We start from the raw sequence: 72,089 nt of genomic DNA, 5'->3' as shown, positions 1-72,089 counted from the left end.
TAAATAAATTTATTATTGGAGTAGTAGATTATTCTATTTAGTTCTTTTTTTAACAAAGCATTGTAATGTAAGTTTATATCTATAAATATTCTGTAAAGTGTTAATATTATATGAACATCTGCATTTATAAAGCTAAAAAGTGGGTCAATGACAGAAGTGGTATATCTGCAATCACACAAAGATAGAAGTGGTATTTCTGCTAAACCATGACACTTGAATCATCGGGCCGAATTAACACCAACCAATAAGAAAGAAAAAAAAACAGAGAACGGTTTCAAGGTGGAGTATTGTGTTTAATATATGAGTTTGCACGATCAGATTTAGAACAATTACAAATAATGAGAAAGTAGATACAGAATTAAATCTAATCAAATTTAAATTTAAATAGTATATGATTTAGATATTTTTAATTAATCCATTTAATATTTAATAATTATTTAGTCAAAAAAAATATCTACAAACATCATAGTGAAAAAAATAATAACAATAAAAAAAAATAGTTATCCTTATATAATAAAAAAATAGAAAAGTTAAATTTTATCATCAATTAAAATTAATAATTATACGTGTATAATCAATAGGTTAAAGAAAATAGTATTGACCTATATTATAGATAGATATATAGATTATGGAGTGCAAACACTTGGACTACATTTGATGACTCTATTGCCAACAATTTCTTCACATTAGAATAGAAAAGAAATTAATAAAGCAATTAAAAAGAATAACATCACATTATGTATCGGAATAAAAAAAATAAAGATTTTTTTAAAAAATAAATAAAAAAAATTATTAATATTCTCCCAAGATAGGTTTGTTAGAGAGATTTATGGTTAAGATGATTTTTTAAATTTAAAAAGAGATTATTAATATTTAAAAGATTGTTTAATTTTTTGGGTTCAATTATTGGGTTTATTTGTTAACGGGAGATCAAACCTAATCGTTAAATTTAATAGAATATTCTTTTTATTTTTAAGTATATCCTGTTAAACATTAGATATGCACTTTTAATATATAAAGATACTAGTAAAAAGTTACGTGCGAAGCACGTATACTAATTTTATGTTAGGTATTTTTACTTTATTTAAAAGATATAATAACAATTAAAGAAAAAATATTATTACTTATTAGGTGAGATTATTATTATGTAAATCTAAATAATGTAATTTATAATTTTGACAATTAAAAATAAATACAGGATGTAATATATTATAGTGTTTAAGAAAACTTGATAATTTAAGTGTAATATGTTCTTAAGATAATCCCAAAATAAACTAAAAATTCATGTTCAAATACTAAAGAAAACACAACTTAAATGTGTGAAATAAAAAAGAAAATTAAAATTCAATCTCTAAATTATTGATAATTGAAGATAACATCTATCTAAAAGTTGTAGATAAAAAATATCTTTTTCACAAATTATAATGTGAAATGTTTTAGTTAAAATACTTTATATATATATGGAACACTTCTAAATGGGTAATACCTATTTATGGGCACTAAAAAAATTAATAAGGTAACAATCTAATAACCTTTTATGGCAAGTTTCTAATAATTATTTTTTTAAAAAAAAAATTATATTTATTTTTTATAAAATTAGAAATAATAATTATAACCAATACTTCGAAAAAATTATAAATTATTTTTAAAAATTAATTGAAATTACTACTTTATAATTTTATGAAATTGTGAGTTTATTAATAATTTATTATTGTAAAACTAAGAATCATTTACATGTATATTAATGTGTTATTTTTAATAGGAGAATAAGAGCTTTATTGTGGAATCCAATTGTCTTAATATTATTCATGCTCTTAAAAATAAAACGCTACAATACTTCTTAGTTCTTACTTAGGGTATCATTGTTAAAGAAAAATTATTATCATCTAATGATTTTTATTTTGACATTACCATGCATCATTCTCCTAGAATAACTAATGAGGTGTTGTTCATTATTTATATTATTAGGATTGGAAGATGATAATCTTGTCTAGGGGTCAAGTATAATTTTTTGTGCTGAAAATCTTGTGTTGGCAATTGCCATTATTCAATAATGTTTATGACACTTTTTTTCTTTGTTCATTTTTTTTGTTAAAATTTTCTTCATTGGTTTTGTTCTTATAGATTTTGGTAAGCTCAAGTATTTTTTAAAAAATAAAAACAGATAAATGATTAGCATCAAATATCAGAATAATGTTTATGACACTTTTTTTCTCCGTTCATTTTTTTTTTGTTAAAATTTTCTTCATTGGTTTTGTTCTTATAGATTTTGGTAAGCTCAAGTATTTTTTAAAAAATAAAAACAGATAAATAATTAGCATCAAATATCAGTTCAAATATTAATGAGATTTGTTTTATTTTTATTTATTATTTTATTATATATAAATAATATTTTATTATTTTATTAAATATAAATAAAAAGTCACCCATGAATTTCTCACAAACCAAGAATTCAGTTATATAGGCACACTTTATATAGAATAGATATATTTGTAAAATGTGATTATTTAGTAATAAAATTATAGTTTTTGTTGCGGTATCAACCCAAGTTTCATATTGGAAGAATAGACAAGTTGTCTTGGATATAAGCGTTTCACCTTTTCCTTTAGTATGAGGTGCCCGAAAATAAAACCGTGAGGGCTTAGACCCAAAGCAGACAATATCATACTAATATAAGAGTCAATGTGAGGTAGCAGCCCAATAAGTTGGAAAAACGGGGCCCAACAGTTTTAACAAATTTTGTTGTAAAGTGATTGTAATGACCGCTCTAGTTTATGGATTAGTAAAGGCAATTAGCACTAATTTTTATTATTCTATTATTATTTGTGAATTAAATTTTAATGTGGACCCCAATATTTAGAAATAAATATTAGAGTTATAATTTCTCAATTTCGGAGATTTTATTAAACTCTAGGGGTATTATCTAGCTTATATGTGCAATATGTTATTTTTGTAATTTTTGCTTGGCGACAACGGAAAATGCGATGGATGGCTAGATTGATCACATGGGTAAGTTTAGAACCTTATTTCATAGTGGGAAATATTTTGGAGAAAATAAATTATCGGGATTAAGCGGGGTTATGGAATTTGACCATTTTACCCCTAGTTTCAAAATTACCCTAAGTTTGATTTAAAGGGCATTTTAGTCTTTTAAGGGGGGATTAGGTGGCTGATTGTGAGGATGACACCTAGTCATTTTTGGGCAGCAAGGGATTTAATCAAATCCTTTTTCCAATTTAGGAAAGTCAAAAAAGAAAAAGAAAAATTAGAAATCAAGAACCATTTTCTCCTTTCTCTCTCTTGGGGTTCGGCTATCTCAACCAGAAGGAAAAACCCAGAATTTTCTTCACAATTTCTGTATTTCCATCCAAGGATTCAAGGGAAATTATCTAAGGTAACCCTAGCTCCTTTCTCTTTCAAGTTCTTGAAGTTGTAAGTTGGTTTTTGAGGTGATATTGGGTAATAGGGGCTGTTAGGGTTTAAGGTTTGCTTAGTTCGAATTTTAGGGTTTGTTTAGCTTAATTCTAGTTCATGGTAGCTGGTTTAGAGATTGGTTATTGGTTTTGAGCAATTCTAAGCTTTGAGTTCAAGCTTTAAGCTTTAATGGCAAGTTGTTAATTATTGTGTTTTTCTGTGAAATACTGGCTGGGATTTATTGTGTATGCATTGTTTAGGAGCTCTGGAAAGTTTGGTATCATTTGGTGGAAAATTGAGCAAAGAAGGAAGTGTTTTGGGATTGCGGGTGCAAACCGCAAACCGGTTTGCCATGCCCCAAAAACCGGTTTGCGGTTTTGGCAGATTCCCGAACACTTCGTTTTCTCAATTTTTGTCCATTTCGGTACCTCGGTTGGGTGTTTCCCCATTTCCAGAGTTAGAATAACCCCTTTAGGGTATTGCAGAACCTAGGGTTTTGGTTTTAGGTTTCCCGGGGTTAGGGTTTTTAATCATGCGACTTACCCGGTTTCAAAATGTGATTAGGGCATCCATCTAGCACAGAAATTCCGTTCAGGTCGGCTAGCACACTTGAATTCGGAAAGCAGGTAAGAACTGTGTATAATGTATGATGTGGTTATCTGAATGTATGTATGTGTTAATGTGTATACATGCTTATTTATTGTGATTCATACACTACCAACACTTGTACGGTTGTGGTACGGAGTGCATTGGTAAGGTGTGTGATGTTGAAAGTACATCATAGTGTTACCAACACTTGTACGGGAAGGTACAAGGTGTTTGTGGTACAACACTAGATAGTACTCAGGGTGCGGTCATACCTTACCTATACTAATACGAAGGTATAATGAGTGTATGTGGTACATGGTACATGGTCGTGTCCCGATTAGAACGTTCATACTCATCTGTTAAGCTGTAAATAGGTGTATGGGCGCCTATTTACGAGTCGGAAATTATATGATATGTTATATGCATTTCTTGCGGAGTACGGTGACTCACGGTTTGCTTCTATGTGTAGGTAAAGGAAAGGCGAAAGCCGAACAGAGTGAACCCGAGCTCGGGTGAGATTGTACATGTCGAGCGGCGCGACACAGGTGTTCGGTCTCGGGACATCTGGGAGTTATATTTTGAAAGTCGATGTGCGACCTGTAAATCTGTATATTTTGGAATGTATATTTAAAAAGTAAAGTTTGTAAAGTTTTAAAAATCGGGATCCCGGCACTTGTAAATATTTTATTAAATTACAAAGTTTAATGTTTAATGCAAAAGTTTTAATTTGACACGTTTTTCGAGAAATTTCTTTGATTAGCAAAGATTGCACAATTATTGAAAAGCAACGTAGCGTGCCTTAGCATTAGGGCGTTACAATTTTGGTATCGTAGCCGCTGTGCGGTTTGTCTATCGAAGCTTGCTATGACATGTACAATCTTCATCGGAGAAAGCTCGGTTCACGGTTCGATGGCTTTGTACTTGTTTAATATCTTAAATAAATGTGAATGTGAAAGCATGTTAGGAAGTATATTAGATTTAAATTGAATGTATTTTCTTAAAAGAAAAGAAAGTGTGTTGTCTTTAATTATTAAGAGCGGTGTTAATTTTGATCGTCGTCTAACCCGCTTTCGGCTTATGGATTCGCGAGGCTAAGTCCTATTAAATGGACGCCCCGCGAAATACAAGAAGTCGGGGTGGCATGGTTGAGACCGGAGGCGGTCGGAGGAATCCTCAAAATCCTCGTGGTCGCGGCGTGGCCGTGGCGGAGCTCGGGGTGGTCGCCACGTAAATCCACCTCAAGCTCCTCCTGATTGGGAGCAAAGATTTGCGGAGATGCAAGATAGAATCCGCCAGCAAGATGAAGAGATCGAAAGGCTGAGGCAGCAGGGTCCTCCTGCCGTGCCTCCTCAAGTGGTGCGGTCATTGCGGTTCCGTGGTGCGGCGAGAACAACCCGTTGTTGGCAACCGTATGGAACCGATTGTACGAAAGATTTCGAAAACGAGCACCCCCAGGTGTTTACGGGAGGCCCCGATGTGATGAAGGCCGAGCGGTGGCTTTCGGTAATAGAGCGCATCCTCAACTTTATGGGAGTGGTTGGAAATGGCCAAGGGTAACTTTGTGCCACCTTCCGGTTTCGGGAAGACGCTCTCGTGTGGTGGGAGTTGATAACCCTCACTCGAGACGTCACGCTAATGACACAGGAAGAGTTCAAGGAGTTGTTTAACTCCAAGTATTACAATGAAGCGATCCGCGGTGCAAAGCGGAAAGAGTTCAACGATGCGGTTCAAACCGAGGGAATGTCGGTTGCGAATATACGACGAAGTTTGTGGGTTGGCCAAGTTGGCGGCGGGAATTGTGCCAACCGACTTCGGTAAAAAGGAAAAATACTTGGCGGGTTTGAGTGCAAAAATTAGACATGATCCGGTTATTACTACTGCCGAGGCAACCAACTTATGCGGAGATGGTTGAAAAGGCTTTGAGAGCCGAGGGTGCGGTAAAGTTCCTTCGGGAGGCCGGGTGACTCCGAGTGTTGGTGGAACCCCCACTATTCCTACTCCCGTTTATGGTAGGGATGGTGGTGACTCCACCACCGAGCGAGAAAAGAAAAGTTGTTCCGGCTTACGGTGGCTCGGGGCAAAGCAAGCGGTTCCGTGGGAACCAAGGCAGAGGGGGACGCCAGGATTACTCTTATCCTGAGTGTCCAAGATGCAAGAAACACCATCCGGGAGAGTGTAACCGGAAGACATGCTTCTTGTGTGGCATGGTGGGGCATTTCAAGAAAGATTGCCCCCGAGCAAAGAAAGAGGAGCCGAAAGGCGAGGTGAAAGGTTCTGCTCGTGTGTTTGCCATTACCCAAGCCGACGCCGCGGCCGGTCCTTCGTTGTGACGGGTCAGCTTCCCGTCAACAACTTGTTATTTACAGTATTATTTGACTCGGGAGCTACACGTTCATATGTGGCTACAAGAGTGATTGATCTTATGGGTAGGCCTTGTGAAATTTTAGAAAGAGGGTTCGGAACCCTAATGCCTAGCGGGGAATTGGTTATCTCTAATAGGCGCATTAGGTCTATGCCGATTAGGATCGAAAATAGGGAATTGAGTGCCGATCTCATAGAATTGAAACTAGCGAGTTTGATATTATGCGGGAATGGATTTCTTATCCAAGTATTCGGCCAGTATAGATTGTAGGCGTAAAATGGTGACTTTTCAGCCGGAAGGTGAAGATCCATTTGTTTATGTTGGATCGGTTCAGGGGTCTCGGATCCCGGTTATTTCTGTGTTGAGAGCTAGGGATTTACTATGCAATGGTTGTGTAGGATTTCTAGCGGTAGTATTTGACTCCAGCGGACACGAAACATTTGGGCTCGAGGTAGTTCGGGTAGTGAAAGATTTTCTTGATGTGTTTCCCGAGGAGTTGCGGGATTGCCGCCACAACGAGAGATTGATTTTGTTATTGATTTGGCACTGGAGTCGAACTGTTTCTAAAGCTCCATATAGGATGGCTCCGTGAGAACTTAAGGAGCTTAAGTTGCAACTTCGGGGGATGCCGGATATTGGGTTTATTCGACCCGGTGTATCGCCATGCAGGGAGCTCGGTTCTCTTTGTAAAAAAGAAAGATGGTTCCCTCAGAATGTGTATTGATTATCGGGAACTAAACAAGCTGACGATTAAGAACAAGTACCCGTTGCCTAGGATCGATGATCTGTTCGATCAGCTTCAGGGAAAGACTGTGTTCTCAAAGATTGATTTACGGTCGGGTTATCACCAACTCAGAATTCGGGAGGAGGACATACCGAAGACTGCTTTTAGAACCAGATATGGGCACTATGAGTTTCTGGTAATGTCATTCGGATTGACTAATGCTCCTGCGGCCTTTATGGATCTTATGAATAGAGTATTCAAGGATTTCCTCGATAACTGCGTTATAGTGTTTATCGATGACATTCTTGTATACTCTCGGTCGAATGAGGAGCATGAGCATCATCTTCGAATGGTGTTGCAGCGACTTAGGGATCACAAGCTGTATGCCAAGTTCAAAAAGTGTGAATTCTGGTTGTCCGAGGTATCCTTTACGGGTCATATTGTGGGGAAGAATGGAATTATGGTCGATCCAAACAAGGTGGAATCAGTGAAGAATTGGCCGAGGCCTAGGTCTGTGACGGAAATTCGAAGTTTTCTCGGGTTAGCAGGGTATTATCGACGTTTCGTCGAAGGATTTTCTAAACTTTCCATGCCCCTAACCGAATTGACTAAGAAAAATCAGAGATTTGTGTGGTCAGATAAGTGTGAATCAAGCTTTCAAGAGTTGAAGCAGCGTTTGATAACAGCTCCGGTGTTAGCTTTGCCATCAGATCAAGAGAAATTCGTTGTGTATTGTGATGCATCCGGACGGGGTGCGGGATGTGTTACGATGCAAGGCGACGAGTCATAGCCTATGCCTCTCGTCAACCGAAGGATTATGAGCGGCGTTACCCAACTCATGATTTAGAGCTCGGCCGCTTTGTGGTTTTCGCTTTAAAGATATGGCGACATTATCTTTACGGTGAAAAGTGTGAAATTTATACGATCATAAAAGTCTTAAATACTTTTTCACCCAAAAAGATCCGAATATGAGGCGAGAAGGTGGTTGGAGTTAGTTAAGGACTACGATTGTGAAATACTGTATCACCCCGGGAAAGCCAATGTCGTGGCCGATGCTCTAAGCAGAAAAGGTCCCGGTCAAGTGTGTACTACGGTTATGATAGCTCCTCAACTAGCCTCGGAAATGGTTAGTGCAGGAATTGAGTTCGTGGTCGGGAAATTACATAATTTAACACTCCAATCTGATCTGTTGGAGAGAATCAGAAAGGCACAACTAGAAGATCCCGAGCTAGTTAAAGTTCGAGATGAAGTGGTAGCTGGTCGGCCTAAACGTTTTACAGTCTCGAGCAGTGGAATGTTGCTATATAAAGCTCGAGTCTGTGTTCCTAGTGTGGATGAGCTTAAGAAAGAAATACTGGATGAAGCTCACACCACGCCTTATTCGTTGCATCCGGGAACCACCAAGATGTATCAGGATTTGAAACCCTACTTCTGGTGGTATGGAATGAAAAGAGATGTGGTGGACTATGTGTCCAAGTGTTTAACTCCGGCCAGATTAAGGCTGAACACCAGAGGCCGGCAGGGTTATTGCAACCTTTAGTCCTTCCTGAATGGAAGTGGGAGGACATTGCAATGGACTTTGTAACTGGTTTGCCTAGAACTACAGGAATGTATGATTCTGTTTGGGTTATCGTGGACAGATTCACAAAGTCAGCTCACTTCTTACCAGTGAAAGTTACATATTCAGTGGATCAATATGCTGAATTGTATGTGAAGGAGATAGTTCGTCTCCATGGAGCCCCTAAATATATTGTGTCAGACAGGGATCCAAAGTTTACGTCGAAGTTTTGGGTGAGTCTCCAGAAGGCTATGGGTACCAAGTTAAAGTTTAGTACAGCCTTTCACCCTCAAACTGATGGTCAATCAGAAAGAACTATCCAGATTTTAGAAGACCTATTGCGAGCCTGTGTCATGGACTTTGAGGGTTCATGGATTAAGTACTTGCCTCTAATTGAAATCTCCTACAACAACAGCTACCAAAGTACAATAGGGATGGCTCCCTATGAGATGTTATATGGTAGAAAATGTCGTTCTCCTATTCATTGGGACGAGACAGGAGAAAGGAAGTACAGGTCCGAGAATTAGTACGAGAGAACCAATGACGCTATTGATAAGATCAAGGCTCGGATGCTTGCTTCTCAAAGCGAGGCGAGAAAAGTTATGCCGATCCGAAGCGCGGAGATGTCACATTTCGGGCGAGGGGAACATGTTTTCTGCGAGTTTCACCCATGAAGGGTATTCGACGCTTCGGGAAGAAGGGTAAGTTAAGCCCTAGGTTCATTGGGCCATTTCAGATACTTGAGAAGGTCGGGCAGGTAGCGTATCGGCTAGCCTTACCACCAGCATTGTCAGCTGTTCATGACGTATTTCACATTTCTATGTTAAGGAAATACGTGTCAGACCCGACTCATGTCTTGAGTTATGAAGCCCTTGAACTTCAACCAGACTTATCCTATGAAGAGCAACCTGTTCAGATTTTGGATAGAAAAGAAAAAGTTCTTCGGAACAAGACTATTACCGGTTAAGGTGCTGCGGAGGAATAGTAAGGTGGAAGAAGCCACCTGGGAATTGGAGTCAGATATGAGGACTCAACATCCAGAGCTATTCAGGTTAGATTTCGGGGACGAAATCCTATTAACGGGGGGATAATTGTAATGACCGCTCTAGTTTATGGATTAGTAAAGGCAATTAGCACTAATTTTTATTATTCTATTATTATTTGTGAATTAAATTTTAATGTGGACCCCAATATTTAGAAATAAATATTAGAGTTATAATTTCTCAATTTCGGAGATTTTATTAAACTCTAGGGGTATTATCTAGCTTATATGTGCAATATGTTATTTTTGTAATTTTTGCTTGGCGACAACGGAAAATGCGATGGATGGCTAGATTGATCACATGGGTAAGTTTAGAACCTTATTTCATAGTGGGAAATATTTTGGAGAAAATAAATTATCGGGATTAAGCGGGGTTATGGAATTTGACCATTTTACCCCTAGTTTCAAAATTACCCTAAGTTTGATTTAAAGGGCATTTTAGTCTTTTAAGGGGGGATTAGGTGGCTGATTGTGAGGATGACACCTAGTCATTTTTGGGCAGCAAGGGATTTAATCAAATCCTTTTTCCAATTTAGGAAAGTCAAAAAAAAGAGAAAAAATTAGAAATCAAGAACCATTTTCTCCTTTCTCTCTCTTGGGGTTCGGCTATCTCAACCAGAAGGAAAAACCCAGATTTTTCTTCACAATTTCTGTATTTCCATCCAAGAATTCAAGGGAAATTATCTAAGGTAACCCTAGCTCCTTTCTCTTTCAAGTTCTTGAAGTTGTAAGTTGGTTTTTGAGGTGATATTGGGTAATAGGGGTACATTAGGGTTTAAGGTTTGCTTAGTTCGAATTTTAGGGTTTGTTTAGCTTAATTCTAGTTCATGGTAGCTGGTTTAGAGATTGGTTATTGGTTTTGAGCAATTCTAAGCTTTGAGTTCAAGCTTTAAGCTTTAATGGCAAGTTGTTAATTATTGTGTTTTTCTGTGAAATACTGGCTGGGATTTATTGTGTATGCATTGTTTAGGAGCTCTGGAAAGTTTGGTATCATTTGGTGGAAAATTGAGCAAAGAAGGAAGTGTTTTGGGATTACTGGTGCAAACCGGCAAACCGGTTTGCCATGCCCCAAAAACCGGTTTGCCGGTTTTGGCAGGATTCCCGAACACTTCGTTTTCTCAATTTTTGTCCATTTCGGTACCTCGGTTGGGTGTTTCCCCATTTCCAGAGTTAGAATAACCCCTTTAGGGTATTGCAGAACCTAGGGTTTTGGTTTTAGGTTTCCCGGGGTTAGGGTTTTTAATCATGCGACTTACCCGGTTTCAAAATGTGATTAGGGCATCCATCTAGCACAGAAATTCCGTTCAGGTCGGCTAGCACACTTGAATTCGGAAAGCAGGTAAGAACTGTGTATAATGTATGATGTGGTTATCTGAATGTATGTATGTGTTAATGTGTATACATGCTTATTTATTGTGATTCATACACTACCAACACTTGTACGGTTGTGGTACGGAGTGCATTGGTAAGGTGTGTGATGTTGAAAGTACATCATAGTGTTACCAACACTTGTACGGGAAGGTACAAGGTGTTTGTGGTACAACACTAGATAGTACTCAGGGTGCGGTCATACCTTACCTATACTAATACGAAGGTATAATGAGTGTATGTGGTACATGGTACATGGTCGTGTCCCAGTTAGAACGTTCATACTCATCTGTTAAGCTCTGTAAATAGGTGTATGGGCGCCTATTTACAGGTCGGAAATTATATGATATGTTATATGCATTTCTTACTGAGTCTGTTGACTCACGGTCGCTTCTATGTGTAGGTAAAGGAAAGGCGAAAGCTGAACAGGAGTGAACCTGAGCTCGGGTGAGATTGTACATGTCAAGCAGCGCGACCTGGAGTGTTCGGTCTCGGGACATCTGGGAGTTATATTTTGAAAGTCGATGTGCGACCTGTAAATCTGTATATTTTGGAATGTATATTTAAAAAGTAAAGTTTGTAAAGTTTTAAAAATCGGGATCCCGGCACTTGTAAATATTTTATTAAATTACAAAGTTTAATGTTTAATGCAAAAGTTTTAATTTGACACGTTTTTCGAGAAATTTCTTTGATTAGCAAAGATTGCACAATTATTGAAAAGCACTGTAGCGTGCCTTAGCATTAGGGCGTTACAGTGATACTCGGTCGCGTCTAGTAATATTTTTATTTTTAAATTTTTTAATCACAAAAATTAAAGTAATTTTTTTTTAAAAAAAATATTTTTAAAAAATAAAAATTCATTCTATAATCACTTTTATTTTTAAATTTTAAAAACAGAAAATAAAAATATATTTAAATTTTATTTTTTTATTTTTATTTGTTGATTTTATTTAAGTTGAGTTCGGGTTCGGATCCGAGTGGATGAGACCACTACTTCATGACGGTGGTGCTTCGACTTCAAGATCAAATGGGATATCAGTAAACACCATGGGGTGTTCATTTGAGAGTGAGAAAACTTTCTTTCGAGCTATAGTCTTGGTGGTGCGTCTAACAGAAGTCATCGAAGCTGGAGCAACCTGGAGGCGACATCAAGACTGAAGCAGGAGGTGACAGAGATGGTTGAACGTGAGATGGGCTGGGGTACAGGGCAAGACCTGGGCTAAGGCGGGCTAAGCCCGCACCTAGGCCCACCAAACTAGAGGCCCAAAAAAATATTTTTCCTTCAAAAATATACATATTTTTTTAGTATTTTCAAGAACACCACATATTTTTAAAATACAAGGCCCAATAATTTTATTTTTTCTAAGGCCCATCCAATCTCAAGACCGACCTTAATGGGGTAGGGGCCTTGGACAAGGAAGCTCTTCGGGTCTTCACCATTGTTTCTCAAACTAAAACATAAACACTCACACAAGTTTTTGAGAGAGAGAGAGAGAGAGAGAGAGAGAGAGAGAGAGAGAGAGAGAGAGAGAGAGAGAGAGAGAGAGAGAGAGAGAGAGAGAGAGAGAGAGAGAGAGAGAGAGAGTGTGGAGAAGGAAGTGGATAGGTGAGATTCTTTTTGTGGTATTATTCCTTAAACTTCTAACTAAGATTCAGTTAGTTAATTAGTTGTTCATTAATTAACTTAATTGTCAAATATGACAGCAAGTATTTTAGGTCCTTTGGTGTATATAAAGAGGACTACTCCTCTCATTTCATAGAGAGCAAAAATAAGAAGACACAACACAATAGAAAGAAGTTATAGTGAGAAATTGAGAGAGATATCTAACAGAGAGTTGGGATTGAGAAATTGTTGAGCAACATTGTCGATTATGTTGGCTCGGGTTAGTGAGTTAATGAGTGTTGAAGGATTACACCATGGATGACTTACTGTGATTATTTTCTTGTAGCTCTTGAGAATGATATCTCTAATTCTAATTATCAATAAAGATTAGTGGCAGTACTTTCAAATTGGAGTATGACCATTCACATTGAATTTATGATCAAAACCAGTATAATTCTCGTGTGTTATTGTGTCTGGAAGCTATCTAGATTCATTTGTGTCTATCTTTCTGGTTTGATATGTGTTTGCTGATTTCGGTTCTTGATTTATTTGTCTTGATTTAACATTTGTTTGTTTAAGTATGATCTTGAAGCTAGAATTACAGAAATTTATTCCTATGTATCGGAGCTGAATTTCCTACAAATCAGAGCTTGGTTCTTCGATCATTAAGGGAAATTCAAAGATCACTTGCTTTTGCACCAAGAACTCATTAATTCATAAATGAATTCTATAAAAACACAGATTGAAGGAGAATGTCGATGGCTAGATTTGAACTAGAGAAATTTGATGGATCAATTGATTTTGCACTATGGCGAGAGAATTTGAAGGGTATACTTGTGCACCAAAAGGTGGCAAAGTGTAACGCCCAAATTTGAAAGCCACTTGAATTTAAACTATAATCATATTACTAAAGTATAAATATATATATATATATGAATATAGATTTACAAGACGAGATCCCGTATTCAAAATCGATTTTGAAAACGCAGCATATATTTACTTTTTTTGTTTTTACATGTCACATAGTGACTACAAAAGTTAATCCCAAAATGTTTTAAGTTTAAAACCCTCCAGGTTGTACTGCCGCGATATACACAATCATTGCCAAGCTTTAAACTCACTGTTCCTCCGCCTTAGCCTTTTCTTTATCTACACATGGTAGCGCACTGGTGAGTCAACATACTCAGTAAGATATGCATATAATATACCATGAAATATTGACTTGTACTTTGGCCCTCATGAGCCAACATACAGGGCTCACTAAATGGTTAAGAACGTTCTTAACAGAAGTATGACCTTTATACCACATACACTAAAGTATTGCTCCCGTACTAGTGTTGGTAGGGTTGAACCATACTCTCAGTACCACTAGGTGCTGTACCACATGCACCACGTACTCACCTCGTACCGGTGTTGGTAACTGTTGGGTTTTATGCCCTAAATAAAACTCCAATTCAATGTAATCTGTATTATTCAATATCAATAAACAAACAAAAGTATTTTTCATTCATTTGTGTATGTTTTGGTTCACATTATCAATTATTTGTCTATTTGATTTATAAATTCATCCAAACCCTTTTCACATACTTGTTATTGTTTGTTGTGTCGTCAGCACAATGGAAAGTAAACAAGACTATGTGATTAAAGATTCCTAGAATTATCAGAACACTGGGATTTTACTGATATGACAATCTACAACAGAGTCTACTTGCATTTGGAGAAATGCTATGTTCTTTCCATAGCATTGGTTAGAGTAAAGCTTGGGTTGGATGCATGGAGTATGCATCGGAAGGGACCGATATTGAACTTTGACATAAATTTATTAAACTTACCGTAATATCTATTCAATTCAATATCACCTAGTTGATCCTAGATCAAATGATCTTAATCCTGATATGATTGGGTTCAATCTCAAGAGTGTTATTTGTGTTCTTTGATTTGTTAGTTAAGCCTACTTTTGGGTCAGGGTGATACGTACATTTTGGAAACACGGTAGTGCAATTGAGTGGGAGCGCTAAACATAAATATGGAATGTATAGCTTCTATCTGGCGAATAGAAAGTAAAAGATGATTTCCTTTGAGCTTGGCCAAACGAAAATAAATGGTTGAGTACTCATTTCACTTAGCTGAAATATCTTTTATACGGGGCTAAGTGTTTTAAGGATAAAATACATTGTAGGGTGTTTTGGTAATTTAATCCCTTTACAGTGTAGATCATCTATATAGAGGATCATTGATCAAATTAGAATTATAACAATGGATAATTAATAGCGTGTCTATATGGTGGAACATATAGAGCGTTCTATATAGCTGAAAGTGCAATTCTAAGTTCCATGCGTGGATTCAACGAGGAATTAATAAGTCAGTGAATTTACTTGGTAAATTCTTGATCTGCTTATTGGAAGCTCGGATATATAGGCCCATGGTCCCCACATTAGTTGAGACAATACTACTTGTAAGACTCATTTAATTGGTTTTGATTAATCAATTATAATTCTCAAATTAGACTATGTCTATTTGTGGATTTATCACTAAGTAAGGGCGAAACTGTAAAGAAAGAGTTTCTAAGGTTTATTTGTTAATTAAGAGATTTTGGTTAGTCTAATTAATAAATATAATAAATGGCAATGTTATTTAATGATTAATTATAGTTATTAAATTGTTAAAATTGGCATTTAAATGGTTTAATTTAAAAATTGGCGTTTTTGATGAGATGCAGAAATGATAAAACAACAAATTGCAAAAGTGGGGCCCATATCCACAAGCCATGGTCGGCCACTTATGTAGGATTTATCATTTAATATTTTTATTATTTTAATGTCAAATAATTCAAACCTAACCTTAGGTGGTATACTATAAATAGGTAGTGATGGCTTTAGGAAATTAACATGCATCTTATTCCTTTCAGAGAAAAACTTGAGCCATCTTTCTAACCTAGCCGCCACATCTCTTTCCTTCTTCTTCTCTGTTTGTTACTGTGATTAGTCTTGTTTTTGTGACATGATTTTGAGTGTCTTTTGTTTAGGTTACTGCAATTAGTCTTGTCACATTGACATGGTTTTATTTTATTTTATTTCGTTGTTGGTTCGTCTTTTTATTCTTCGATACCTCGCCATCAAATTATTGTTAGTGGTTAGGAATAACAAGTTACTTGCGACTGAAGGGGTTGTTAATGCTAGTAGTGCAATTACATACCTTACACAATAGTTGAATACTCAAGTTAAGGGATTGAATGAACCTACAACAGCAAATCTACTATTATGTCTTGAGCAGTGAAGTAAACTCAATATAAGTGTTCTTAAAGTTAATTGTGACGTTGCAATCTTTTTCATTTAATTTTAACCCTAATGGTATTTCCAACAAAGTAGATATTCTGATTAAATTAAAAATTACTATTAATAAAATTATATAATTTCTTCAAAAATAAATGAATAATAGCTTATTATTGAAAGAAGGAAGGAAGAAGAAAAGTGAGTGGGATTGAAGTTAAATTTGGTGCATGGGATTGGTACGTACTATTATGTATTGTCTCTTCTCCTTTACCATAAATTAATAAAGAATAAACTTTCTTTTACAGCATAAGCAAACAACGGTCATCTCATCTCATCATTTTTGGTTACATTTCAATTCAAGCCAAATTTAAATTAAATTGCTTTTTTATTTCTTTTTATTCTTCTCTATTTTCTTTTCTTAATAATAATAAATTTATAATTGTTGTTATTATTATTGATGAAAAAGAAGATTTGTTTGGGCCAATTGAATTGATTTTAAAAGAAGCTTCTGCTTTATTGGGTTGGTTGGCCCAATGGTTTTTATTACACTTGTTGGGAATATAATAGATTCTATTAAAGAAAAGTTTGGACTCATTCTATTTTTTTTTTTTTTTGAAAGGTATGGACTCATTCTATTTATTCTTCTCTTTTTCTTATTTGGGTTTTGCATTTAAGTGTAACGGTCATAATCCATTTATTGTTAAAGAAAAATTTTAGTTCTAAAAACTTTTATGTGTCTTGTATATATTTACATATATAGTTTGTAAAAATATGAGGATTGTATTTTTCTTTCAAAATTTAAGAGAATGTTTTAAGAAACTATGGACAAAAATAAGTAACTTTCAAAATATAGTCAATATAGTTGAACTAAATTTTGTGAAAAAAAAAAAAAAAAACAACTCTTAACTTGAGAATTTTAACAAAAAAAAAAAAAGTCTTGTAATAATTTTTTGTTTGAAATTTATAATTTTCTCAAAAATAAATAAAGAAAAGAAGAAGCTCCAAAATCCCCTTTTAAGTGATTTCATCATCATTGAGGACCCTTCATTCATGAATATAAATAAATATATATATATATATTGTATAAATTCAAAAAATTATTATGAGTAATTTGCGATATCAATATCTCAATTTAATTCTCAATTACAAATAAATATTTAAGTTATATTTTTAGAACTTCTGTAAGTACCTGGTTGTTAAGTGTTAAATAAATTGTCACGTGACAATCCCTAATTTTTCCACGTCATTGAATTTTTTTTATCTTTTCTAAAAATAAAATTAGTTTAAATATACCAATAAGAAAATAACACGTAGATAATAACTTTACATTTAACGATCAAATATTTACGGACTTCTAAAAATATAACTTAAGTATTATTACCGTTAAAAATTAAACATAATTAATTATTTACAACCAAAAATTAAATTTAAGATTTATACCGCAAATTATTCAATTATTATTTTTACCTAAAAAAAACCTACTCTCTCATATCATATGGTCCATTTGTTTTTCTCTGTTGATGATCATGAGTGACCAATCATGATTACTAAGTTTACCATTTATAAACATTAAAACTGCACATTTATTAGTACGAGAAGAGAAGATTTCCTTTTCAAAATTCAATATAGTACATAAACACAGTAAAAAAAAATAATAAAAATATATAAAAATTGTCCTATTCAAAGAGTAACTTTTTCAGTTGTGTTAGGTTCCCAATTCCCAAGTCCCAACGGCCCAAACCCACTAGTGGACCACAACACCCCCAACTTTTTCATCATTACTGGGCCCTTTAAGGCCCATTCAAATGTTTCCGTTGAAACCCAAAATTATAATTAATTAATTTTTAATTATTATATTAAACAATAATCCAAACTCCAAAGTACTAAGCTAAGCCAAAACAAACAAACAGAGCCTTCTTTCTTTTTTTATTAATTTTCCCATTTTGGGCTCAGACTCAGTACTTAAAACCCTTAATTTACCACTTTACCCTCGGCATATTTCGACCGTTGATTAGGGGTAGTTTCGGGATTTTAATAAATACAAGCCTTATTATCACCAACACTCCATAGCTGAAGCTCGCTCTGTTAGAAAATTCTCAAAAATGGGTTTGTGTCTCTCTACATTGTGGTAGTGTTGTACTTCATTTTAGCTTTGTGAATCGTTAATGGTGTTTTTGTTAGTGTAAATCTCCATTGTAGAGCTACAGAACTAGGCGTATCTTGGTGTTTTTTTGTTTAGGGTCGTGACAGTGTAAAGGTGAAGTTTTTATTTTTGGCTACAATGACGGAAACCCTAGATTCTGGATCTCGAGGGGTGTTGGGTGAAATAGTGGAGATGAATTCGAATGTAATGGAGCTTGATCAGAGTAATGTTTTGAATGATTCGGGTTCGAAAATGAGGTTAGACAGGAAGAACAGTTCTGAGACCGATAAGGGTTTGAGGAAGAGAGCGGAGATCGATACTTCGGCTCCGTTTGAATCGGTGAAAGAAGCCGTAAGTCGTTTTGGTGGAATTGGTTACTGGAAACCCTCTCATTCTTCTAAGCTTTCTCAACAACATCATGAGGTTCTCTTTCTCTTTCACTTTCTCTCTGTTTTTTAATAAAGAATTTAAAGTAATGAATGATACCTTTAATGTGAGAAATGATCAAATGGGATTGTTTCTTTGAGTTTAAATTTATGAACTTTATGAATTTTGAGCTTCATTTCCACCATTGATGAAAGTGGGGTTCCTATAAATGTGTAGTACTAAGTAAATTCAGTTTATATGTATAAATTTTGGAGTGAAACTATGTTTGTTGTTTAACATTACTTGACTTTTTTGTGTTCTGTTAATGTCAGTATGAGGTGGTGGAAGAGCTTGATATAACAAAATTAGAGGAGCAGGCATTGCATTTGGAGAAAGATTTAATCATCAAAGAAAGGGAAACCTTGGATGTTTTGAAAGATTTGGAGAAGACTAGAATGAATATGGAAGAGTTGAAGCAAAAGCTACAGAAAGAAGCTGCTGAAGTCAATCTAGCTCTTCAGGCTAATGCAGCTGACAAGAATGTGAATGAAGCAGATAAGGAAAATCGTGGGGATGAGGGAAATTTTTGTGCTCCTGTGGAAAGCATAAACACCACCTGCCCTTCATCAGCCCCGGGTTTGATCTTAATGGAATTGAAACAGGCAAAGCTGAATCTTACTCGGACTACAACTGATCTTGCTGATATTCGATTTTCTGTTGATGTTTTCAACAAGAAGTTGGAGAAAGAAAGACTTTCGCTTGAGAAAACGCGTGAGAGATTAACTCAGAATTCTTCGAAGATATTATCGCTTGAAGAAGAGCTTAACCAAACGAAAGTGAAGTTGCAATTGGTGAAGGATGCTGAAAGTAGATGTGTTTCTGATAGCCCATCAGATATTTCGAAGGAGCTTCAAAGGTTGAGTTTTGAGGTTGATCAGTTCAAGCAAATGGGAGAAGCTGCTAGATCAGAGGTTTTGAGAGCAACACAGGAGATTGAACAGACGAAAACTAAGATAAAAACAGCTGAAATTAGGTTGATTGCAGCCAGGAAAATGAAGGAGGCTGCTAGAGCAGCTGAAGCTGTTGCTCTTGCAGAGATTAAAGCTATGTCATATCCTGATGGCTTGTCTGGAGGTGGAGATTTTTCTCAAAATCAAGGAATTACTCTTACATACGAGGAGTATTCGTCACTGATCTGCAAAGCTCGAGAGGCTGAAGAACTGTCCAAGAAGAGAGTAGTGGATGCTATGAATCAAGTTGATGATGCAAACATTTCGAAAATGGATATTTTGAAAAAGGTAGAAGAGGCAACTGAAGAAGTCAGAACCAGTCAAAAGACACTGGAAGAAGCTCTGAGCAGAGTGGAAGCAGCAAACAGAGGGAAACTAGCAGTTGAAGAAGCTCTACGCAGATGGAGATCCGAACATGGTCAAAGAAGACGCTCTTCGGTTCATAACTCAACCAAATTTAAGAACTCTCACCCGTCTCACCACCGAAGAGATTCACGTCTCCTCGATGTGAATGGACTACACATGGTGACTGATGGGTCAAAACCTGTTTTGAAGCCAACATTGTCAATTGGACAAATTCTAAGCAGGAAGCTGCTGCTGCCCGAAGAGCTTGAAATGGGATTGTCTGGAAAAGGTTCTGGAAAACCAAAGGTTTCATTGGGTCAAATGCTTGGTAAACAAAATGGTGATATACCATCTTCTTTGAGACCTGAGAAAGAAAATTGTAACAAGCAATTTTCTTGTAAGAGAAAGAAGTTTGGATTTGCTCGTTTTTCACTACTCTTGACTAATCAAAGTAAGAAGAAGAAGAAGATGTCAATGATGAACTTGAACTTGAGGTAATGCAATGAATCCTTCATTGTTGATCATATTATATTCCTAATTATCATTAGTGTTGTTTGATTTAATTGTTGTATCTGCTTACTGTTATTTCTATCCTTGATTGTAAAAATGTTTGTGATATATATGTTATATATCTCATGTCATATGCTTTTAACATATTAATATATATATATCTAAGCTTTGTATTCAGAGTTGTTTCTTTCTTATCTAATCTGATGCAATTTCTCAAGTTTGCAAGTACTGATTGTAATGTATATAATATGTAAAATTGGGATTTATGATTAGCTCAATTACACTCTTTTAATGCTAAACATAAACATTATGATGTCTCTTCACTCCACTATAATTAGTGTTTATTTTATAATTTGGTAACATTTTTCAATACCATAATGTTGTCGAGCCACCTAAAGTTGATTCTTTGAATATTAATAGATGGTTTTATTGACTTAATTCTAATGAAATAATTTATCATATGGTGGGACATGTAATGTGAGAGAAGTTATTATTTATAAAAGTTGGATGAAACTGAAGGACATAATCACTATAGAATATAGATGTATATTTACATAGAGATTTTCTTTTCGATTTATTATGGTTTTTTTTTTTTTGGTGGGATAAAGGGCCAAAATTGGGGCTCACTATACAATTCTTTTATAAAAATAAAGATAAATAATAATACAAATTTTGTTTTGAATTTATAAAAAAAAAAAAAAAATTTGAATGTAACAACTAATATTTACTTCTTTCGGACTAATAATTTAGAATCAGGTCCTTATATGTGTTTGTACAAACAAAAGTAAAAGAAAATTACAATTTTACAAACATTAAGTTATTATGCTGCTATATAAATATCTAAATTTAATTTTCGGTTGCATATGAATATTTAATTTTAATTTTTGATAGTAATATACTTAAGTTATATTTTTAGAACTTCTGTTACCTAGCTATTAAGTGTCAAGTCAATAGCCACGTGACAATCTCTAATTGTTCTATGTCATTAAATTTTTATTTTTTATTTAAAAATTAATTTAAATATACTAATAAGAAAATGACACATGTATAATAGTTTGACAATTCACGATCGAGTACCTACAGAAGTTTTAAAAATATAACTTAAGTATTATACCGTCAAAAATAAAACTTAAATATTTATCTGCAACTGGAAGTTAAACTTAAGTATTTACGCCACAAATTACTTAATATCATATATCATATGTATTAGGATTCGAAATCTAATCCCCCTAGAGAGTGAATCAAATCGAAAAGTCAATTGTACCAAGTCTTACTTTTGTTAGTTACTAACAATTAACAAAAATGTAGGGCTTTGAGCTTTAAGGGACAATAGGCCATCGAATTGTGAAATTATAGTATTGAATAGCTCATCGAATTGGGGCTCATGCAAGATTGTTGTATTGAACTCATCGAATTGTCAACGTTTGACAATTTTGAATTTTTTTTTATTTTTTGGCAATGAAATTCTTGAGTTTAAGAAGGCACTGTAATTAATCTTTTTGTCGTTGACCATTTTGATATTTCTTTTATTACACATTTATGATGTATAGAAAAATTCAAACAATTTTTTAAAAAAGAAACCCAAGTACGTACTAGTTTGTTACTCTTTAGAAAACTCATTGAATTCTTTGTCAATTGTGTTTTTCTCGAGAATAAATAGCCAAACATGAAACTTCAAATGAATTTATATCGAAATCCAACCATACGTGCCTCTTAGACAACTTTTGTTTGGGTTATACTCTCAAGTATATCTATGAAGCAAATTCATATTTCCAATAACATAAATTCTAGCTCTTGATGCTCATTCAAACATTTACAAATTAAGTAGCATGTGTGGTCAAATGTCAACACTAAAGTCATGTATCAATGTCTCTTGTTATGCCATATTCAATATTATTTGAGCTCCCTCTATGGCTTGAGAACTCTCATAAGTCTATGATCTAATCTTTTAAGTCTATGATCATGCCTTAACAAGCCCTCAAGAGAGAAGTATTGTAGTAGCATATAAATTTGGGAATAGGGATCACGTGGGTGGGTTGTCCCTAATTTTAAATTTAAGTAAAAAATAATTTGTCCCATCAATCAACTAAATACATATAAAGAGTCACATATATATATATGGAACTCTTCTTAATGGGTATTACTCATGAATAGTTACTAAACAAATTTAACTATAAATATTAATTTTAAAAATATCAAACCTTCGAATTTTGATCTAATAACGAATAATGAAATCACAAATTTAAATTTCTCTACTTAATTTAACTACTTAATTAAAAAATAAATAAATAAATGTCTCTTTTTACACTATATCAAAAATATGTTCATACAAAAATATTTAACTCAAACTCAACTTTTTCTTTTTTTATTTTTCTTGCTAATTTTTTTTTTTTACCGATGGAACAATCTCAGCCCATATGATATAAAAATGAGAGATTTTTTTAATTAGATAGAAAAATTAAGCATAAAAACTCAAAATTTTCTAATTTTATTCATTCATGGGTAGTACCCATTAAAAGTGCACCCATATATATATAAACACATATATAAATTTTTAAGAATGAAATCATGGAGTGAGTTGGAAATTTAAGTAAAAAAAAAAAAAAGATTGACATGAAAGTGACATAAAAGTCATCAATCAACTTTTACAAACTTTTTTTTATACATATAAACACATATATATTATTAAGCTAAATTACATAGGCTTGCTCAAAATTCAAAAAAAAAAATAGTATACACAGTGAAATTGTAATAATTGACGTGTAACAGTAAAAAAGAAAGGGTAAATATCATTTTGGACCCTATGTTTTGCAAAAATTACAGATTGGACCCTGTGTTTTGTTAAATGATAAAATGGACCCTATATTTTCTAAAATAGTAAAAATAGGACCCTGAGCTCAATTTTTGACAACTTTTTTTTTTTTAATACAACCAACTTGAAGACAATGCTTAATAAGAACAGATACAAAAAATGTAAACAGTTTTGTCATAGCACTTTTAGATCGGATTAAAATTAAACTTTATTTTGACAAAAAATCAATTCAGGGTCCTATTTGTACTATTTTAGAAAATACAGTGTCCATTTTGTCATTTAACAAAACACAGGGTCCAATTGGTAACTTTTGTAAAACAGAGGGTCCAAAATAGTATTAACCCAAAAAGAAATAAAATGAGAAAAATCAGTATAAAGTGTAAATTTCTTAATTTTTTAAGCAAGGTGGACCTTGAATTTAGGTGGATCCTAAACATAGGTTTAGTCCGCCTTAGTCCAAACTGAGCCTATATCTTTTTTAAGCAAGGTGCAACTATCTAATGCTTGCATTATGCTAACAAGTTCTATAAGAAGTTACATGCACTACATGTGTTATGTTGTGTTAGGTTTATGGCCATTGACAACATCTCTCAAAGGTCTAGGTCATGTTCCTTGTAAGCAACATATCGACAAATGGAGGAACACAAACATCTAAACCTTTTTAGTAGCATACTATTCACTAGTCCACATGACTAGTAATATCCCGTGTAGCGCACTTATATTAGGGCGAGTGGTGGAGAGATGAGACTAGGTTCCACTTTTCAAGCACTCCTAGCTTTTAATAATCTATAGGAACATATATATGCATATAATCATCTTCATATATCAATTATTCGAGTATTGCAAATTCTACTACTTTATTTCAACATTATAAATAATTAATTGTTTTTAATCATTATTAAAATAAATTATTAGTAAAATTTGATATTAAATTATATTAATAATATCAATATCAAAATGGAATAATTTTTAGCATTTTATTTTTTTTAATAACTTTATAAGTACTTTGTGTTAGTTTCTATATCACTCATAAAATATGCAACAACAAAATTCAATTCTATAGATAAACATATTACATATAATTATAAGTGTATAATTATAGATCTAAAGAATACCTTTGTTGATTCAAAGAGAAGAATTCAAATGGCGGAAGCGTACCTTAATTCATAGATAGTGATGATCTTAATCCATCTTGTAGAGATAATCTTTGTGGTGATTTTGGGTAATGATCTTCCAAGAAAACAAGACTTAGGTTTTCTAATTTTCTCTCTTGATGGGGGAAGATGAGAATAGAAATTGACACTTGTTTCTTGGGGACCACTACCAATTTATAACCTCATAGCTAGGTTATTAATTTTAAGTATTTCTAATTTAGCCCCTCAATAAATTAGAAATATCGCTTAGGGTATCTACACATTTAGCCCATGACACTTTAATACCCAATGACCCATAATTACTAAAATGATCACTTTATTTTGGGCCAAACTTCAAATAGCAATACACTAATATACATATGAGCCCATATTGAGGATTTTAATCCAACAATCTCCCACTTGGGCTACATATGTTTTCTGATAGTGTGTAACCTTATAAGCGCTTAACTTTTGCTATCATAATTATAGGTATTTCAAAACAATCTCGTCCATTAATTATACTAACATAGGATCAAAGCGGCCTTCGCAACATTTATCGTAGCTAAACTCATCAATGGTCACGTATATCAATATAATCAAATGACATAGATCAATCATGGATGCGTAGCATGAAAATTACATGCAAATGTGATCTTAGCATGTCTATTTCCAACTGGTCCTCCTTAATTGAGATCAATTCTTTATTAATTCTTTCTAACCTTATACTTAAACCTCAATAGAAAGAATACATTCAGAGTACTCAAAACTTAAATCCATACTTTATCTGCAGAATCAAACCATAAATATGTATCAGCTTGATAGAACATCTCAAATACAAACTCCCACTAAATCAGCACAATCTTAAATAATACCACATCCATATATGAGCAATACGCTCCTGAAAAGCCTTAAGTGGTATATTCTTAATGATCCAGATCACACAAAATATGGAGTTTGTCCTTATTATGTTCTATAGACACCTTATTACTCTGAACTTTATTTTAATAACAATTAGCTCAAAGTCAATGTGCCTTTGACCTCATAAAGTTCATGTTGTTATTAAAATGCAAACTGATTGATTTATTGTCACAAAATATATCTTTAATAGCTTTCAATACCATTCTTAATTTTTTTTTTTTTTTTTTTTTTTTGCAGCCATATGTGACAAAAATCTCACAACTAAAAGCTTTATAAGATCAGAATTAGAAATCTTAATGATCTCCAACATTTTCTGTTTTCTAATTTCTGATAAGTGAACATATAGTATTTTGTTCTCCTTAAATTCCTTATAGTTTATTTGGCTGCATACCGAAAGTTCCTTATATGGTTACTTAAATATCTATCCAACATTCTTAATATGCATAAGTACAAATACATACATGCTTTATAAGTAATTCCTTACATGCAAGACATAATGTGCATCTCTCCACATTGCAATTTGCATCCCTCTTGATTATAAATATTTATTTATAACCAATTAGTTTTACACCTTATAGCAATAGGAAAAATACCAAAAAATTTATTGTCTCACATCAATTTGTACTCTTTATTTATGATATCAGTCCAGTTTCGAGAGTCGGAACCTTCATGGCATGATAAAAGTTGATTGGATCATTGTCTATCATTCCATTATTTCCTTATGTCCTTTCTCTCCTGGATTTCTTTAATGACACTAACCTTTGAGGTTGTTGAGTTTGATTATCTGAAACATTTACCATATCTTGAATGAGAAGTTGTTTGATATTGTCTTATCAAGGTTCTGGATTCACTTATTGATCAATGAAAGTCATGAAAAACTAAACATTGTCAAAAGTGATAGTTGGAATTGAGTTTAACGTCAATTTCTTCTCAAGAACAATATCTATAATAATCTTATTTCTCCCCCAAACTCAACATCCTTAAAATTATTAAAGTTTCTCGTCTCAAAATTGAACCATAATGTGGGATCACAAAAATTGTAGCTTTTTTAATTACTAGAGTATACAGTAAAGTATAGTTCCTTACTATTTTGGAGTCCGTATTGCTTTTATGAGGCTTATAAGACCTCATCTTAATCGAACATCCACAAATAGAATATATCTATATGTTAGACTATGAGTCTAACCACAACCTTAGTTTATAAAGAGTTTTAACTTATACTTTACTTGATACACAGTTCAGAATTTATGTTGCATTCTTAAGTGTTTCTCCCCAAAAACGAGTTTCATGACGAAGAATGAATTATCACACTTCTAGTCATGTCCTTAGATAAATGTTAATTACATCTCTCAAATACCCTTCATGTTAGGTTTGCCTAACATTTTGTATCGGAAGATGAAATTACATTTCTTTAGTATTTGTGCAAAATAATCTTAGACGTTATTCACTTGATTCGTCATACCTCGCATGGTAGTGTTAACCATCATAGTTAGTTTCAACGATTTTAATTTTCTTACCTAGTTGATTTGTCAACTATGGTTTAAAAAATTTAAAAGAAACGTCTAAAGATTAATGCCTTATGAACAAAACAAGTTTCATTAGTCTGAAGACAAGATACTATTATTGATCATTCCATAAAACCATGAGGAAAGATCTACCAAAATATAGCATAAATTCTTAGATAATGAAACTTTTATTTTGTCGCTTGATTTCTTTATGTTTGTTTGTTACCCCTTTATAAAATCTAAAATTTATTAAATCAAGGGATCAAGAATTCTATTAAAAATAAGTCCTTCTATTCTCCTTTTGGGAGATATAATCTTAATACTTATACCAAAGTATAATAGAATTCTCATGATTCAATTTATATTTTGTACCATAAGAGAAATTATAAGGTTTCTTTATATGAGGCAAATTTCAATAAATTCATAAATTAAAGAGCTAGTAGAACCAATATTGGAAAAGACTTTTAAATTCTAAATGAACAAGAATGTCCTAACTTATTCAAAATAGAATTCAAAACCAAAACTCATCTAGGTGATGATACTGTATAAGTCTTTTCCAAATCCAAAAAATAACTAGTCTTTAACCATAGTTTGAATATCCTTATAGCCTCATATGTAGATGTTTCACTTTTGCCCCTAAAGATGAATCTTTCATCATCACTTGGCTTTTAGTTTCATAGATAACCTTCCATAGTATACTTACATAAGAAATTTCATAAAAAATTACTTATTAAGTATAGTTAGGTACAATAAATTAAATCATTTACAAAACAAACCATAGTGAGAAACTTATTTTCATTAGATATGTCTAATGACATACTTGGAACACTTTAACCTTATTTTAATTCCTTTTGTAAAAGTCATAGATAATTCCATATCTAAAATCTTTTGCACTTTCTTTAATAGTGTTCCATATGCAACATACTGAATTTTATCTTTGTCCTTATCATTTCTTTAAACAAGGTAGCTAAAGAAGCATATTTGCATCTTTCCTTTACTTAAAAATTTATCTCATTGGCATGAGAATTAACTTTATGTTGGTAGATATAACTAAAACATGAGCAAAAAAATAGAACAAAATAACCAAGGGTTCACAAAAGAATCAATATAACAAAATAAGTTCAAATAATGGCAAATCCCATCTCAAGATACCAAACACACCATTAATATCAAGTCTTTGGACAATAATATTAACTGTAAGCGGTACTCTTGTTGTAGAAATCAAATATTGACAATAAATCCTGTCAAACAATTTGTCAATCTTTGGACTGTACATATTGTTCACATGGAAACCTTATAATTGTCACATATTTATCACCACAAGTATGTGTGCCCTCAAAATAAGTATAACCTTCCTTTGGGCCGATCAATACTTACATGAGAAACACACACACAAACATCTAACATTCCTCATGAGCAATCTACACAAGAGAGGTTGCTTTGGCGACATCATGTTTCAATCAACTCATTTAGAATGAGAGACAAACTTTAAAATTTTAGTATGCCAAATTTGAACAAAATTGATTCAAATGAGTTTTGACTTTATCTCAATATATAATAACACATCAATCCCAAATAAAAAAAATAATAAATACAATAAATATATACTAAATAACATTTTACCAAATCCTTAATTTCCATATATATATATATATTTAAATAATGAATACAATAAATACATACCAAATAATATCTTACCAAATCCTTAATTCCCATATATATATTTACATAATGAATACAATAAATATATACCACATAATATCTTACCAAATCCTTAATTCCCATATATATTTACATAATGAATACAATAAATATATACCAAATAATATCTTACCAAATCCTTAATTCCCATATATGTATATCCAAAAGCTTAATCCCCTTAATGAAAAAAAAAATACTACGAAATTGATATTAAGATAAAAGATATAACATGTATTTTGAATTTATTGGTAACTGTAGTAATAATTTGGAATGAGTATTGTTGTAATCTCGAGGGTGTGCTACTGTAATTCATAACTTATCTTAAACCATTGATTCAATGGCAATCAAACATCAAGTTATATTTATACGGTAGTCATAAAAAATCAATACATCAATACATCAGAGGAGAACGATATATTATGAAACCAAAACAAATAAATAAAATTTAAACCCAAAAAATAGCATTACTTAATCATCATGATATAAACATATATAAATTTATATCTCAAGCCAAAAAGTGGAAAGACCATAACCCTAATTTTTAAATTTCCCAAATTTCTTTAACATAAACCTTAAATTCTCAAAGAATCAATCAAAAGTGGCTCTTGATACCACTTGTTAGTTTCTATATCACTCATAAAATATGCAACAACAAAATTCAATTCTATAGATAAACATATTACATATAATTATAAGTGTATAACTATAGATCTAAAGAATACCTTTGTTGATTCAAAGAGAAGAATTCAAATGGCGGAAGCGTACCTTAATTCATAGATAGTGATGATCTTAATCCATCTTGTAGAGATAATCTTTGTGGTGATTTTGGGTAATGATCTTCCAAGAAAACAAGACTTAGGTTTTCTAATTTTCTCTCTTGATGGGGGAAGATGAGAATAGAAATTGGCACTTGTTTCTTGGGGACCACTACCAATTTATAACCTCATAGCTAGGTTATTAATTTTAAGTATTTCTAATTTAGCCCCTCAATAAATTAGAAATATCGCTTAGGGTATCTACACATTTAGCCCATGACACTTTAATACCCAATGACCCATAATTACTAAAATGATCACTTTATTTTGGGCCAAACTTCAAATAGCAATACACTAATATACATATGAGCCCATATTGATGATTTTAATCCAACAATTTGTAGCCAAACTACTTAAATTTTTGGATTTAGCACTATCAATCTATTAACATTGTACTAAATTTTCAGGGTAAAACTCCCAAACTTCAATAGTGTTAAAGTAAACTGCCACGAAATGTACACGATCTATCTAATATTAATAACTTAAATATTATAAAAATAATTAAAAATATTTTAAATTTTAAAAAATTAGAAGAAAAAAAATTCTATCTTTTTCTCTTTTGTTTTTCTTTTTCTTTTTTATCTTCTTCTTCCTCTTTCTTTTCGTGGAACCCTAACTCCATTACTACTTCCACCTCAATCACCATTGTCACAACCCACCATCACAATTTATCTAAATCATCACAAAAAAAAAAAAAAAACCAAAAAACAAAAAAACAAAAAACAAAAAACAAAAACAAAAACAAAACACAACAAAACAAAACAAAAATTAAACTAAAAATAGAATCTGAGTCTTAGATCTAAATCAACTAAAAAAAAAAATAACCTCCACCTCCATGGAAGCCCCATCCTAGGATAATATTTAGCATTTCTCTTTTAAATGTTTTTTTTTTCCTGATTTTTTAAATGGCCCGTTTAAACATTTAAAAAATTTGGCTCTTTCAAAATAATACTATTAGTGCAATTCAGTATTGGGTTTAGACGGGTTAGGCTTATACATAGGCCCACCTAGCCCAAGAGCCTAAAACAAATTTATCTCCTTTTAAAATTACACATTTTTTTTTATTAATTTTAGAAAATACTATATTTTTTTTCTAAATAAAAGCTCAAAAATATTTATTTCCTATAGCCTACCAAATTTTAGGTTGGCCCTCATCGGGTGACAAACTTCTTGTGGCGTATAATTATCTCTGGATCCCTTACCACTTGTGTCAATCTTGTTTTTAAATATGTGCAAATCTCAGCTTCTTTAACTGTGTGTAATTTCCATGCTGAAACCATAAACCATGCACTGCTCACTTGCGATTTTGCCAAAGTTTGCTGGGCAATCTTCGGTTTACCTATTAACATGGTTGCTTCTGCAACATTTGGCAGCTGGTTTGAGATTTTGCAAGGAACAGCTGTTAATGATCAAGTATGTCGAGTTGCTATGTTGTGTTGGGCGGTGTGAAAAGCTCGCAACAATGTTGTTTGGAACAAACGCAATTTAACTGTAAATGAGGTTTTAGTCTCAGCCTCTATTATTCATGACCATTGGAGAAAAGCTCAGGATAAAGTTGCTCTATTGTCTCTATCTTTCGACAATAGTGGTGATAGGGCTGAGCTTTGGACAAAATCGGCTTCAAATCACATCAAGATTAATGTTGATGCTGAACTATTTCATCAAGAGACCTCGTATGGCTTTGGTATAGTAGCGAGAGATAACTTGGGTAAACTTATTGAAGCTAAAACGACTCACCATGGTGGTATCTACTCGGCTGAGGTTATGGAGGCTTTGGGGATCAAAGAAGCTCTTAGTTGAATCAAGAGCAAGAACTGCCATAATGTAGAACTTGAAACTGATAGCTTGTTGACTGTCCAAGCCATCCGAAGTAATCAAAAGATGTCATCTACCTTTGGCTTAATTATTCAGGATTTTTCAGTTTTTATTGTTTTCTCTACATATGTAAATTTATATTTTATTAAGCGATCAACAAATTAAGTTGCTCACGATGTTACTAGGTATGCTCGATTTATCAGTTGTAGCATTTTTGAACAGGATGTTTGGACCGATTTAAAGATTCTCTTGTATTCAAAATACTTTTAATTCAATAAAATCGATACTTTATCAAAAAAAAAAAAATTATAAAAAACCACTAACTAATCACGAATACACTACTATTTTACTATCTAAATATGAATATGCCACGTGTCGATAGACTTAGGTACTCTTACTTGTCTTAAAAGTAAAACAAAAGATAGAATCAAAACACGTCATATTTGTTAAATAAAAAAAAATACACGTCACGTTCACCTGATTGCTTCTCCTTCCTCCCTTCTCTACAGAATCAAACAAGATATTCCAATCCTCTACCCTCTACCATCACACAACCAAAACATTTTGACCCAATTAAATCCTCCCACGTAATCACTCTCACCAATAAATATCCGCCATCCAATCACACGTGGCAATTCCAAAAGTTTCAGTACACCTCACCGCACAGAACAAAAACCCACAACGGCGACTTCTTAAATAGCAAAAAAAAAAAAAAAACATTGCCGCTATCCCAAAATTCAGAACTACCAGTCAAAGTGATCATCGCTTAATCAGATATTTTCGCCTATACTTTTGTCAGGTACGATCAACAACCCAGAAAGTTATCATCTTTAATCCGATTATCCTTTCACGAATCGTGATTAATTGTTTTTAATTTTAGTTACATATAATCAATTGTGAATATCCAATTTTCGATTTTTCGGCTGGCCAAACGCCGATTCAGCTAGGTTTTCTTTAAAAAACAAATCTTTGTTGAAGTTCTATATATATTGATTTTTGTATATGTTTTATTAGAGATTTTTGGGGTTGTGTGTGTTTTGTTGAGGTTTCTTTGTAATAAAGATGAATACTTTATATGTGATTGAACTTGTATTGTTATGAACTTATCTGGGAATATTGAATTTAGGGTTATTCATTCTAGTTTATAAGTATGGGTTTGAAATTAAAGATTGTGTTGGAAAGTCGCTTCAAATAGTTTTCAGGTGTAATTGTTGGTTTTATTGGTAACACAAAGGATAAATAAGAATTTATCGATAAATTATATGTGTGTGTGGTTAAGTAGGTAATTTCAAATTGGAATGAGAACAGAATTATAAAATGATGTGATATTTTTGAATTTCTTTGTGGTTTGTAATTTCATTGTGTATCAGTGTCAATCTGTCATTTTTATTTACAACTATAGTTTAATACTTGTTTTGAATTGTTTTCCAATGGCTGTTGTTACTTCAGGCACAATGGATGTGAGAGTTGGGTTCTTAGTTGTCTTTCTGCTAAGTTCGAACTGGGGTTGTGATGCTAGACAATTGTCGAAACCAGATTTATTGGAAGGTATATAACTGGTTTTGTTATTAGTTTTTGATAACATTGCTCCACTGGATTTATTCACATGCCCAATTCCTAGTTACACATGTTCTGTACTTCTGTTATTGTTTTCATGAATAGCTTCTCAGCTTGTATTTTTATTGAGAATTGCTAAAAGGCACCAATAGTGCTTAGCACCTTCCTTGGTGTCAAACTGTTATTGGTGTAATTAAGTAGCGGGTCTCATATAACTTAAGAAAATTACTTTTAGGAAATATCGCTAACCAATCGTAACGTGATACTTATAGAAGGTGTTGGACACCACTGGTGCCCAATAGCAATGTTCATTTTTATTTGGTTGGTTATCAATAATTGTGCTATGAACTTAGTATGTTGATCGTATGACATTGAAACTGAGCACAATCAATAGTGGTTAGTACTATGCTCAATAATCTTACCAGATGTCCTACAATTAGTTTCTTTGACATGTTATGACTCACTATATTTTGTATTAAGGCACTAGGTTGGTCTAGTGGTAAGGGAGGGGATGGGAAATGGGGGAGTTGGGATCTCTAGATATTGAGGCTCGCAGGGCTTCAATTAAGCACCGAGTATGACAATGATCACGATAGTTTGTATCGTCATGGTAAATTCTTAGCAGTATCCACGAGCTTCAAACTCCTTGAGATTTTGTAAAGTTCAATGAGAACACCCAATTTCAAATTCTTGTTTGTAATGTGAGTTTTGGGATATCGAAATAAATAAAGGCAATAGTTTTCTTCTATTCCTTACATGTGGTTAGACATGCCCTAGGGGTTCCTTTACATTCTCGAGCAGTATAATAATAATTGTGTGCATATCTAGTTTCTAGTTATAATTTGAAAGTTTTAAGGTGCTATGAGGGAAGCTAATTGGTTCATGTTGCTACGAAAATAATACTCACTTATAGCTTATACCTTCTTGTTCCAGAAATTCAGGCTTCGGAAAATGTTGGGAAGGACGAGAATGTCTGCACATTGTGTGAGGAGTATGCTACCCAAGCTCTTGAATACCTTGAACAAAATAAGACCCAGATTGAAATCCTTGAAATTCTACATGAATCCTGCTCGAAGATGCACGCTTTTAAGCCAAAGGCACATAACTTTTTACTCTACTTCATAGTTTTTCAGAAACTGCATAAAATGAAATAATTTCATGATAATAAAATGATTGCAACAAGATTGATGGTTAAGAAGCTTTAATGATCATCTATTCGTGTTGCCAGTTGATATTCAATGAGCTATGAGCTTAGATTTTGTGGTGTGAAATTCCATGAAAATTTTAGCTTGTCTTAAATTTCTCTCTTTCTTATTTGACATTCTTATTTCTTTTTGTACAGTGTATTGCTTTGGTAAACTATTACGCTCCTCTTTTCTTCCTGGAGATTTCCTCGATACAACCTGTAGAATTCTGCCGAAAGGTCAACCTATGTCAACAAATTGTTGCAGTCTCTTCACAACTTCGTGAAGATAGCTGTGGGTTATGCCACCGTGCAGTTTCAGACGTACTAGCTAAATTGAAAGACCCCGATACACAGGTTTGTATTTGTTTTATTTGGCCGATAAGAAATACATATTACTGGTTTGTATTGGGAGATGCAATTTTAGCAAATTACTAATAACTTCTTTAACCTGAATTCTATATTCTTGCTTTGATTATTAGATAGCCGTTGAAAAGTCATTGTTAGTATTTGTGGATCAGTAGTCGAAATATTTTAGCATACTTAATGTATTTCGATAAAGCTTACGGCTAAGTGATTTATGGTTTATTTTTTTCACTTTCTTTTTTGTCAGCTGGATATTATCGAAGTGCTTTTGAAGGCATGTAACTCTATTAAAGATTATGAGAGAAAGGTAAGAACAGCTTGATGAATAGATTTTGTTTAGTACGATGGAAACGAACTATATGGTTCTTAAGGTTTTGAAATTTTGGTTAGAATTCTTATTTTATAAAACTTATTTCTTTGGCAGTGCAAGAGAATAGTTTTCGAGTATGGACCTTTATTCCTTGCCAATGCAGAGAAGTACCTGGAACAAAACGATATCTGCACCGCTCTTCATGCCTGCAAATCACCGCCTCACGCAGCTGAAGAAGGTTTACATTCCGACTCTTAGTTATGGCCATAACTAATGAAAAAGGAGTTACAAATATTGGAAAGTAGAAATGTAAAAAAAAAGGTTATATATGTTTTCCCACATTTCCTCAATTGTCTGTATCATATAATTAAACTTGAAATTATGCTTTTCCTACAAAATATTTGATTGTGTGCTTGTATAATATTGAGACCCTTTGTTTATGAAAATTTCAATGGCATATTAGTTTTGGTCTCCTCTTCTCTACTCTTTTTAATTGACTTGACCCCAAATTATAGTCATTAATCATCAAAACTTTGATCCTTTAGGACAAACAAACCAGTTGGTATCTCTATATATACCTTATCTGTATGGTCTAGAATAATAATATATTGGATATAAACAGATCACATTCATAAATCCTAATCTGACCCAAATAATAATTGTGTCATTTGAGTTCAATTCAATTTTAATTTGTGTTTATTTTTTATGATTCTAACTTGTAATAATTCATATACAATTTGTGTCATCATTTAAGGGTAAATAGTAACATAAGTATTCAAAGTTTTAAGTTTGTAAATTTTTAGTTCGTCAGTGCAAAAACATGTAGTATCAGTTATTTTTAAATATTCTTTTAATAAATTAAAAATAGAGTTTATACTGACAAAGTTAAAGGAAAATTACAGTACTTATGCCGCTAAAAATAAATATAAGATTTATGCTACTTACAAACTCAAAACCTTATCTACTTATACCGTATTTATCAAAATAATAATAATAATAACATGCTACTCATTGTCACTTTTGCCTAAATTATTGGTATGGTACATTTTCAATTGTGTTCTCCCAATAGTTTGGCTTATATATAATTATTTAACTTAAGCTATACGTGTCGATTAAAGATTCTAATATAACAAATACAAACAAAGTGAAATTGGGTACAACTCATTCAATATACGTAATAATCACCAAGAAAAGTAGTTGCATTGCATGACTCACTTTTCTAGCTTTTGTTTTGTTTGATGAACTATTATCATTATTATGAGTCTCAACCTTTTGTATTTCCAGAGGGAAAATTTGAAAAAATATGCATAAAATACCTTAAATTTTTTTTCCTAATCTAATACATTTTAAAATTTAAAAAATATGACCACTTTACAATAAATCCAAAAATACCCCTCTCATTTTCAAACCTCAACTCTCTCTCTTCCTCTATCTCTCTCGGTTGTTCTCTCACCATCTCACCCTCACCAACCCTCTTTTTTTTTTTCGTCGGATGTGATTTGGGCAAAATCTGGATTTGGGGTTTGATTTCGTCAGGCCCGATGCAGCCCGATGCAGGCCCGATGCCGGTCCGATGGTAACACAAAAAATTGAGGAAGACAAAGGCCCGATAGTGGGCCCGATGGTGGGCCCGATGCATGTGTAAAAAAAATAGAATTTGATATGGCTCGATGGGTCCGATGGGCCTGATGGTTGGCCCGATGGTTGGCCCGATGGAGCCCGATTGCATGTGTAAAAAAATAGAATTTAATATGGCCCGATGGGTCCGATGGGCACGATGGGCCCGATGGTGGGCCCGATAGTGGGCTCGATGGTTGGCCCGATAGTGGGCCCGATGAGGCCCGATGGTCTACAGTGTAGTGAAAGAGAGAAGAAAAGAGAGGGGGTAATGTAAATGGGGGTATTTTAGGAATATTATAAAATGTGTCATATCCCACAAATATCAAATATTATGAGTTTAAGGGAAAAATTTCAAGAATATGTAAGCATAAAAAATCAAATTCCTTCCCAGCTTTCATTCAATATAGTACTCAAAATTAGTTGTACATTTTAGTCTTTTTCATTAGTTTATTTGCAATTTTTAAAAACTAACATAACCTATTAAGAATACACATGGAGAGAAAAAGAGTGTCACACTTATTCACAATGAGAGGGACAATAACAACAACATTAATTCATCATACAAATTATTACTATAAATGTGTACAAAATTTTGGTTTGGGTTCATTTCAACCTTCAAACTCACTATCCCATGTTACAAAACATTGAATCCCACACTTCTAAGCTTAATGTGATGTTATTTTCGAGTTAGGCGTATCAATTTAAAAATGATTGTTTAATAAATGGATGAATTGTGTTAATATATAACCCGAACATAATTTAAATCCATTTAAAGAAAACCTAAATCTGTTTATATCGTGTAAGTTTAGAGTATGGATGTGTGTTTTAGGGTGTATTTGTTTGCACTTAATGAGAGAATGAATTTGATTTGGTGAATTCAATCACTTTTCGACACTTAATTGATCTTATTGATGTTTTTTTTTCTTTCTTTCTTTATTATTTATTTGATTTTTAGATAATTGATTAGCATTAGTATCATCAAAAGCGAAGAGCTACATATAATATAACTTATTTATTTCAAGCAAAAAAATGTATACATAATTTATTTATTTATTAAATATGGTAGTGATAATTTTAAATCTTTTATTTTATTTTTTACACCCTACATATATTAAGAAAAAAAAATAAGAAATAAATTTGTGTTAAAGCTAATGTAAGGAAGATTAAACAATTGAAACTTGATTTCTTTTAAAATAAATTAATATATTTATCATATTTTGTATTTGAATATATTTTTTTGAAAACAAAATAAATTAAACAAATTAATAAAAATATATTCAGATGCGAAAAAAATAACATTCTGAAAATTTTAATATTTAAATTCAAATATAATATTTTATTATTTAAATATGCATTCAGACTCAAAAATTTGATCTTATGGCATTTTACCCAAGGTTAGATGTTCAAACCTAATATGTTGTGCATGTGCTTATGTTAATTTTTTTTATTATATCTTTGTGCTGGTATTTTAGTATATTCTTTTTCTTAATGAATCTGCTGTTAATATTAAATAACTTAAAGATACATTACTTAGGGAACTGAGGCTTATCATAACATTTTTATTTTATAGTATTTTAGAAGTGTATATAAGATTACAAATAAATTTCAAGCATTGCTACGAGATAATAAGGTACATGATACCTCTATATGACATAGTATTTTATAATTAGTTATAACTAAATTAAAATAAGTGGGACCTAATATTAAATTGTACTAATAACGATTTTACACATCAGTGCTAAGCACTATGAGTGTCGAACATTTCTATTAGACACCAGTGGTGCCTAACACCTCTAGACATATCGTCTTGTAATTGTTTAGTAATACTTCTCAAAAGTTATTGTATTAAACTATATGAGATCCAATACTTAATTAAGCCAATAACAATACCGATACATAAGACTAGGAATGTGCTAAGTGCTTTTTCATACAAATTAGTTGAAAGGGTATGTGAAGAAGTTAGTTGTAGGTTCCCAATGTGTAGGGGCTACCAAGTTTGAGACCAGAAAAAAGATAAGCAATTGGTGGGTAGAATTAAGAAAGTAGTCATTTTCTGTACAAAATTAAAAATCTAAAACTATTCCTTTACAGTTTACAGGTGTCTCTTTGCACTCCAATAGCCTGGCACCCCATCTCTACCATCCTATCACACTCATAATTTGGGTCCACATGGTTTCAAGTTTCTATATATTGATATATATACCTAATTTTTCTATACTAGTATTACAAGAAGTTGAAAATTAAGAGTATAATATGTATAATAGCTAGGCTTGTTATATGGTGATCCAATTCAATTACAATCGACTAGTTTAATGATAATTATAATCCACTGTTATAAATTGATTATTCAATTAAGATTGGATGAGATGGTATTTTTAAAATTAAAAATGGAATCGATCAATTATTAGATGTAGATATAAAATTTAATGAATTTGAACGATTCAATATTCAATAATCATTCAATTATATTTGTATATAATTTTAAAAGTATTTATTATTTTATTTAAGAAACCCTAAATCAAATATGATACCAATTATTTTATTTTGAGTTTAGACACATTCACTTGTATTTTTCTCTACTTCTATTGTCTTTTAGTTGTATTTGTGTTGTATTAAAATATTTTGAACTAATAGGTATTTTAATATGGAAGAGTAATTAATATTTTTATAATTGAAATATATATTAATAAAAATTAGGTTTTTGTTTAAGGATTTGATGGATTCAGTCCAATCAAATTAAATATTAGATAGACCTAATTCGATCTAATAAATACCGGATTCAAAATATTGGAGGGATATCCAATCCGATCCAATAAATATACAAGGATGCATCCAATGAATAAAACTGATTCGATCCATAATTCATTAGTTTGAATCGGTTCGGTTGAGTAAATTCAATTGGATTGGATCAGTTAGAAAGATCTAATAATCAATGTATAGTTGAATTGGATACAAATAGAGCTAAAAATATTGAATGTGGCTCAATTAACATCCATACTAATAGTTGTACATAATAGAATGGATCATAGCTCCCTCAAAATTCTTATTTGCAATAAGTAAGGTATAAATACTTCAATTTTATCTCTCAAAAAAAAATTACTTCAATTTTAGCTCATAAATATGGCTTTACTCCAGTTCTGGAACACCACCAAATCCTTCTTTATTAATTGAGCGAGAACATGGTACACTATAATCGAGATCAATATCTGTTGGATTCCCTCAAAGTGTTTATCTCTCACACTCTTACCAAAGAATTTTTTCATCTACAAAAGATTCTTTATACAAAATTCAAACCCAATCTCTCTCTTTTCTTCGTACCTCTCAATCACTCTCTCAAGTCACTTCTTAAAACTCGTTTGATACTCTTTTTCTCTCTCTGAAATGCTAAGTGTTGGTGATATTTATAGGTTAAGGATATAGATCCCAAATTCGGTAGGGGCAAGTGTTAAGTTATTTATGGCTTAACAAACTTAACAAACTCATTGTAACAATATCTCCACATCAACTTAAGATGAAGTGCTTCCAGATGAGATGTACGCTGCCTGAAAGACAAACCAAAGCGTACGCTGAAGGGACATCCTGTATAGGACAGGCACATCTCTGGAGTCGACTATTCGGGATTTCCTTCCAGGAGGGAATAGCTAGTCATCTGGAACTCCTTTCTGGAGGAGGACTAATTTTCCTGAAGACTTCATCTGGGTAAGCAAGATAAACATCCGGGAACTCCCTTCTGGATGACATCCATCATTCCATGAGACTTCTTCCGTGATGAACAAGTTAGATTTCCGATTATGTTATCTAACTTTCCATAATCAAAATAATTTTTAGAGATATTTTTATTTGGAAGAACTATATACCACACTAATCAATTTGATTTTTTATCATTCTAATTACGTGAAATTACACGTCATAAGTAACTACTAAAACTTAACCCCAATCCTAATAAAGTTTTGGCAATCGTATAAATGTTATGATCGGTGTAATTAAATCTATTAAAAAAAACTAAAATTAGATTACCGGGGTAAGTTTTAGGGATCAAACTATCCCTAAAGCTTACCCTAGTTCTAAGTAAGTAGGATTTAAAAAAAAATAGAATTTAGTTTAAATATTTTTTCAGTTTGTAATATATATTTTCTTAGTTTCTCTTATTTAAAGATTATATTTTTATGGTTTTTATAATTTAATTTTGGACCTCCTTTGGTATAGACTAGACACCACCTATAGTTACGCACCACCTTAAAGAGTAGATTCATTTCTCTTTATTTATTTATTTTTTTTAAAAAAATGGTTCATTTCTCTTTATTTATTTGTTTATTTTTTATTTTTATATTTGTTATATAATGTAATGTATATAGTCTAGTTGCCCTGAATTATTGGTTAAAAAGAATCAAATAATTTTTGGACATTACAAAGAAAGTGATATTGATTTTAGGGACAATATCTTTATATGCAAAATGATTGATTGTAATATATATATATATATACCCATATATATATATTTATATATATAGGAGATCCATTTTTATTAACTTGTAAACTTATTAGAACACAAGTGGGGCTCCAAAACTTGATTAATTTGCATTTTTTTTTTTTGTTTCTAATTATAAAATTGACAGCACACCCAATTAGTACTTTCAAATTTTATCTTACAATAAGAAGAGTTTGGATTGGTTAGTTAGTCTAACTTTAAGGTATAAGTACATATCGTTGTCTTTTAATCAAGCATTGATTAATTACTAGCAATGCCTAATAATGGTTAAGAATTTTTATAAGGGTCCGTTTGGAAAGCCATAATATAATTGAATTTGTGTGTAATTGGAAGTAATTACACAATTTGGCAAGTTTGTCTGACCATGTAATTACACTATAATTGTGTAATTGGAAGTAGTTGAGGGGTTCCAATTATACTCTCCGATTCTCATGGCCCCCCATGAGAATTGAATGTAATTACACTGTGTAATTACTAAAAACTTTCCATATTAAGCATTAGCTATTAAAAAAATATTATTTTCTCATGTAATTACTAACTATTTTGCCAAACAAGATATTAGGAATTCATATGTAATTACCACCTCATATCCAAACACACCTTGCATTTTAAAATGTAGTGTAATTACTAAACTGTGTAATTACTACCCTAGTAATTACTACCCTAGTAATTACTCTACCTAGTAATTACACAGTTACTTCCAAACAGACTTAAGTAAATTAAAATAGAATAAATAGAATTTGTCCCTTTAAATTATGACTTTGAAGAGTTTTGTTTCTTGATTTTTTTTTTTTTTTTGATTGCACAAGATCCTTTTGAATTATAAAAATCGATACTAATTAATAATTTTATGCAGTTACATTCTGCTCATTTTTTTTAATAATCTATTTACGTAGCACTAACATGATTTTAATTTGGTTCAATTCAAGAATAAAGATAAAATATAAATACATAAATAATAATCTAATAATGAATTGTGAGAATATACATATCTGTATTTTTAGAGCTAATTAATATTTATATATTTAATATCAATAAAATAGACTTTAGGTAGCTTAAAGTTGTTAAATATATAGACTAACTTTACCGGTAAGATGGCTACATAAACAAATTGTTTAAAAAAAAATTAAATGTATTTGAAAAATGGGGTACTTGTAATAATTTGTATAATTCGTTGGGGAATTTTTTTAACAAAAAAATAATTCAAAGAGTAAAATTTTATAAGGATCATAGTCAAGGATGACCTTGTGATTGGGTGGACCTTAGGAGAAATTAAAAAACTATTGATCCTTTTACATATATAAAAAAAAATAGGTAGTAATTTAAAAGTTACTGAAAAAAATATGTATAATTTAAAAGAATTATTACATAAAATAACAATTTTTTTCTTAAATTTTTATATTTTAAGTTTAAAGTTTTTTCTTACATACAAAAAAATCACATGAAAGTAACAAGAAAACAACATCAAAATAAAATAAAAATCAATAACAAAATAACAAAAGTGCAACATAAAATTATACCAAAAGTTCGTACTTTATGTAAATGAAATTTAAAAAATCGTAAAAATTTTGAAAACTCTTTATAGACCGTATTTTTGTAATTTTTTTGTTATTTTTGTATTTTTTTGAAATTATCTCTAATTTAAAATAAAAACTATTTTTTTTTAGTGAGCCCTAGGTGCGGGTCTAGCCTGCCTTAGCTCAAGCCCGACCTTAATCATAGTTCACAAGAAAAAAAAAAAATCTTATTTATTCATTAAATATGTGAGATAATATGTGAGATATGATAAATAATTACACCAATAATAATATAACATTAGGTCATTTTCACCATACATATGTTTACTAGACATTAGTAATGCCATTTGCCATTTGTGTTTTATTAAGCCATTATAGGTTGACAAGTCATGATGATCTTACATTATTGGCACTATTATATCTTTCCCTTTCTTTAATTATTTGAAACCACAACTAATAATTTCCACCAAGGAAAAATACCAATTCTTCTTCTTCAGCTTTCTTTAACCACAAGAAAATGAGTGCATGCAATTCAATAATAAAGAATGATAAAACAAGCCGCCCAAAAGAAAGGAAGAAAATAAAAATTACCTTTCATTTTTTTATATATATAAATAGATAAATATATATATATATATATATGAGTTTCCATAGAGAAGAGACCATGTGTAATAATACTTTATTTATGTATTAAAAAAAACCCCTTATTTATGTATTATTAAATTAGGTTCAAAATAGACAAACTGAATTTTTGCCAGCCAAATATTATTATTATTATTATTATTATTTGCTATAAAGATTAAAACTTGGTGGCTTTAATAAATCTTAATTAATATAAAATTGACAACTTTTTTTTTAATGACCTTCTCTGTGGAATTCTTCCTCCGTTCCTAGATACTCGGGTAAGTGATACATGCATGTATTAATATAGTATAACAAAGATCATTACACTATTACATTTTTACAATAATTAATATATTATATATTAATGTATATTTATATATATACACATGCATGTATGTATTAACATTTGGGGACACATTGTACCATTTTCCCAATCCATTATATTATATATCTCCATCTCCAAATTTTGTTCAATGAAAATGGAATAAGACAATCCAAGTTTTGTTTTGCTTAAAATGGCCTACAACCCCATAACAATTAATTCTTATAATAAATATATATATATAAATATTGTTATACATAACATTAGGTGAACAAACTATATAGATATATATTGAATATTAATTTTTTTTTAAGTATTGTTATTTTGTACTATATAGATAGTGTCTCATTCTCATAATTATTAGTTTGTATTTTCTTTATATTAATTGGTTAAATTAAAAATATATGAGATTCAATATTAAAATATACACTAATAATTATATATCATTTTCTATGATACTTAATATTTTAAGGTACCACTTAATATATTATTTTAAAAAATATTAACTACTAAGTGACACATTACGGTGTCAAAGCATTATCGGTGAACCACGATGGAATCATTCTAATATCGAGTACTACCACTTTTGATTTAATAAAAAATTAATATTATTTTAGACCTTATATTTTAAAAATTTAAAGATCAAACCTTTTTTATTTTATTAAATGATAAATTGAATTCCATATTTTTTTAAAATAATATTATAAACTCAATTTTTAATAATTTTTCTTTTAATATAACTAACTTTCAAAATAAGTTTTAGCATGAACAAAAATATAAAAAAATATAACTAATTTTATTGTAATATTGAATTATTACTAAATTTTATTTTAATAAAAATTAATTTAAAATTATATTTTATACTATTTTAAAAAATACAAAATTTAAATCCAATCAATAATTTTTATAAAATATAAAATCTAAAGCAATATTACAAAAACTCCATAACCAATTATATGTACCACATTGGTATAATAATATAGGGACACGATTTTGTCCCGTAGATAGGTCTAAGGGTACATTAAATGAGTGTCAGAGTACGTTACTATTTTTTAAACCTAATTACCCCTAGATTAATCTCAGCCCTCAGATCAAATAACTCTCTCATTTAACAGCTGCTGTCCATCACGGAATACATTCCGTAAAAGTACAATCAGATAACAAAATAATGTTCCATATAATATATATTCAACTATTTATGATAACATATAACATTATTATTATTATTATTATTATTATTATTATTATTATTATTATTGATTCCATGCAATGTACCTAATATATATTAATAAATTTAAAGTGCAACAGTTGAGACCTAATTATTTAATCCTGTAATAGGCTCTGGGGGAGGACTCATCTTCCAAGTTAAAGAATATCAGTTAAATTTACTAAAACAGTCTTCCTCGTATAGGAATCATGGTCGGTAGTTATAAGGGTGTTTTTGTAATTTCATAAACACTTTAGAAACGCGTGATGAATATCAGTCTCGTGAAGAAGAGACTCAGAGATATTTTGTTCATGTATTCACTGACACCTGTCAATTGGGTCCCACAACTGCAATCGCTGTGAAACACTCACCAAATCAAACCGAAACCGAGTAATATTGAGGTGAACATTTTATGAGTAGTTATTTTTTTTTAATTTTTTTAAATAAAATTCATAAAATTTATTAATTAATAAATTCGTTCGCACTAGAGAAATAAAAATCTCTTACCAAACAATGAGTCAACTTATTTGCAGATCATTTTTCAAAATACAAATTGTGAAGATATAAAATGCCACTCTAAATCGCTTGGATACACATCAATCTATCTGTTTCTAACATGACATTTATCTGTTTCTAACATGACTCTATCCTCACGAATGAGCTGCAATCTAAATCAATGCTTCTTTAATGCCTATTATCTCAACAATTTCGGATTGAACACATTCAATCTTTCTCTTCTTGAATGCTTCTACCATAACACCATGATAATTCTTAACTTAGAAGAATATTAAGTACTCATTTTAAAATTTATCAATCAAAACCTTAGAAGAATTAAATATTGAATATATAATTTAATTTAATTATTATTATAAAATATTATTATTTATTTACAAAAATTACTTTATTATAATGATAAATATTATTAATACTTAATAACAATAATTGCTATTATAATACTCTTACAACAATTAAAAAAAAAAAAGTCTACCACCTTGTAGTATTGTTATTATCATAATATTAAATCTAATAGCGATACTCTTATATTAAATTAATTATTTTTAATAAAAATTATTTAAAAATTATAATTACAATGATATTGTAATATAATGAAAATGATGATATTAACAAGGAATAAAAATATTAGAAAATTATATAGTAGATACTTTAAAGGATCGTTTTGATAAATTTTATCTATTTCAGTATTTAAAAAAAAATTACTCAAATTTTTTTATAACCTCGTACTTTGTAGTTATTTAGGACCATTTGTAAATTTTAAATAAATTCTGAATATTCTAAAGTGCCGAAAATTATATTTAACAGTTACTGTGTTAATAAGAAAAAATAATCACATGTGCAATAAAAAATATATAAATTTTATTTTCAGCATTGTAAATTACTTAAAATTACAAGTGGTTATAAATTAGTATTGAAACAATTAAGAGTTCTACCAAAATAGCTCATGTAGACTTATCCTATAATATATTGATCACTATGAGGTCTTCATATTTTTAAAATAAAAATAACAATAAAAACCAAACATAACTTAAATACAACGATGAACAAAACATAACAAAAATATAACATATATTTTTCTTGAATGGAGGTTGAAAAAAAAAAAATTAAAATATATTAGTATGAAACAATTTCATAAAGAACTATCACTATAATCAAGTGCCACTTATACAAGAAACCAATAACATTACCTGAAATTGAGTACATTGATTTCGATTCAAACCCCAATTTTAGATACAAGATCATCTCATAATTTTATGGTTTATTATTTTCTCATTTAAAAAAAAATGAAGAATTAAGGCATAGATTAAAAGTAGTAATCATCTAAAAATAACATTCAACAGTTCACTCACGTTTTTTATTCTTCTAAACACTCTTATATCTCCTTTGAATAAAATGAATGGTTCAAAAATACAAAGAAATTTCCACTTTTCTTCTTAAAATATTGACTATAAATATATATATATATTTTTAATTAATGTCACATTAATTCTTCAAATTATAGTGCCGACGAAATTGACCTATTAATTAGAGAAAATTGAAAAAAAAAATAAATAAATAAAAAGACATATGAAAACCTAAACTTTACTTTTTTTTGTGTGTGTTATATATAATTATTAGTCCTAATTACACTTTAATTATATAATTAAATATTATTCCTTAACGTAATTTAAACGTACATATCAAATTTATGTATACCACACAATTGTAAGATACTCAATCAACACTCACTAGTCAAAAAAACATAAAATATTTTAATTTATAATATTTCAAATGGTTTAACTAAAATTTCTCATTTACAATAAAAAATAAATTTTTACATTATCAAAATAATTATAATAACAATAATTTGTCATGTAAGGCTGACATAACGGATATGCATGGCGTGTTTGTTGGTTAAAATAGAATAATATTAGAAAGTTACTAAACTAAATATAGAATTTTATTTTATTTTATTTTTTACTAGAAAAATAATAAAAAATAATAAATAAAAATAAAAAAAGAGTAATTTGCGGCAAAACCCCCTCAACTATCAATTTACTTGCAAAAAACCATCCAACCTCATATTTTGGTGGGAAAACCCTCCAAAGTACTGTTTCGTTTACATTTTTAAGGTGTCGTCTATTCAGCCTCGTTAAGTCTTAATTTTGCCCACGTGGCAATGACAGGTCAATAAAAAATTATCCTACGTGGCCATATTTTACAAAATAAAAATTAAAATAAAAACAAAAAATTTAAGAGTAATTTGCGGCAAAACTCCCTCAACTATCAATTTACTTGCAAAAAACCATCCAACCTTAAAGTTTTTTAGATGGTTTTTTGCAAGTAAATTGATAGTTGGGGGAGTTTTGCCGCAAATTACTCTTAAAGTTTTATTTTTATTTTGTAAAATATGGCCACATAGGATAATTTTTTAGTGACTTGTCATTGCCACGTGGGCAAAATTATGAGCTGGACAGACGACATCTTAAAATGTAAACAGAATAGTACTTTGGAGGGTTTTCCCACCAAAATATGAGGTTGAATGGTTTTTTGCAAGTAAATTGATAGTTAAGGGGGTTTTGCCGCAAATTACTCACTAATCATTGTTTGTTTGTCAGCTCAGGAATTTATTATTATTATTATTATTATTTATTTTATTGTTAATAAATAAATAAATAAAAGGTCTAGGTTATTCCGCCATGCTCAAACCATATAAAGAACACCATAAATTGGTCCCCATTCTCTGTCAAGTTTCAAACTTTCTTCTTCCCATTCATCACTTTTAGCTTTCTCATCACTTTAGGTAAAGATTTGAGTGTGTTCTGAGTTCTTCTTCTCTGTTTGTTTGGTTGTTTGGTTACCTAGAAAATTTTGAGAGAGTTTTACAACATCTTCTGTATCTTGTTGGTTTCATTCTCAATTTTTAAGGTGAAGATTCAATCTTTACACTCTTGAAATCTGTATCCATTTTCAAACTATTTGCTTTTTGATTTTTTAATGTTTTTATGATATGTTGAGATTTGAAATATGTATAATGAGATTAGCAGTATTCATAAAGTTTTCATTTTTATTTTTTTTTCTTTATATTTTTACAGATTGGAAAGAAAATAATGTATTTTGTCATATGAATAATATCATATATATACCTGGAAAGATACATGTAATGATTTTAATTCCAGAATATTCTTATATTCTTATATGATTTATATAGTTTTCCTTTTTTCATTTTGTATTTGAAATTTTGTTCCTTATAATGATTTTAATCTTCATTTTTCTTATTAGGTTCAACCCCATCTGATATAATTGCTGTAAAATCATAATTGGGTTGCTGCAGTGACTGTCTAAGAAGGGTCAAATTTCATCATCATCATCATCCTCTTTCAGAATTCTTTTGGTGTTTCAAAATTCCAGGGAATGCTGAAAGATGTGCTTTGAGGCTGAGAACTATTCCTTTAAGATTAATGAGCTTGTAGCTCCTCCTATTGGGTTGCCAATTTTCTTTATCTATGATGAGATTGGGCACTTAAATCTCACCCCAAACCAGTTCTGTGCTCATATACACCACAATAATGTTGCAAGGAATCCAAGGGAGCACATCTTGTCAAAGCATGATGTGTGTGAAGATGGTTAAACAATTGACCTTTTTAGTATAGGTAAGTATAATAAAGCCTCTCACTATCAGCATCATATTAACTATATTTAAGTATATATATATATATAATTATATATATAGTTTGTGAGTTTAGAAATGGAGAAGAAGGGGAGTATTTTGATGCAGAGGTATGAACTAGGGAGGATGTTAGGCCAAGGAACCTTTGCTAAGGTCTATTATGGAAGGAATTTAAAAACAGGAATGAGTGTTGCTATTAAGGTTGTTGATAAAGAAAAGGTGTTGAAAGTTGGGATGATTGATCAAATCAAGAGAGAAATTTCTGTTATGAGGCTAATTAGACATCCTAATGTGGTTGAGCTTTATGAGGTTATGGCAAGTAAGACTAAGATTTACTTTGTGATGGAGTATGTTAAAGGTGGTGAGCTTTTTAACAAGGTTTCTAAAGGAAAGCTTAAGGAAGATACTGCGAGAAAGTATTTTCAGCAGCTGATTTTTGCTGTTGATTATTGTCATAGTAGAGGTGTTTGTCACCGTGATCTTAAACCCGAAAACCTTTTGTTGGATGAGAATGGAAATCTTAAGGTTTCTGATTTCGGGTTGAGTTCACTTGCTGAGTCTAAGCATCAAGATGGGTTGCTCCACACAACTTGTGGCACCCCTGCCTATGTTTCCCCTGAAGTTATTAACCGAAAAGGCTATGATGGTGCTAAAGCTGATATTTGGTCATGTGGGGTGATCTTGTTTGTTCTGTTGGCTGGTTATCTCCCATTCCATGACTTGAATTTAATGGAGATGTATAGGAAGATTGGCAAAGGTGAATTCAAGTTCCCGAACTGGTTTGCCCCAGAAGTACGAAAGTTGATTTCGAAGATGTTGGATCCTAATCCAAGAACAAGGATTTCCATAGAAAAGATAATGGATAACTCTTGGTTTCGAAAGGGGTTAGAGAAGAAGCCTGTGATTGTTGAAAAAGATGATGAGAATGAACCACCATCCCCTATTGATACTGATGCAATTTTCGGATGCAATGAAGATATGAGCTCTGCCACAACTACTACTACTGATTTAAAGCCAGATTTAGCAAAGCCTTGTAACTTGAATGCTTTTGATATCATATCATATTCTTCAGGCTTTGACTTGTCTGGTTTATTTGTTGAGAATGAGAGAAAAAAAGAGATGAGATTCACTTCAGACAAGCCTGCTTTTGCCATCATTTCTAAGCTGGAAGACATTGCCAAACGTCTGAGATTGAAGATAAAGAAGAAAGATGGAGGGTTGTTGAAGCTTGAAGGGTCCAAGGAAGGAAGGAAAGGAGTAGTCGAAATCGATACAGAGATCTTTGAAATCACTCCTCACTTTCATTTGGTTGAAATGAAGAAATCAAATGGTGATACATTGGAGTATCAGAAGATAATGAAACAGGACATAAGACCAGGTTTGAAGGACATCATTTGGACTTGGCAAGGTGAGCAACCAAAGCAACTCGAGCCACCGCTACCCCCGCCACCACCACCAGCAGCTGAGCAGCCTTCAGATCCACTCCCAGTTCAAATTGTCATTCCACAAGAATCATAAAAATGTGCTATGTTTTTCTTTATTATTATAACAGAACTTTTGTATTTAAGCTTGGTGAATAATTTGTGTGAATGCTGTAATAGTGTGAGCTATGAAATATTACCAACTTTATTTTTCTAGTAAAATGATTCCATCCCCACTTTTCCCTTTGCATATTATTGGACAATATTCCTCAGTGGCCATGAAAAAGGTTCCATCTTTGCCTCTAAAATTTGTTATGATACAATTACTTTAACATGTGGTGTGAGTTGGTGGATGGAGCTATGAGAGTTGGGACTGTTTTGGTATGTGGTCCTCTTGTGCTCTTTACTTCTCTTGGTCCTGTTTTATGCATTGAATTGATACTTTGGCATTAATAAGATAAAAGTAAAGATTTCAAAAATTAGAGACAACATCACTATCTATACTTGTATATATTTGCTCCATTTAAATTGATGGTGTAAAGATGATACTATTGATATGGTACAATAATTGAATGTTAAATTTAATATTTAATTGAATTTTGCAATTTATATTGTAATTTTTAATTTATGTTGCCTTCAGAAGTGATGTGTTGTTCAAGCTCACTGCCAACACATCGTCTATGAAGGCAAATTCAAAGAGATAGAAAACAAGCTTAATATTTTCCCCACTACTTTTCTGACATATACATTTTCTATGCATTCTTGTCCAGCTCACGCTTCACTTGTCATGTCAACGGTAGACAAGTGACCATAATGGGGATAATTCTATATGCAAAGCGAGGTTATTTTGCATTTATAATTCACTTGTTGTAATATTTTGCATTTATACTACTATTTATGTTATTATATACTAAATATACATAGACTTAATCATTCTTTTTCTATATATTTTTATTTAGTGATTATAGTAATGATAGTATTGTTCATTTCTATCTTTTATAATCATTTTTATTTATTTTTTGTTAAATGATATATAGGTTTAGCCATCTTTTCTCTATGCGTCTAAAAATTAATAAAAATAATATTAATGTTCATTTCTTTTACTATCACCACCATCTCTATCTCTTTGTCTCTATTTTTTTACTAATATAATGTATAGGATTAGTCATGCTCTTTCTATGTGTTTCTAGTTAGTAAAAATATTATTGATTTATTTTTATGTTTATCCTTTTATTACATTATTGCTTGATGTATAATGTCAATTCTAGGCTCTACATAAGATTAAATTATTTCTTTTATCTATAAAAATTTGTATACTCAAAATATAATGAATTTTAATGTTACATTATTTGTGTCAACTTTGTGAATCAAATGTATAAAATAACTAAAGAAGCATATGGATGACTCTTGAAACATTTCCCTCTTTATCATTTATTACATTTTATTTGCTTTATTTTAATATTTATTACAAAAACAAAAATCACAATCTCATTGGTTACTATTGTCACTCTTTATTAACCTTTTGTATTTATTTTTCTACTAACGTTTTTTTTTTCTTTTTCTATAATCATCTTTTTGTGGAATCGATTACCCAATCTATATTTTAATTGCCGCTAAATTTTGGGTGCTAAAATGAGAGTGAGGGGGAGAATCACGAGAGTGGGAGGGGTTCTTTGGGTTTTGGGGTTCATAGATTGAGAAGAAGAGGAAGAGGAAGAGGAGTCTATCCATGGTTCTAGAGAGAGAAAAGAAGAAAGAAAGGGAAAGAATTGTAATTTTGTAATTTATTTTATTTTTAAAAAAAATTTAAATATTTTTTATAATATTTAAATAATTAATATTATGTGGATTACTAAAAAATTTCTACATGAACATCAAGGTACACTATAGCATGTTTACTGTGCAATTAACAAAGTTTTTTAGACGAAGGGGTAAATAGCATAAAAGAAGTGACATTGTAGCATAAATCATATAATTCAGGTAATTTTACTGCTAATATTCTTATTTATTTTCTTAAAGAGCATAGTTATTTTGCATTTTAAGGTATCTACTGATGTAACACATAATTAATTAGTAATTTTCTATATTATTTATTATCTTAAAATATATGAGACTCCTATTTAAAATTGCACCAAGAAAAATAGAGTAAATTATGAATTTTAGTTTTCATATTTTTTGTGCAAAAATATAAATTTTTTTACAAAAAATATTATTTTATAGAAAAATTAAAAAAGAAAAGTTAAAAAATATGGAAAAATAATGAATAATAAGATAAGTAATTAATTACTGTTTTTTCCATATATTTTTTTTTGATTTTTTTCTAAAATTTTCCAAAAAAAAATGCAAAAAACTTACAAATATATCAAATATATGTCAACGTAAAGTGATGGCGTATATAAATCCCGACTCCGAAGGCCCCAAAGGCGTATCTGTAAAATTCTTTTCCCGCCAAAATGAGAGAAATGCAAAATGCTGTGCGATCCAATTCCAAGCCTCTCTCCGCTTCCGCCATTCCCAAATTCAAGAAGGTTACCAAACCACGCTGATCCCAAAACCATTACTCTTATCTCATTCCTTCAATCTTCAATTTCCTATCTAATAATTCTACTTCTCTTTTTTTGCTCAGAACACTGCCAAGAATTTGGATGCTGAATTTCAGGCTTTTGACCTCGGTTCTGAACAGAGCTCCATCGAAACTTTGGATTTGTCTCCGATTTCCGAGATCAGTCTAGATGGAGAGGTAATGCTGCTCTGCTTCTTACATGAATTTGATTTTCTGCTAACACTTTGTTTATATACATTACGAGTGTCTAAGTTCGGTTACCGAGAAAATGCGAGAAAACAGAAATTTGATTGCGGAAAATGAAATGTTAAGATCACTGTGTTGATATTGATTTCACTTGAAATTGACATGATGAGGTAATGCTGTTTCTTACATGGATTTGATTTTCTAAAACTTCGTTTATTATGAGAAGATTTTTCGAGTTTATGCGCTCTGATTTTACAGACTTAATGATTGTTAAGTAAGCTCATTGGAAGCTGTTTGGTTACCGAGAATATGCGAGAAAATTAAGATCATTGTGCTAACATTGATTTCTCTCTGCTTTTAAATTTACTCTGGTCCGATATTTAACTTCACGAACTGTTTGTTTCGTGTCCCCTGAGAAAATTAAGAAAGTAAAGATAATCGAAATGAAAGAGAATCAGTAGAGTATCGAAAATTGAACACTAATATATTAACTTCTGGTGTTCTTTGGTTCTGATCTAGATTTTGAAACCGATGCTACCTGATCCAGCTTTCTCAGCTTCATCAGTAACCTCTCAGCTAACGACTCAACCATCAGATAATACAATCACATCAGAGAATCTCAAACAAGCTCAGACCCCTTCCTCTCATGGCGGATTTCATGAAATTCTCAATTCAAAACCCAGTTCTTCCTTGGAGGCTGAGATAACTATCAGTTTTCTCAGGAAAACTAAAACTCAGCTATTGAGCTTATCTGAATTCGATCCTCATTCAAAGAAGCTTCTGGACACAATGGTTGAAATGGTTATTGATATGATCCTCCAAACACAAACTGAAGAGAAGAAGGACATAATTGGAGAACTCATTTCTGCGAAAACTACTCGAATTGTTTATGTTTGCGTTTTGCTCTTGGTGCTGGTAATGGTGGTGATTCAAAGCTTGCTTTTCAACTCATCAACATCAAGAAACTCTTTTGGTAAGCCTTCTCCTCCAACTTGAACTTACTCTATAATTTCTCTTTCATGTGAGAGACAGACATTGATCAATTTTCCAATTAAAGACACACATAAGTATATATTCTATGATATAAGTTTTTGAATTAGAACTCTGCTTTTTCTAAAACATATTGAAAATCATATGAATCAAACTGATTGTGATTAATTAAGAGTGTTTTATATCATTTTAATCCCTATTAAGTGGATATGATATGCTGTACATGTACTTGCACAGATTTTGTTTAATTTTGAGTATTGTTGGGCGTTGTTTGTTTAACATTGAATTTTACATATTTTATTTTAAATTAAATATGTAAGGCTCAAATTAGGAATGTCAAATGGAGCTTAATAATACACAAATTTGCCTAGAAAAAACATTCAAATTCTTACGCAAATTAGTTATTATTCAAAGTCACTTAATAAGAGCCAAATAATACACAAATTTGCCTTGAAAAAACATTCAAATTCTTTGTTATGTTAAGGCAAGTTTTTGGCAACGTACACAAACATTCTGGCTTGGTAAAGTTAAAAGAATACTACATAGATGATAATTATAATGTGATTATGGAAGTTTCAACGTTCACAAATACTATGTATACATATCTCCCATGTATTATTATAACAAGCCACTATAATGATTGATATGTAAGACTTAATAATCATACTATTATTGTGCTCCAGTCACGTACAGAGTCTTATTATGATTACAATCTGAAATTAAGAATGCGTTTGGAAAGCCACAATATAATTGGATTTGTGTGTAATTAGAGGTAATTACACAATTTGACATGTTTGTCTGACCATGTAATTACACTGTAACTGTGTAATTAGAAGTAATTGAGGGTTCCAATTACACTCTCCAATTCTCATGGCCCCCATGAGAATTTGATGTAATTTCACTGTGTAATTACTAAAAACTTTCCATATTAAACATTAGCTACTAAAAAATATTATTTTCCCATGTAATTACTAACTATTTTGCCAAACAAGATATTAGGAATTCATATGTAATTACCACTTCATATCCAAACACACCTTGCATTTTAAAATATAGTGTAATTACTAAACTGTGTAATTACTACCCTAGTAATTACCCTACCTAGTAATTACACAGCCGAAATGAAATGCAGAAGTATTTCTCTAAATATAGAACTTCAAATAAATATGCAAAAATACTACTATTTTATTTATTAATTTATTTGTTTATTTTTTATAGAACAAATGGAAATGCAATATAAAAGTATGACAAAACATTAGTAAGTATATTAATTTGTATACGAACCATACAAAACAATCCGACCTTAGCTCAGTTGGCAGAGCGGAGGACTGTAGTTGGTAATTATCAAATAGATATCCTTAGGTCACTGGTTCGAATCCGGTAGGTCGGAAATTTTTTGTATTTATTTTTTCTAGATAATATTATATTTATTAAGCTAATTTCTTACCAAATGTGAGTTGGTTCCTCGGTTCAAAGAATTTCTATTTAAGTAAAAGTAATATTCCCTTTTTTCTAATTAGCTTTTGCGTACAAGGCTTTACATTATGATTAAATTTTCTTCACTTAATAACACTCTAATTCTATGTTTTTTTAAGGCAAATGTACGCAAGCACAAACATTTTGGACTCTGGTAAAGTTCAAATATTACAGAGGATAATAAAAATCATAGTTTTGTGTATACGTAAATATATCCCATGTATGATTAATATAACTCGAAAAATTAGTAAATATCCCAAACTACTATAATGATCATTCATTGATATCTAATAATTAAATCGTACTATTATATAACTTGATCAATGTACATGCAAAGTCTAATGATTAATTATAGCAAGAATCATATATAATATATGAATATACAATCTATCTATTTTTAATTTAAATGAAATGCATTTCTACTATAAGGAAACTGAAATGTAAAAGTATTTTTCTAAATATACCTTATTTATATATTTGTCTATTTCTTCAGAGAGTAAATAGAAATGCAATATAAAAGTATAGAATAAGATTACTATATCAATTACTATACGAGAAAATTAGCAAATACCGACCTTAGCTCAGTTGGCAGAGCGGAGGACTGTAGTTGGTATATTCCAAATAGATATCCTTAGGTCACTGGTTCGAATCCGGTAGGTCGGATTATTTTTATTTTTTTTTTATTTTTGATGCCATTTTTTCCAGATTATATTATTGTATCAACTAAGTTATTTCTTACAACATGTGATGAAAAATACGACTTTATTGGCCAATGGCTATTAATAATTTAATATTATGAAACAATTGCTTCCATGAAATTATTATGTTGATACTTTTAGGGGGTGGTTTTTCTTTTTCTTTGTATATGTTGGTTTTTATTGTGGTTATAATGGACATTTACTATTTGTCAAAATGTTTAGAATAATTTTTAATATATAAAATAAATTTAAAATAATTAAATTGTACACATACAACTTATTATTTAAATGTTTCGGGTTAATAATAGGGAAAAGAATTACGATTTCTCGATCTTAAATTTATAGCTATCGAAGCTACTGTAATTCGATGATCTGTGACATAGTTGAATGTTTTAGTCTTGTCTGTATGATCAAATTTTGTTTCGTTGTTGGTTCTTCTTTGTTTTTTAAAGGCTCGTCATTAAATTATTGTTAGTGGTTAAGAAAAATAAATTATTTGCGACTGAATGGGTTGTTAATAGTGCAATTATGTATTTTGCATAATAGTTGAGTGTTCAACCTACGAGACTGAATGAAGCTCCAACAGTTTCTACTGTTGTGTCTTCTGAGCTATGGATGAAACAGAATATGTGTTCTTAAAATTAATTGTGACGCTCTAATTTTTTTCATCTAATTTTATTTTAATTTTTTTGTCAAACAATCTGAGAATTAGACCGTCGATTAAATTCTAATCTTAATAGTATCTCCAACAAAGAGATATCCTAATTAAATTGCATCCTATCATTTTAACTAATTGACATTAATAAAATTCAATAATTTATTCAAAATATTTAAATTTTATTTTTCACATCATAAGATAAGTTAAATCATAGATATGCTCAGTATAGACAAAAATCCTCCAATGACCGATTGGGATAATTTGCAATCGATCAAACTAGTGAGTAACGAACACAATTCAAAAAAATATTATTAGTAATTAATTTTAGTTTAATCAATATTAATTAAAAATAGAGACTAGAGATTTCGATTACCATTTGCTCACCTAAACTTCTTTTTCCTCCAAATTATAGAATTTACAAAACCAATTGCTTCAAAAACTTGGTACCATATTTGAAAAGGAGTCTAAACCAACAACCAATTTGTATCTTTATTATAAAATTCAGTGAGTAAAAAAGAGTAGTGCAAAATGTAGTAAGGTGTAATAGATTGGTGATTAATTTTAAAGGTTTGGAGGGAGTTACTAGTTACTAATATTTCCCATTCATTAGGTTAGGTGGTGGGAAAGGGAATGTTAATAAGAAAAGACTCCGAATTGGAATTCGCCACGTGTAAGGAGTCCTTCCTATGCATATGCTAAAGTTAAGTAAACATCAATCTCCCTTATAAAGATGATCACTAGGAAGATACAATGTGTTCAAGTATTCTAAAACTCTCCCTCTCTATCTCTCTCTTTCTCTCTCCCACAAAGAGCCTATTTGCCTCTTTTTCATGAGAAAAAGAAGATTTTTTTGTGTATTTTTTTGAATTCCCACCCCCATCCCTCATACCCTCTCTTTGGTTTTTTTGGTTTTTTTTTTCTCTAATCAAATCACCAAAGTGACTGTACATTTGAGCCGGGAAATAAACCGCCTACTTGGGGCTTCGCTGTTGATGCCCTTACGATACTTTCCCCTGTACCTTGCACAGTCCATTCATTTCTGCAACAAAGAAAGAACAAACCGAAAGAATCAATCACTGATGCAGATATTAGAGAGAAGAGAGATTGAGAAATGTCAAACCGAAAATCAGAACAGAAACATTAAAAAACTTAACTTTACATGAGTTTTTCTATTGGATTCTCTCATTCTAAACATTTTCAACTAAGGTTTTCTAGTTCTTTCATTCATGTCGTCTCTAGACAGCATTCGTAATAAGCAAAGGAAAAAAAAAACACTTTCAAAACTACTACAAGCATAGGGAAACAAATAGAGCTAAAACTCAATACAAATTCTACATTATTTGAGGACTAGAAACCTATAACAAGTCTGTGTACTTTAATGCATGTTGAAGCAAACTGATCATTTGAGATACCTATCCTTCTTGGTCAAAATATGTAACTATTTGGGCTATGTTTTAAAGGAGAGTTTAGAAGGTTTGATGGAGAGAAGAGTCGAGTAAGGAACTGTAGGCGAGCTAAAATCCTTTTGTTTGGCGAAAGGGATTATCAGCGGTAGAGAAAAAGGTAAGAGGATAGTAAATCCACTACAATCTATTCTAACATTTTAAATCTTTCTATATGTACTCTCCTTCCTAGTTCGTCTAAAATTATATAAATACCCTATTAGAAAATAATTCCAAGAATAATATAGCAAATATGGAGAGTAATCAATCCTTGAAACTCTCCATACCCTGTATTAAAAAAATAAAAAAATGATTACAATACTCCTTTTCATCCTTCTCACTCCACTCTACCAAAAATAGTGTTAAGGAGAGAGAGAGAGAGAGAGAGAGAGAGAGAGAGAGAGAGAGAGAGAGAGAGAGAGAGAGAGAGAGAGAGAGAATTGAATTGGTCTAAGTGATTTGTTTCCTAATATTTTGGAGTAAGTAAGCATTTTAATAAATGAAAAAGGGATACACTCACCACATCATATTTCATATCAAGAATAAGTAAACATGCAAAAACATTATGGGGACATCATTTCACCCAATAAAGGGTATATTATACTATTATTACTTACTTCCAAATTTACTTATTTATTATCAATTGCATAATCATCCACAACCATTACCATTTTTGTAAAAAAAATTACATTTTCGAGTTTTTTTTTTTTCTTTTTTTTTTTTGCATTTTTACAATTTTTCATAAAAAAAATACGAAAACAACAAAAATAAAACTACATAAAAGTAACATGAAAATAATATCTAAATAACATCAAAACAAAAAAAAAAATAGCATACACATAACAAAAAATCAACAACAAATTAACAAAAGTACAACATAAAAAAATCGTATTTTCTGCAAATAAAATCAAAAAAATCGTAAAAATATTTAAAATTCCGTAAAATCTTATTTTTGTAATTTTTTTTGTTGTTTTTGTGTATTTGTGAAATAATCCCTTTATTGTATTGTATAATAAGACATAGTTTTTACAAAAGGTCTTAAACTAAAATTATTTTCCCATTTTCCCCCTCTTTAGTTTATGTTTGGAAGTTGAATTCTAGTAAAGAAAGAAAAATGTAGGGAAAAAAAAACAATTTTTCATGTTTGATATCAAAAATTGTGTTGAATAACTTTTTTTCCATACAATTCTTTCCTTGCCATACCAAACATAAGAAACTGATTTTTTTTTCTCTTATTATTTTTCACTACATTTTTCTTACATCTTTCTTCCCCACTAAAATCTAACTTCCAAACATAGCCTTAATGACAATCGATTCAATTGGCAATGGAAATAGTCATTAAATGTGTTCATTTACACTCAACACATTCATCTTTTCTTTCCCCTTTAAAAAAAATAAAATAAAATTGAAATCATAAATATTTCCACAGAACAATAAATCTTAGTTAGGTTAACTTCTTTAATTATCATTGAGAGTTGTCCTCATCAAATCATTGAACCAATCATTGCAATTTCATCTACAATAATTAGACTCAAAATTCTCTACTTCTTTAATTAAAAATTTAAGCATACACCATAATGTCATTTGGACTTTGATTCTCCATGTATTGAAGAATAAGACACTGACAACCTAATTTAGCTTTAGAGAATGGCTGACATATTTTTCTGTGATTAAAAATTGATGTAAAAAGAAGTAATTATAAAAAATTATTCAAGAATGAGGAAAGTGAAAGACAATTCCAAGTTGGAATGAAGTCAGAACACATGGAAAGAAAAACTACAAAGTTACATTGTGATTAACATTACTACAGAAATTTCCTAGTAAAAGAATATCTACAACACACTAAGCCTAAAAAAGACATCAAGGGGAAACAATGCTAAGCTTTAACTATATCCAACGTCCGAAATATTCACTGCAAAAGTTAATTTTGATCGTGGTACTCCCTAAGAACATGACAAATCGCTATTCTCGGGCAAGGTAATGAGTAGATTATTGTTTCAAAATTAACATAGCAGACAATAACAACCAAAACAAATGGCCTATGAATTTTCAGAAATGACAGTTTGAGATGTACGAGGAGAGGATTCAAGATGCACAAACTTACTTGGACCAACCATTGGCTGGAGACTGCTCAAATGGATGATTGGTCGATCTGCTGGGCCTGGGACTCCCATAAATCATTTCATTCTGAGTAGATTCCTCCTGGGGTTTGAAAACAGAAAGGTTTTCTCCCGATGACATAGGTGGAAAGAAAGGTTTCTGTGACCATGGATCAGAGTCTCTTGAACCAGTAACGGGGCTAAATGTCCCGCCATTTTGGCCATTACCATGAAAAATATTTTGTGGTGAGCGACTGCCTGAATGGACCTGTTCCTCTTTTGTAAACAACGAGGCCATTGTTTTTTGAGCAGAAGGATGCACAAACTCATCCTTGCCAGGTCTGTTCAGTTCGGGGGATAGAAGCCAGCTAGCAGGACCGCCTACTAAACCTAGACCATCCTGACCGAGAGGGAGAGTGTTCCACATTTGCCACATACTTGATTCATTAGCATTTGAATCATCCAAAGGTAAATTTTGCGTATTTGGAGTAGTTGGGAACCGACTAGAAATGTGTTTTTCTCGTGACAAAGGAGACTCAATAGGAGATGGCTTGTTCACGTCCGAAGGAGCAGAAATACTTTTTAAAGTACGCGCCCTTTCCAATCCAAAATCCTTAGCTCGGCTAGTTCCCAAGTCTAGCTGAAAGTTATCGAGCGACTCTGAAACAGGCCCAAGCAAAGATACTGGATCTGGGATGTAACTAGGATCTTCAAAAAGCTCTGACTCCTCTGGTTTATGTTCACGAGGCCCTTCTCCAACACGAGGGAATATGGGTTCAATTGCAGGTGAAAACCCCAGACTACTGCTAGTTGGTACGTTTGGATACGTAGGAAGAGTAAAAGGTGACCCAAAATTTATTGGATTATCAAATGATTGTGTTGTCGGTGGCTGGCCATATAACTGTGGGCTTTGAACTTCTGCTTGGAACTTTGAATTCGGTCTGCTTATGACATTTGCATTTGAAGGAGGAGCAGGTGAACGAGTAAATAATTGCTGCCAAGATTTCTTAGGAGCGGTACCTGGTTGTAATTCAGTGTGAACCTGCAATGGAAAGCTCAGTATTGTAACACTGTCATCTGATAAATGAGCCAACACCATAGAATTTTATAAACTGTGTCACTATGTCTCACTTGAAAAGTATAGTAAATAAGTAGCCCACTGCCAATTGCCACAGTTCATTTCTACTTTAAACATCCTAACTAATTAATCTGGCAAAGCTAGAGCTCAATCCTATGAATCATGATAATAAATGCCTTTAAAGCATAAAATGGCATAACAGTAAGATCGGAAGTAGATGACAAACTATATTTCGATACAAAATATACATATGTGGTTGCAGCAGGAGGTGACAAAAACCTAACACAATAACATTTAAAACAGAAAAATCAAAAGCTATCCTTAGAAAAAGAGACCTAGGGAAGCACAGACAATACAGAAAGTATATTAAAATTCAGTGTGGTTGCAAGAGAACGTACCAGACGGTTAGTATTCTTATCATCTAGATTCGTACAAGATCTCAAAGCCACACGCTCGGGTGGACATACATCCTTCCTGTGAACAGCAATATGGCCCTGATCTGTAAAACTATTAGGTTTACTTTCCTTGGCCGAAGTAGCAGCATTGCTAGTTCCCCTTCCAAAGAAGCTACCCCCACCAAATGCTTTAGAAGACGACAAAAATGTACCTCTCATACGATCTAGGTATCTAGTTCCTGAATTAAACCGAGTAAAGTTACTTGAAGTATGTCTCATCCCAGGACCCCCCATGTCCATATTCTGGCCCCTAATAGGATCAATCCCTGATTTATGATGTTCCCTTCGATCATTCTCATTTTTCCTATCGAAGTCTTTCTTTCTTTCACTTTCCTTACCGGTTTTCTTTTCCAGCTCTTCTACATCTGAGTTGCTCTTGCTAGAACCCTTGTCTTTCTCTTTTCTTCTCTCTTGACGCTTCCTTTCCGCTTCTTTCTTACTATCTTTCTCCTTGACGGGAGTTGGCATTTTCTCACGATCTTTTTCAGTCTCCATTTTCTCATCCCGCAATCTTCTTCGCTCCTCCACCAATCTCGCAACCTCCTCTCTCTGCTTTCTCTCTTCTTCCTCCAACATTTCTCTCTCTAACCTAGCTTGTCTTTTCTCTTCAGCTTTTCTTCGTGCTTTTTCTCCTCTACTCTCATAACTCCCGCCATTATCGCAACTCTTTGCCAACATTCCCTTATGCTCTGCATCAGAAGAATCATCTTCCGTGGATGAACTAATTCTAAAAATCTTTCTCCAAAGCCATCTAACGCTCAAGAAAAAAGACGTTAAAAGCTTGCAGGCAAAAATAACAACACCCGAATAAGACTTCTCAGCCAAACAATTTTCATCCCCTCCAAAAAGACCACTCCCATTCCTCCTCCAATGAGTATTCTTTCCAGCAACCGGACTACCACCACCAACCCAATTTCCATTCTCCAACCAATCTTGGCCACACATCCATCCATTATCAGACCAAACTTTTCCATTCAATATCTTCCCACTCTTACCAACCAAATCCTTAAGAATACCAGCATTCGAAATCCCAGTTGGCACAGGCAAATCCAAGACTGGTCTTTTCGAAATGTGCCCACAATACGAACACATAAACCGACCCCCACCAGGATTCTGTTCTCTATAAGGAGTTAAGCAATTTCGACATCGCCTAGTTGCTGTCTTTCTAAGCTTCTGCAATTCTATAGCTTCAGACCTCTTTCTCTCCCTAAGACGAGCACTCCTTCTAACCCGCCAAGCTGACAGCTGAGGCATCAAAATCTCATACCAAAAAAGGGTAATCAAAAGTACAAAAACACATGCCAACCTAGGCGAAGTAATCTCAAATCGATAAGCCGGTGGTAGTAGCTGAGAAAGTGCCCACAAACCTATCAGTGGAATAACTAACCAAGGAAGCATTGTAGCAACCCGGCGAGACCACTTCTGAATAACACAAAGTATACACATTATCCTCCCTAACCCCACACCTATCAACAAACCCTAGAAATGTAACAAAACAAAATCTTCTTCTTCTTCCCCCCCAAACACAACAACAATGGCTTCAAATCCCCAAAAACCCTACTGCCCCCAAAATACCCACCTGCCTCCAATTCCTCAATTTGCGAAGAACACAAACAGCATTAAAATCCCAAGATCCTTCAACAAGTAAACAAAAATAAACACCCCCACCATTAATATTATTCCAAGAAAACATTATAAATGAAGCTCAAAGACTCAAACTTTAGGGTTTCCATTAAACAAATGCTCGTATTCCAAGTTGCACCGTCCAAACAAATAGGTTTAAAAATTAAAAAAAAAAATTAAAATTAAAATTACTTACAGATTCAGACTCCATGAAAGCAAGACAAGAAACAGAAATGGGGGGCAACCCCCAATTAATCTTCTCCGGTAACGAATCGAAGCCGTTTGATTATCCGGGTATGGATTCGTGAGTCGGGTCAAAATCGGGTTTTGGCCGTGAAAAAAGGTTTTTTTTTTTTTTAACGTTGTCGTAACACAGCGAAGGTGACCCTGAGAAAAGATAAGAAAGATTGGACAAGAAAATATATATATAAATTAGAGAATGTAAGGAAAACAAATTATAAAAGCAATCATTTTTTATTTTTATTTTTATATTTTATATATTTATTTATTGTTATAATTTAAAAAAAAAATATTAATTTTATTTAAATAAACTGGTAACTGGGTAGTTGAACTGGTTGTCTTTTTATTTTCTTTATTTATTTTTTATTTTTATTTTTATTTTATGGTTACTTAGCTAGGAGTAAAAAATAAATAAATTTTATTTTTTGAATATTGATTTTTTTTTTTTTTGGTAATGAGTATTAATTTGGCTTTACTACAATTGATATTTTTTTATTAACAGTGATTCGAATTTTTGAAAGGATAAGTTATTATTATTTAGGATAATGTATCTTTAATAATGTTGTTAACTCAAAATTTGAAATTATAAACCAATTTGAACAAAATTAATTTCTACATTATTGTCTTTAAACAAAGGCAAATATTATTTAAAGTTAATTAATAAATTAACAAAACAATATTGCTAAGTAAACTCTTGTTATTAATGATATGAATCGGTTAACTCTTAAAAATTGACACGTAAGATTATCTCAAAATGTAAGATATATAAATAATATAAAATTTAGTTGCAAAAATCAATAAATGACACTTTATAAAAAATAAAATAAAATAATATTAATTGATGACGTATTTACATGAGGAAATTTGAATTTTTATGTTTCATCTTACACGGTATGGGAAAATTACAACTAAATGTGAAGAATCAAATCAATTAAAATTTAAATAATTAAACAATTAACAATGACAAGATTAAAAAATCACGAATAATAATCGTTAAAAATAGTGATAAATAGAGTGTGAAAAACCAAAAACAAATTAAAGCAGTATAATAATAAAATAAACATCAAGATATATATTGGTTCAAATCCGTTAAATCGATGTGATCTATGGCTCTACTCTAATTCTGGAATACCACCAAATTCTCTTTATTGATTGAGTAAGAAAAATGTACAATACAGTCGAGATCGATTCTCTGATGAGGTCTCACAAATTGTTTCAACTCTCACGATCTTACCTTAGAATCTTCTTTATCTACAAAAGATTCTTCTTACAAAACTCAAACTCAATCTCTCTCTTTTCTCTATATATCTCTCTCTACCTCTCAATCTTTTCTCTCTCTTTCTTAGTTTCAATCTGATCGTTGTCTCAAAATGATAAGTGAATGTGGTATTTATAGGCCTTAGGATCAAGATCTTAAAGGTCGGTGGCTGTAAAAATTGAGGTTGTTAAGTTAGTTAGGCAATAACTAACTTAATCAATTCTCATTTGAGCAAGGTCTCCACGTCAGCATAAGTAGGAGTGCATTCGGGAGCGACTATGAGGGCTTTCGGAATCACTAACTCACAAAAAAAGGTCACATCTCCTTAAAAATATCCACTCAGGGTCGGTCCAAATATTTTAGGAGCCTTGTGTAAAAGATTAAAATTGGGCTTTTTGTAATATATATATATATATATATATATATGTACATTAAGACCTCCATTGCTAGTTTTTTATTTATTTTTTCTTTTTTTAAAGATATGTTTCTAAACTTTTATATATAAATTTTTTGATGTATTTATAACAATAATAAAAAAAACTTTTCCTATAAAAAAAATGAGGGGGCTTGTGCAATGGCCCAAGCTACCCAAAGCTTGGATCGGCCTTGTATCCACTCTTAGGAAAAGATCTCGATTGTTGAAAGATATACCCAAGGTTTTGCATCTTTTGAGTTTTGAAAGATGAGTCCTATCAGTAAGCAACATCCTCCCAAATCAATTTGACCAGTTTAGTTTCTGTACATTTATATTGATGTTTTGGACTTACATTAATTTTTATTATTTTATTAAAATTTATATTGATTGGATAATTTTTTGTTGTGTTAACCCATATTAAGTGATATGTAGTTAATGAGTTTAGCATTTATGTGTGTAAAGTCTATTAAAGTAGAAGCGTGGACTTTTCTAGTTAACTAAAATCTTTGAGGAGCATGTCTAGTCCAACTATAGTTATGTAATTATGTCTCTTTTCTAATTTATAAATACATATTGTCTCATCACAATTGTAGACTTCAAATAATCAAATAATAAAATTACTTCTAATTTAAAGATACTGGGAGAAAGACTTAGTTGATAGTATTGCACTATCAAATCGAGGTACTTGCTATAGATTAATCAAATATACATACATAATTATTATATATTATTATTATATTTTAAGTTATATACAAATTTATATCTTGGGTTTATTGATTTTTTAACATCTTCACCTAAATTGGTGTGTTTTCTTATTGTAGTGTATTATGGGAGTTTTAGTTCAATAAAAACTCAATAAAAGCTTGATAATAGATGAGTGGGAGGCTAGGGATAAGCTTGATAGGTTTAGTGTGTTAGAGAGTCTCATATTGTTATTGTCTATAAATATAATACTATATATAAGATGTATGGGTTATTCCTACCATTGCCAATTAGTATTGAAATAGAACCTCACGAATCTTACCATATACTCAGCCTATTATAGATTTGTTCACAACACTTCCAAAGTCTAACATGGTATCAGAGCCAAATAAACTTTAATGAGTATTATCCGATTCAAATTCAATAATTGGTCTAAAAATGTAAGCCAAAAGAGTTGTTTGTGGTTTAGGGATAGTGAGCTAAAAAGTGTTGACGGTCTAAAAAGACGAGCCAAGAAGGAGTTGCTTGTGATTTGGTAAGTCAAAAGTGTCACTTGTGATCGAGTCATCCAAGATTGGTGAGTAAAAAATAGTCACCATCTTGAGGGTGGACGTTAGAGAGTCTCACACATGCTCGCCCCTGGGCATAGGTGGGATAGGCATGTGCCTAGGGCTCACCTAGTCGAGGGTAGACACGATAGCACGACTCGAAACCCGCACGAGAGTTAGCGGGTTTGGGTTTGCCTTAAATAGGTTCGGGTTGACTTGTCTAACTCGTTTAATAAACGGGTCGTGTTTGGGTTGATACGACTAACACGAAATCGACTCGTTAATGACCTATTTAAAGTTATTTTTAAGTACTTTAACATGTCATAAATAGGTTATAAACGTGTTGAATACTTCATAAATGTGTTATTAGTTGACATGTTTAAACAAAATATGCTTACAAACAGGTTGCACGAGTCGTGTCGTGTCAATCCATTTATAAATGGATCGTGTTCATATTTCATTTTCTGACACGATTATTAAACGGGTCGTGTTCGGTCCAAGCATATACCTATTATACATGGATCTTCACACGAATACGAACACGGCCCGCAAACATAAATTGCCACCCCTAGCCGAAGGGCCCAAAAAAATCTCATCTTTTAAAATAAAAAGGCTTGACAACAAGCGGTAGGCTTGAGGTATCAGCTGGTAAGGTGAAAGTCCGACAAAAACTAAAAAATCGATGAAATAATCTTGGAGAGATAGCATGGCCCCAGATATGAGGTGGGTTTGGCTTTATGCTCCAAAACTACTGTAGTTATGATTTGGCGTCTCCTCGTCCCTCGGGAGACAATGATTAACTTCGGAGCTAGATGGCTTAATCCCATTCACGGTCACTATCTTCTCCAGCTGATGGGCACAAGTTAGTGTCGAATAAAGCTCATCGGCCTCCCAGTCGTTAGAACACTAAGAAAATTTCTTATAAGCGACCGGACCCTTCATAACTTCCTCCAAGGTGGCCAATTTCTTTGGCCCCTTCTTGGAAGACTTTGCGCCGGTTGCAGTAGGAGTCGACATAGGATTGGCTTGGTGAAGCTCGAGAATTTCCTGGTCGAACCCGAAGAAACCATGGTCGTGAAGATCTTGAAGAACTTTACTCATTTGAAAGATAAGAAATCAGTAGTTAGCCCCCACATTAAACCCTAGGTCAAAAAGGGGAATGGGAGTCCCCTAACCGCTGGAAAAAGACCCCCTCCAGATGTATGTCGAAAGGAATCACAACAATTCGCCAAGAGAAAAGAATAGAAGATGTGTGAATGCAGTCTTGACCTGCCAAAAGGGGCACATGGGGAACGAGAGCCTGAAAATCTCCGATTTCGCTCCCATCAAATAAAAAATAAAAATAGCAAAAAATAACAAGAGAGAGACACATCATCGAATATCCACCGACAGAGGTGTTATACAGGCGGCGACCATGACCGTCATTCAAAAAAAAATAGACAAACATGCATATCATTTTCCCTAAAAAGGGCTACTGTCTACCACCATTTGCCCTAACAACGGAGAAAAGGTATCTATATAGAACAAACAACTTACACGATGAAGGCGAGATGGAAGTAGAAGACGCCGTATGACGGTAGCACTTCGCCTAGCAATGGGGAGGAAAAGTAAGAGGAAATCGAGAAAGTCTGGAATTTTGTTAAGTGGGTTTAGAATCCAAAAATCAAAAGGCAGTGAAAATGAATCAGTCGAGGGAAGTACTGGTTTTTTATAAGCCATTTGGGGTGTGAGACCGCATCGAATAAGTACCATCAGACGGTTGGGGTTCACAACTGTTCAAATCCCCTTAATCCAGCGGTCAGGATGAAAATGCATGATGAGAAAAGGGACGGTTGAAACGTTTGAGTATCTTTCTGACATCTACATTAATGGAGCGGTCTATCAATAGGCGGGAAACGAATCGTTGCCTGCAAAGAAATAAGAAAGAATGATGACAATCATAAATATGGCCCACGCGTTCCGAGCACGTACCACAACACACATCAAGATCGGAGGCAATGCACAAGTCTTATTTATCTACGACTAAATAAGACTCAGGGGGTAAATGTTGCCTTAAGTTTCTCCCCAGTATAGAACATGTGGCGAACCGGGACCCCCTACCCAGAGATAATCAAAGTACTTAAGCCAAATCCCCTCTAAAGGAACCAGTAACTACTCCGGAAGCTAGCTCTTGTTCGTGGAAAAGCCAGCTCGTCTTCCTCTCTGGAAGTTGAAGGGTGTATGAACCCCTCCAAATTTATGGAACTGGAGATGAACTGTTAGTTCTCATCTAATGCAGCATGAATGAAGCGTCTAGGAACACCCATAAGAGGACGTGTCAGGCGTCATTAACTCGTCTTTTAGCAATTACACGATAATCAAGGGTATAAGTGATGGTTCCATTATGAAGAATCACATCAATCAAGAAATGATGAAGGCTAATCTCACCTAAAACCTAGACAGCCTACTACTTAGTCTATGCATGCCCTATTTCGTACATATGGGAACTTGTCTGTGCCCATGGCTGGCATGTTGGGTTTTATGCCCTAAATAAAACTCTTTACAATCTGATTAGTTATCAATATAAGAAATTTGAAGTGATTGATGTTTGCATGAATTTTACATGCTAATGGTTTAATATGTTTATTACATTCACACACACAAAATTAGTTAAATCCAGATCATATGTTTATTCACAATTATAGTATCGTCAACACATTGGAATGTGATTGTGATCATATGAATCAAAAGACTTGATCCCTATTTCATCAGTGTTATTGGATTTACACTAATGTGATAATCAGCGATGATGTATACTTACACTTGGAGTAAGTGTTATGTTCTTTCCAGGACATTAGTAAAGTATACTAGTTTCGAATGTATGGAGTATAAATTGGACTGGACCAATATTGCAACTAAGTTAAGATACAAACTTACCGTTATATATATCTTTCCAAGTCAATATCAGTAGTTGATCTTAAGATTAAAAGAATCTAAATCCTGATATGCTTAGGCTCAACTCAGGAGTGCTATTAATGTTCTTTGATTTATTAGTTAAGCCTACTTTTAGGTCAGGGTGATACGTATATTTTGGGAACATGATAGTATGATCGAGTGAGAGTGCTGAACATAAATATGGAATCTATAGCTTCTACTGGTGTATAGAAGTCAAGTGATGATTCCCTTCGAGCTTAGCAAATAGAAGTAAATGGATGAGCTCTTGTTTAACTGACTAATTATTAGATCACTAAACACCATTTACAGGTAGCTAAGTATTTTAAGGGGCAAAATACATTAAGGGGTGAGAACGGTAAAGAAATCCCATCTCGATGTAGATCATCTATATAGAGGATCTTTAAATCACAATAAGATTATAACAATGGTTAAATGAGATAGCATATTGATATCGTGAAACATATAATATGCTCTATATAAGTCTGAGAGTGCAATTCTAAGTTCTAAGAGTGGATTCAACGAAGAATTAATAAGTAGGAATTTACTTGGTAAATTTGGTTCACTTATTGGAAGCTCAACATATAGATCCATGGTCCCCATTCTAGTTGAGAATATTCTGCTTGTAAGACTCATTATTTGATTCGTGATTGATCAATTATAATTCTAAAGTTAGACTATGTCTAATTTTATGAATTTTCACTAAGCAGGGGTGAAATTGTAAAGAAAAGAGATTCTAGGTTTATTTATTTATTAATGGACTTTATATGTCTAGTTAATAATTAAATTAAATGACAATATTATTTAATAATCTATTTTAGTTATTAAATAATTAGTTTTGGCATTTAAAATGTTAGAATTGGAAAATTGGCGTTTTTGAGAAAATAAAAATAAAATTTGATAAAACTGCAAAATCAAGTGGGGCCCACTAACACACCATGGCCGGCCACTATTTGTGGAGTTTCAAATTGATTTTTTCATTATTTTAATGTCAAATAATTCCTAACCTAAATCTAGTAGTTGCCTATAAATAGAAAGTGATGGCTCAGTCAAATTAGAAGTTTTCAATAATCTTTTCTGACAGAAATTTCTCTCTTCAGAAAAACTGAGCCTTCCCCACTTTCTATACCTGGCCGAAATCATCCCTCTCTTTTCCCTTCATCAATTTCGTGACCCTAGTGAAAGAGTAAGTGCCCACACACAAAGAAGCGCAACTCAATCATAGATTGGAAGACTGTGAATGATCAAACTTGAAGAAGAAGGACATTCGGGCTCAGATCTTGATTATACTCTGCTACAGAAAGGATACAAGGGTTAGAGATCTGAGCGGAAGGAGATATTAATTCCGCTGCATCAATGTAAGGTTTTCTTAACTTTATATGTGTTTAATTTATCGTTTTAGAAAGTTCATATTTAGGGTGTTTAAACAACATACTTGTGAGTAGATCTAAGATCCTGGTAAAATAAATTCCAACATGGCACTTAGGATAAAGTAGACTTTTCTTCTTCCTACCAATCACTATAAATACCCCTGAACAAAATTAATGAGAAGATGAAAAAAAAAAAGAACACAGAATATTCTCTGTAAGAAACACCCACATATTAATAATAGAGACTCGTGGACTAAGACTCATTAATGCTCGAACTACCTAAAAATATTTGCATTAATTCTTCCTAAAACTATCATTATTACATTAAATATATAATTGCCAAAAATCTCGGTCAACATTTAAAAAATATACATATATAAATCCGTAAAATTTGAAATTTCATCATAAAAATAAGAGAGAATTGTATATTTATATATGGAAGAGGTTTCAATGGTTACATTTTTATTGTAACCATCATGGTTACATTTTTTTTAAACCATTGGATTACTATTAAATGGTTGTGATTAATTTGGAAATTAAATAAAAATAAATAATAAATAACTTGTAACCTGAAAGTAACCTAATAATTTATTTCCTTATAAAACTTTAATTAAGATTAATTATATTTTAAAATTAAATTAATTATGATTATTAATTAATTTTTTGCAATTTATTACTATAGAAGGATCTTTTAGCAATTTATTTTTTTGCACTTAAGTTATTTAAAATTTTATAGCAAAATTTTTAATAATTTAAAATTATACACATATAATTTCATAATTTAAATTTTATTATACTTGTAATCTTAATTTTAAATTATTACACTTAATTATTTAATTTTTTTATTTAAATATTTAAAAAGTAGAAAGTGAAATAAGTTGAAGATTTTTTTTTTAAAAAAAATGGCTACACTTGTTATCGATTGACTAGCTTGAGGCCTCATACTTAGTTCATGTAATTGTAACAAAATAATTAAATATCACTTAAAAATTTATTATAAGAAGAGAATTTATTAATTTGTGTAAAAAGAAGTTTTAATTTTGTAAAAAAATAAATTTTATTGTAAATATTATAATTAAATGGCTTAATTGTTAAAATAATTAGAGTAAGAATTTAAATATAAATTAAAAAAATTATTTATAAATATTAATTGCTGAAAGAGGTTTTGTAAAATACTTAATTAATTATTTTAAGAAAATAGTTAATTATAATTAATTAATTTTGAAAAAAAGAATGTTTACCTATTAGTAACCTGCTATTACAGGTCAAAGAAAAATGTAACCATGATGGTTACAATAAAAATGTAATCATTGAATAGTTACCTATTTATATATGCACCACATTGTATGCTTAATTTTTTTTATTCACTTTAGGCTTTTACAAAAGTATATATATGGATAAATAGCGGCATAAGTACTCAAAGTTTTGAGTTTATAAGTGGTATACACCTAATGATTTTTTTAGTGGCATAAGTACCTAATGTGTGTAAAACTGTAATTTTTCTCTATTTTCGTCAATACAAACTCCGTTTTAAATTTATTAAATGAAGATTTGGAAGTAACTGATACTACA

The 72,089-nt window shown here is 31.7% G+C and overlaps 5 protein-coding genes and 2 non-coding genes across 10 annotated transcripts; 6 read left to right on the top strand and 1 right to left on the bottom strand.

Annotated features, from left to right (window-relative positions):
* Positions 1-17,972: 17,972 nt before the first annotated feature.
* On the top strand, positions 17,973-20,482 carry LOC115697428 (WEB family protein At2g38370). The gene is made up of 2 exons (XM_030624427.2): positions 17,973-18,497; positions 18,773-20,482. Exons 1-2 carry the CDS (start codon positions 18,213-18,215, stop codon positions 20,291-20,293), a joined length of 1,806 nt encoding a protein of 601 aa, XP_030480287.2. The 5' UTR covers positions 17,973-18,212; the 3' UTR covers positions 20,294-20,482.
* A 10,961-nt stretch (positions 20,483-31,443) lies between these two features.
* On the top strand, positions 31,444-34,892 carry LOC115697849 (uncharacterized). 2 transcript variants are annotated; one of them, XM_030624995.2, is made up of 6 exons: positions 31,444-31,803; positions 32,454-32,552; positions 33,495-33,658; positions 33,904-34,101; positions 34,358-34,417; positions 34,535-34,892. In XM_030624995.2, the coding sequence occupies exons 2-6, from the start codon at positions 32,459-32,461 to the stop codon at positions 34,676-34,678; spliced, it is 660 nt and encodes a 219-aa protein (XP_030480855.1). In that variant the 5' UTR covers positions 31,444-31,803; positions 32,454-32,458; the 3' UTR covers positions 34,679-34,892. The 2 variants fall into 2 exon arrangements, with proteins under 2 accessions (XP_030480855.1, XP_030480856.1); XM_030624996.2 differs by having other exon boundaries at positions 31,801-31,951.
* Positions 34,893-47,361: 12,469 nt separating this feature from the next.
* Positions 47,362-50,007, top strand: LOC115697745 (CBL-interacting protein kinase 2). Of its 3 annotated transcripts, none has more exons than XM_030624863.2 (2): positions 47,362-47,497; positions 47,977-50,007. In XM_030624863.2, the coding sequence occupies exon 2, from the start codon at positions 48,443-48,445 to the stop codon at positions 49,880-49,882; it is 1,440 nt and encodes a 479-aa protein (XP_030480723.1). In that variant the 5' UTR covers positions 47,362-47,497; positions 47,977-48,442; the 3' UTR covers positions 49,883-50,007. The 3 variants fall into 3 exon arrangements, with proteins under 3 accessions (XP_030480723.1, XP_030480722.1, XP_030480724.1); XM_030624862.2 differs by having other exon boundaries at positions 47,362-47,622; XM_030624864.2 differs by having other exon boundaries at positions 47,393-47,622; positions 48,029-50,007.
* Positions 50,008-52,174: 2,167 nt separating this feature from the next.
* On the top strand, positions 52,175-53,800 carry LOC115697746 (uncharacterized). The gene is made up of 3 exons (XM_030624865.2): positions 52,175-52,313; positions 52,412-52,525; positions 53,054-53,800. The coding sequence occupies exons 1-3, from the start codon at positions 52,239-52,241 to the stop codon at positions 53,528-53,530; spliced, it is 666 nt and encodes a 221-aa protein (XP_030480725.2). The 5' UTR covers positions 52,175-52,238; the 3' UTR covers positions 53,531-53,800.
* A 1,021-nt stretch (positions 53,801-54,821) lies between these two features.
* TRNAY-GUA (transfer RNA tyrosine (anticodon GUA)) lies at positions 54,822-54,914 on the top strand. The gene is made up of 2 exons: positions 54,822-54,858; positions 54,879-54,914. It is a non-coding gene; the product is annotated as a tRNA-Tyr (tRNA).
* Positions 54,915-55,570: 656 nt separating this feature from the next.
* Positions 55,571-55,663, top strand: TRNAY-GUA (transfer RNA tyrosine (anticodon GUA)). The gene is made up of 2 exons: positions 55,571-55,607; positions 55,628-55,663. It is a non-coding gene; the product is annotated as a tRNA-Tyr (tRNA).
* Positions 55,664-57,057: 1,394 nt separating this feature from the next.
* On the bottom strand, positions 57,058-63,523 carry LOC115696862 (uncharacterized). Its single transcript, XM_030623746.2, has 4 exons — positions 63,250-63,523; positions 61,374-63,065; positions 59,903-60,939; positions 57,058-57,395 (listed from the first exon to the last, which is right to left on the bottom strand). The coding sequence occupies exons 2-4, from the start codon at positions 62,874-62,876 to the stop codon at positions 57,287-57,289; spliced, it is 2,649 nt and encodes an 882-aa protein (XP_030479606.2). The 5' UTR covers positions 62,877-63,065; positions 63,250-63,523; the 3' UTR covers positions 57,058-57,286.
* Positions 63,524-72,089: the final 8,566 nt, after the last annotated feature.

Source organism: Cannabis sativa, chromosome 7 (genome assembly GCF_029168945.1).
Source record: "Cannabis sativa cultivar Pink pepper isolate KNU-18-1 chromosome 7, ASM2916894v1, whole genome shotgun sequence".
Taxonomy (NCBI): domain Eukaryota; kingdom Viridiplantae; phylum Streptophyta; class Magnoliopsida; order Rosales; family Cannabaceae; genus Cannabis; species Cannabis sativa.
Note: the sequence above shows the minus strand (reverse complement) of the source record. Positions and strands in the feature narration are given on the sequence as shown.

What these genes read in the sequence shown, in the direction of transcription:
- LOC115697745 (XM_030624863.2), top strand. Translation starts at nt 48,443, where the DNA reads ATGGAGAAGAAGGGGAGTATTTTGATGCAGAGGTATGAACTAGGGAGG.
- LOC115696862 (XM_030623746.2), bottom strand. Translation starts at nt 62,876, where the DNA reads ATGTGTATACTTTGTGTTATTCAGAAGTGGTCTCGCCGGGTTGCTACA. An exon ending in ATAAGAATACTAACCGTCTG is followed by an intron (nt 60,940 to 61,373) that starts GTACGTTCTCTT and finishes TTTCCATTGCAG; the next exon opens with GTTCACACTGAATTACAACC. An exon ending in CCAGCCAATGGTTGGTCCAA is followed by an intron (nt 57,396 to 59,902) that starts GTAAGTTTGTGC and finishes TCTTTGTTGCAG; the next exon opens with AAATGAATGGACTGTGCAAG.
- LOC115697849 (XM_030624995.2), top strand. Translation starts at nt 32,459, where the DNA reads ATGGATGTGAGAGTTGGGTTCTTAGTTGTCTTTCTGCTAAGTTCGAAC. An exon ending in TGAAAGACCCCGATACACAG is followed by an intron (nt 34,102 to 34,357) that starts GTTTGTATTTGT and finishes CTTTTTTGTCAG; the next exon opens with CTGGATATTATCGAAGTGCT. An exon ending in TTAAAGATTATGAGAGAAAG is followed by an intron (nt 34,418 to 34,534) that starts GTAAGAACAGCT and finishes TTTCTTTGGCAG; the next exon opens with TGCAAGAGAATAGTTTTCGA.
- LOC115697428 (XM_030624427.2), top strand. Translation starts at nt 18,213, where the DNA reads ATGACGGAAACCCTAGATTCTGGATCTCGAGGGGTGTTGGGTGAAATA. An exon ending in TTTCTCAACAACATCATGAG is followed by an intron (nt 18,498 to 18,772) that starts GTTCTCTTTCTC and finishes TGTTAATGTCAG; the next exon opens with TATGAGGTGGTGGAAGAGCT.
- LOC115697746 (XM_030624865.2), top strand. Translation starts at nt 52,239, where the DNA reads ATGAGAGAAATGCAAAATGCTGTGCGATCCAATTCCAAGCCTCTCTCC. An exon ending in CCATTCCCAAATTCAAGAAG is followed by an intron (nt 52,314 to 52,411) that starts GTTACCAAACCA and finishes TTTTTTGCTCAG; the next exon opens with AACACTGCCAAGAATTTGGA. An exon ending in AGATCAGTCTAGATGGAGAG is followed by an intron (nt 52,526 to 53,053) that starts GTAATGCTGCTC and finishes GTTCTGATCTAG; the next exon opens with ATTTTGAAACCGATGCTACC.